Raw genomic sequence first — 72089 nt, 5'->3', positions numbered from 1 at the left:
AATAAACAAATATGTAACTGTTGAAAAATTATGGGTACAAATTATTGCTATAGTGCTCCACGTTAACAAAACTTGAGGCTACGGTTTGATCTGGAGGTCATGCTGGGTTTAACAATATTATCAATTACCATATTTAAAAGGCACCAGACGAGTGGATAGAAAATTATTTTGTAGCTGATTAAAAGGAAAGCAAACCCTCATCTTCTCTCTGAAAGTTTCTTTTACAATGAGTCCCACAAGTGACCCATGTTGATGCTTATTGGAATCTGTTATGGGGAAGACAATTGATTTGTGGTGTGGAAGGATGAACAGCCCTGAAACAAAAAAATATTACGTGTGATTGTCAAGGTCATAGTTTTGTTTTTTTGTAGTAGTCTATCAGATACCCAGCTTGGGCATGTAGGCAGTTGAAAGGAAAGGAAAGGAAAGGAAAGGAAAGGAAAGGAAAGGAAAGGAAAGGAAAGGAAAGGAAAGGAAAGGAAAGGAAAGGAAAGAAAAGGGTTAAAACTTAGAATCACCTGGAAACAAGTATGTTTTGAAAGAAAGAAGTATAAAAGAAATCAGAGCAGGTAGGCAGAAGGAGGAGGTGAGTGGGTTCTAGGTTTGGCAGGAGATGCTGTTGGAAGAGTGACTAGACGATGTGGACCAGAAGAGGCAGCAGCTGGAAGAGTCAGGATCCAGATGATCCACAGCCAGGGAGAAGAAGCCAGAAGGAGCTGGGAAGCCAACGAAGGAATTTGCATAAAGGTCAGCAGAAAGGAAAACACAGCCCTGGACTATCGATAGTGGAGAGCAAACTCCAAGGGGCTCATGTGCTGTCTAAGACAGCAGTTGTGTATTAAGGAGAGAAGCTGTTAACCTTCTTAAGTCTGTGCTGAAGATTAGTAAATGTGGGGGGAGGAAGAAACTAGCAGCTAAGCATTCTGCATTGTAAAATAGACATTAAAGTAATTTAGTTAAGTTCTGGTAGTATACCATATAGTTAGATTTTACTAGTGTACATATTTACTATGCTTGGTCACTGTGGATAGATATACATTAACAATTATTCACTAAAATGCCTGTAAATACAGTTTATACTAAGCTTGTACAGCAATAAAGAGCATGGTATACACCTGTTAGCTGCCTGGGCATGTCTGACTTCCTCCCTATCCATTCCCACCCTGCCACATGGGGCTATGACGCAACATGGGATAATAGATAGCATAGTCAGGCACGAGAGACTTTAAGATTTTCAGTATACTTATAGCTTTTATATATGGCTTCTCACCCTTCAAGTCATAGTTACTTTTTTCATACTTCATTTTCTCAAACCAGCATTTCACTTTTATTTCTTTCTTTATATTTCAAATTTAGTCACTGCCCATCTCACTCAAGAGCAGCTTCTACTTTTCCTTGATCCTGAGACATGTATTTTAGGGCAATATACATGTACAGTAAAAAAGAAGGTCAATTAAGACATCCTTAAATTTCCAAGTTATGTAGAGATCTTTCTTTCCTTCTTTCCTTCTTTCCTTCTTTCCTTCTTTCCTTTCTCTTTCTTTCTTTCTTTCTTTCTTTCTTTCTTTCTTTCCTTCTTTCCTTCTTTCCTTCTTTCCTTCTTTCCTTCTTCCCTTCTTTCTTTCTTTCTTTCTTTCTTTCTTTCTTTCTTTCTTTCTTTCTTTCTTTCTTTCTTTCTTTCTTCTTGCCACTAGTGACAAAGATATCTGAAAAAAATCTGGTAATCTTCATATAAGTTCTGAACTTTAAAACTATGGTGTCTTAAAGAAAAAGAAGGAACATTAAGATTTTTTTTAGAGAATTGCAAATTTTGGAATGAAAATGGAAGGTTGATATTAATACTGAAATATATACAGTACATACACACATACATATGTATGAATATGTATATGACTAGTGCTGTCAAAGGATGTCATTCATTTCTATTCCCACAGATCTCAGCAATAATAGAACTTACTCACTGAGTTTATCCATTCTGCCCTTAAATACTACAAATAGACACTTATCTTGTTGCATCCTACTTGCTTTGCAGCTTCAGAGGCAAAGGAGTTTCTCCATGAAAAAGCTGGAAATTCCATTGCCACCCAGATATTTCCTGAATGGTCATCATTCTAGGTGAGTTGTTCCAAAATAGTCCTTCCCCCCCTCCCCCCCATGAGGGAGTGAAGGGGGTTAGAAATTGGTTAAGACTAATTTATAAAAGCAGAGCCAGTATGTGGAAAATCCAACAGGGTTTTCTTCTTCAAAGAAGTGCAATTACACGAAACAATAAATCACATTCCTTCTAACATCAGTCAGCTACTCTTCATTTTTAGGAAAACCACAACAGTTAGAGTTCTTTAAATATATCTTCAGACAGAATTCATTTTGGTTAGCTTTAGTTATCTTTGCAACGTATATTTAAAATTATTTTCAGAAGACCAGAAAGTAAACATTTTGAGCTCCAAATTCTAAATTCTGCATTGTAATTATTTATTTATCAAATCTATATGGCTACCCATCTCACACAAAGTGACTCTGGGCAGAGTATAATAAAAACCAACAATTATAACATATTAAAACATTTAAATAATTAAACGTAAATAAGAACATGATCACAAGAGGATTAGAATCAGAACGTTATACATGGTCCACCCAACATGTGGGCTCCCTGGTGCCAGGGGATCCCCAGGCCTGATGAAAAAAAACATGTTGTGAGGGCAATCCGGAAGACCATAAGGGTTGGGGCCAACCTCACTTCAGGGGGAATGAAGTTCCAAAGGGTGAAGGCCATGGCAGAAAAGGCTCGTCTCCTAGGTCCCATCAGATGGAACTCCTTGGGAGACGGGACCCGCAACATGCCTCTCCTGCTGGATTTTGATTATACAGACTTATAATCAGTCTGTAGATTATAAGTCAGAAGACTTATAATCTTCTGTAAGATGACAAGTTCCAACCAGAGTTTCTCTCTTTTGCTTCATCCTGATTTTTGAAGATTATAGTATTTAAAGAAAATTCACACTACATGATGCCCAGACCCCCCCCCCCGATGAAAAACAATGAAAATTAATTGAGATCTGCTGGCTTTCTTCAACTCCCATGAAGAGATAATAAATTAATTTTTACATTTTTATGGCTGCCAAGGAAAAAGACACTGGCTGGGTTCACAGTGTGGTTTGTTTAGTTTGGGCTTAGTATGCTATGAGAACCCAATCTGTTACTTTATGATGCTTATGGTCCTTAATTTTCATCTCTCAAAAGCTCTCTACCCTATCATGCCATCAGCCTCAACAGGGTATGCAGCACTAGAAAGGAAAGAAATGGATAAGAATTCCTTGGGGCAGGAATTAGCCACATTTTAGTTGCAGGGGACCTTACTATTTTAGGATTATGTGACAATTTTCAGTTCTTTCCCATCTGAAAATGTCAGCAGTTTTCAGCAATCACATTACTGAAACTTCTGCAATTACAGAGGATTTCAGGGCTGCAAAAAAAGAAAAAGAAAGAAAGAAAGAAAGAAAGAAAGAAAGAAAGAAAGAAAGAGGGAGGGAGGGAGGGAGGGAGAGGAGAGGAGAGGAGAGGAGAGGAGAGGAGAGGAGAGGAGAGGAGAGGAGAGGAGAGGAGAGGAGAGGAGAGGAGAGGAGAGGAGAGGAGAGGAGAGGAGAGGAGAGGAGGTTTGGTTGTATGGGGGACTTTTTTGTGGTGTAGTCCTTGAGTGGCAGGCTGATCATCCTATCCTTTGAGATGATATCAGAATCTTCACAGAATCTTCATAGAAATATTTCAATGAATGTACTATGTATATATACTATACATATTCATAGAAATGTTCATAGTATGAAGATTTCTAACACCTGAAATAACTCCACTGATTTTCATTAAAGCCCCATGAGCCAACACGGCATCTGATGCAGTCTCTCTCCATCACCAATGGATTACTGATCATTATAAGGTTATTCTGATTTTTAGAAGTGGTATACTTTTTTTTGGCTTCTTGCAATATGATGCTTAATTGGCAGCCAATACCAGTACAAAGTAGAAATTATACATGGCATGAACAGATCTTAAAAAACTTTCAATCAAGTTTTTTTAGAAAATCTATAACCTATCATCCATCCATCTGTCTGTCCATGAGAACAGAGAATATATCATTTTAAGAGATTTTCAAATATTAATGTATCTGAACTTGCTGGAAATAATCTTAAATGTTTAATTTGGCAGAGAAATAGTCATCTATATTTCCTTTCCCCATCTGCCTGGATCTCAGAACTGGAAATAAAAGAGCTGTTATGATTACCTTATTAGATTTGCTGGATATCTAATATAATTTAACTACCCACCTCTATTGGCAATATCGTCCCCCCCCCCCCGCCAGTTGATGTGATGCTGGTGAGTTCTGCATGAAGGCAAGGTACAGGTTGGAAAAAGAGAAGACAGAAGAACAAACTAAATCATGGGCAAATCTATGCAAATAAACTTTTCATAATCATGCCTTTCTCTGAGGTTTTCAAATGGGGAAAAAGAAACTGCTAAAATAGATCTTAAGTTCCCAGACATGAACTTGAGAAAGGAAACAACTCTTGCTCCCTCTCCCACCTCAGTGAAAATCTCCCTGTTTTTTTGTCACAGGCTCTCAGCCCCCATTGGGATTTGAAAGCAAGCAGTGAATCTGCATTAAGATGTTAAAAATAACCTTGCATCCCTCTCCCCACATTCCTTTAAGATGCCTAGGACTGTAAAGTCAGACTTAGAAACCAATCTCTTCTATTTAACAGCCACTGCCTGGAGCAGGAGGAGGAGGAGGAGGAGGCACCAACCGATGATTTGTAGCTGGGAATTGGGCCAGCAAAATTCCCTCTTGACCTTGGTTCTCATGAATCTTTGTGACTCTTGCTTCTTGGTGTTTCTGGCCTCAGTTAGATGGTGGAAAAGATGTTACCAGGGCATGAGACAGGCAATGTGAGGAGGCTTATAAGTTAGAATTTCACATGAGATCATGCTAGAGGTTCAGACATACATCTTTTCGAAAATCATCCTCATTTGAAAAAGTTATGCCTGTTTTCTTGATTTGTGATAGCCAGTTTAATATCCAAGATTGTAGTGAAGACTTGAGCTCCTCTGAGTGACTCCACATGCTATAAAAGGACCTCATTGTGTCTTTTCCCACATTTCCAGCATTTAAATTAATTCACAGACATGCATTATTTATCTTATGGATGAGCTATGCTAAGTGGATACCTATGCTAATGGTTGCTGGACTTTCATATGCCAACTTGGTATCCTCTAGATATGTTGAATTACACTTCCCATGACACCATCCATCATACACAAAGGTCTGTGGATGATGGGAACTGTATTCCAATACATGGAAGTTACCAAATTGAGAAAAGCTAGTGGTGTTATAGTGTGAACTTCCTTTGAGATGATAACACTTTGGTTGCATTTGGACATAGAACATACTTTCTTGGTGGCACTCAGTCCAAGGTGAGCTTAGATGGGCAACTGAAACCTACCTAAAACTATGGAGGATGGGGGAAAGGCTTTGTCCCGGGTGCCTTGTGATACAGTAAGACTTGTTATACAGAGTCTAACACAGTCTAATTGTATCCTTCTGTCATTACCCTGAAATGACAGTTGATCTAAAGATCAGAAAACTTTCAGTTCATCACTTGTCTGCCTGAAATTAAATAATAAGAAAAGAAATAATCACTTGCAAGGGTTACTTTTGCAGTTAAAAAAAATACCTCCAGTGGTTTCATTAACTCAGTGCTGTTCACATGGATCTACTTCCTGAGTCTCCTGTAAAGCAAAATCATCTCCTAGAATTGTCCTCTTGGAACAGTCACCTTTGCTTAGATGGATGCCAGAATAATCATGAACAAGCCACTATTAAATTTGCCTGCAAAATAAGCAAGCCATCCCAGATATATAGATGGTTTTGGATCTTAGAGCTAGAAGTGGAAATAAAGCATATGGAGCAACAAGCCCACAGTCTATCCAGTTTTTCACATTCTAGTTAGATGTCCATAGGAAGATGACATGGAAGAGGTAAGGACAAAAGCTTTGTTGTTGGTGTTGTTGTGTGTTTCCAAGTATGTTATGCTGCCTCTGTTCCTGAATGTAATATTAAGCCATCATGACTGGTACCCATCAACAGTTACCCTCTATCAGTTTGCTTGTGCCTGCAGTCACCACAACGTCCTACTACAGAAAAGTCCATTGTTTAACTACTTGCTGTATTAAATTTGAAGGGATCTGGTGTTTGTGAATTCCAATGCACCTCCTAAATCCCTTTTATGATGCATCTTTAAGAGAAAATTCACCTAGAAATATGTATTAAGAAACTATGTTTCTGGAAATCTGCATTCATATTTTTAAAAACCTTAAATTAATATAGGCAGAGGATTGAAACTTACCTGAGCTGAGTATATTATGGTTTGTCTGTAGCTGGAATGAAGAAAGTCTGTAGGGTGTATGTGTGTATTTATATGCGTGTTCTGCAGCTTCTCAGCTCCATTTAATTGCAACAAATTACAATCACATTAAATTAAATACAGAAGATTTCCGTAGAAAATTACTCTTGCTAACACAGCTCTGCCCCCTCCTGGAAAACGTTAAGCGATTCAGCAGGAAAATGCTTTCCCATGTCTTACCACATGCACATTTTTACAGGCAAAATATTGGTCAGGCTGATCTTTGAAAACAATTCTTTCCATTATGCTTAACCCAGACCCGAACACAATATAGGTGACCTCCTGTTTTCCATCTCATTGGATCTTGTTAGAATGCAGGTCCTTGACTCATTCCAAGTGTGCAAGAAAGCAGGCCTTTGCTGAAGATGGGATTCAGCACAAGGGAGAAAGGATGATTTTCTGAGGACTGGAAAGTGTTTTTTCTTCCTATGAAAGTGCAAGTCTTTCCCACACAGGAAGCAGAGGCACACTGCTTAGAGAGCAATGTGTTTTCTGTACTTTAGACATTCAAATTCTGTGCCAAATAAAATTCAGTTCTGCAGCTGGTGGCTTTTCTGCAACTGGTGTAATTTATTCTGTTTTACTGATGTTGTTTCTTTTTGCTCTGGGAAGATATAAACAGCTCTCAAGGGTGCAACCACCATTTTCGGTTCCCACTCTCTCGCTCTTATTTTCCTATGCTCTGTCGTCTAAGATCCCACTAGCTATTGCCCACACACTTTTAAGCTATTTTCACATACTTAAAGGTTAAACATTTGATTCTTAGGTTGTGGGATTTTGGAGCTAATATCAGTGACTCTCTGCCTTGTGTTGTGTGATCAACACATGCATATTAGATTGGATTCTTTTTCTCCCTCTCATTATTAATAGTCAAAAACCATAATTTTCTCCATTCCCAAATCATCTACTGTACACCTATCCAATATATGCATACTTTTAACGTACCGTATGTCAATAGCTTCACAAGATCCCAGTACATTTACTGGATATATGAAATATAAATAAATTATGTAAAGCAGGATAGAATCTCTCTGTATGGACATTCATGAAGACAGAAAATCAATCTGTAAGGACAGACATTCCATGCTCTTTCTGAATTGTGGAATTTAGCAAGCCATAGTCTTTATAAGTTTTGATGAATTGGATGGATATCATCTGGCCACAAGAAACAGAACATGATATGTTTGAAGCAAAACTTATAATAATCTTGTTCTACTTGATGTCCTCCAGATGAGAGGGCAATTCCCCAAATTTTCAGGTTTACCTGGAGGGCATGTGGTTGAAAAAGGATTCTTTCTGATTACCAGGCTATACTGTGAGTTTCTATATCCAACTCTGTATCTTTTAAAAAAATACAAACTCTGCTTTGAAAGAATAGGCTAAATTCAGTCACTTTAGATAGAAGACTTTCATAAAAATATCATGTGATTTCAGAAAAAAAAGGAAATAATACTCCACATAATAGTATGTGTGTATATTTTCTTTTGTTGTCTTGTTTGGTACCCAAACATGTTATAAAATTTCATTGAATGAACAATTCATAAATTCTGTTAGAAAAGGTTTTTGTTGTATATGTTGTAAGTCTGATACAAACACCCTTATATAAGTCCCGACAGTCTTATGTATGGCCCGTGGCAAGGAGCATTGTGGGTTACATTTTGGCTCATTTGGAGGGTCATACTTTGCTTATATTTTTACTACAAAGTGAGAGCTTGGTGGAAGATCCTAAATAGGACACTGAAAGATCCAAAAAGAGGAGTAATATAAGGAGATTCAGAATCTAGTACTGAAATGGATGACATGGTTGCAAGTGTTCAAAAAAGCACAATTTTTTTTGCTTACACAGTTCATTAGGTCAAATATTGAGGTGAGGAGGGTGAGATACATTACATTCTCAGTTTTAATGGTTGTAATGGTATGAAATGGGAAACTTACCAAAAAGTTCAAGGTACTGTACTGTAATACTACTGACATGAAAGAACCCTATCTTAGCTCCAACCCTCCCCACCTGCCACCAAGTTTCTTTGTTCTGAAAAGCCAAAGCCCTTGACATATTGACCTAATGTTTATCTAGCAGAATCCAATATTATGTGGAGCTGTAATTAATGTGTCATGTTAAGCATCAATGGCAGCATTTCACAGTTGTGATTGAAAGTAATTCCAAGACTGAAGCTTGTTTCCGCTGTGGTGGGTTAACCTGATTTGCAAATTATTGCCTGGTATCTGCAGGGTTTTGCATCTCATCTTGCAATAATTACGAGAGGATCATTTTAAGGACTGCAATGTCTCACTTATGTTTCAAGCAGCTGTGATCAAGTAGTTCATGAATACCTTTGAGATTTATTCATATAGTATATTAAGCAGCTTCTCTTGGTTATTACAACTTTATATTAGAGTGGTGGAAAGGCTTATTAGAGAATCTGGGCAGCAAATATTAAAATATTTCTCTCCCAGGTCTTTGTAAACTTTCAAAATGTGAATGTGAAAAATGGAGAGGAACTATGTGCCAGTCTAATAGATAGGTCTCTGGTGTGCTTCTCCACCTGACTGTTGTTGTGATCACTCCCTCTGAAGTCGGGTGAATGATGTTCCCATGACCTAGGAACATTTCTGGGATTAGTTAACTTGCAAGGCACATTCCTTTCTGTGTTTGTCATCACAGTGCTGAAGACGTTTATTGCATAGTATGACATCTCAAGTTTGGAAAGTAACTTCAAATTCTTCCTTCTTGGCTCCCCAGCTTTGAAATTCTAGTTGGGGATTTATTTATTTTTTTTAATTTTTTTTGGTTTCCACCCTAGAAAACTGATTAAAGCTTTTAGAGAACAATGGATTATGTTTATAGTTCATGCAGATGATAAATAGAAAGCAAGTATATATTGTAAAATGTTTCATTCGCTGAATGATTTTGGAAATACATACAGGACATTTTTTATTTTATACGGTTCTATAAAATGGATTGAATCCAAAAGTGCTCATCCACCCGCAGAATGAAAATAACTTGAACTACTTGAATGCCTCCCAAGTCTCTTAGAGGGTTGGGGACACTCTGAGATTTCAGGGCAGATGCAGAGGAAATCCTCTTTTTAAGAGTAGAAATGTGCTGACCCAAATGTATATATAATCTTCTATATGTTTTCCCTATGAACCAGTAATTACATAATTTTTACTAATGATACAATAGAACTGTCAAGCAAAATGCAACTGGAGAATTCATACTAGAAAATAATGTCAAAGAACAGATTTTTAATGAAGAATCTATTTCATCCCCTATCGATGCCTAAGAAATGTATTTTCATGTTTATAAATTATGTTCTCTACTCAGTTAAATACAATTCTTTGAGAACTTGGCCAAAAATAGCAAAATCAATCTGTCTGGAAATGTGTATTGAAGATGATGAATGCAAACATGGAATGCTTTTAACAGAAGACAGTGAAGTCATAATTGATTGATAAAAAGCTACCACTAAATCTGAAAGAGAGAGTTGGCTGTAGATAATGAAGTAAAATTAGTTGTTATAGAGCATGTGTATACTGTATATAAAATTGTTCTTTGTGACCAAATTCTAAGGTAATACAGTGATTCATGATACAGACCATCAAATCTCAAATGACAATCATAGATGGACCAATGAAATCTCAGATTATCTTTATTCCTTAAAACTGCATTCACAGGGTTAAAAAATTGATCAGGAATAATCACATCTCTGCTATGAATGACTTTTAGGGATGGACAGAAGGGAGATCAGTATTTATTGGAAGGGTTCTATTAATCTGTGTTAAATTGGTAATGATTTATGATGCCTTTGTGACTCTTCTCCATCCTGTATTTCAATAGTTAAAATGAGAAAAGTTTGGCATTAACCTCAGTGCATTTTTGTATGGATCAGCTATGAGTTCTGTACCTAAAACAATTCCTGGCCTCAAAATTATATAATGCTGAGCTTGTTTTGTGCCAGACTGCAGTTCCTAAATTTCAGACTTCTCATTATAATAAAAGAAAATCTTATAAAGCCTTTTCATCTACAGCTTAGATTTTCCTTTTATCACCAAAACTGGGGAGCTGTCCAACATCTAAGGAAAGCAAGATTTCCTCCAGAGCCAAGATTCCACAAATCTCACCCATGCTAAGGTAGACAAAACCAGAGGGCTTGGCAGTTGCCAGTATCCACCCTTCCTGGTCCATGTACCAGTTCTGGCTTAGTCCTCCTGAGTAGAGCTTGGAGAAAGGAGGCCTTATACTGCCAGGTGGGTACAGCAGTTCTGCTTAGACGTGCCAGCCTGGTATTTAGGCGCTGCACCTCTACTCCTATACTAGGGAGTAATATTGGGACATTTGCAAGAACTACTGTACATCAGATGCCCTGAATGAATTTACCCAAGCAAAGAAGGTAATCTTTTTAAATGTTTTTTTTTTCACTCAATAGTCTCCTGTTGATCACTAGATACAATAGGGTCAGAAATATAGTATTCCTTTTGATGAAGAGCTGGTCTTGTCTACTTTTTATTCTATGCAAGGTGGCACTTAACAAACAATGCAAGGTGTGTTAGCATGCCATCTCCAAGTCATGGCTAAAATGATTTCAGCCCATTTAGCCATGACACCATCCCCCAAGATATACAGTATTTTTGCATTCTGGCATTGTAGAACTTCCATCATCTCCTTTGGCCCCCTCAACTAGTGTAACATGAGCACAGTTACTTCTGGTTTTGTATGGGCAGCTAGTTTTTGTTTTATCTGGAATTAATTAAGGCAAAACTAAATGTAACATGAAAGATCCCTAAACAGAACTTCTAACTGGTTCTCATCCTGTTGATTCAGTGACGGTTTCATTGTGTACTTTGCATTTTTAAATCAGAATTTTGAATGCAAGTTCTATTTTAATTCCAGTTTTTAATTATCTTATTAGCCTCTTCAAGTGCCCTTTAAGTGGAAAAACAGGACAGAAATAAGCAAAATAATACATTAAAAGATCTCCCACTCTTTACTTTCATTAAAAAGCTGTTAGAGAGTCAATTTGGGTCAGAATCATGCTGTCAGGGGACAGGCTTTTTATGTTTTCTTCAATGTCATTTTTTTCCCCACTTGAAATTATCTTCTTGAAGCTGCTGTTAACATCTCTGGGCAAAGCATACAGTCACCCAGGGGATGTGCATGTGTGATTGCAATCCAGAGAAGCTACATAAAAGGAAAGACTTTTCTTCTCCTCTCTCCAAACACTGTGTCCCATCCTGAATGCACCTGCTACTTTTAAACAACAACAATAACAGTATGCCACTTCTGGCTGGTCCCCCTAGAAGACCTCTTATCTAGAGCATGTAAAATGAAAAAGCTGCTCTCTGGGATAAAACAGGCTGGCTTACATTGGGATCTGTTACTGGCCTTAAAGAGAGAAGTGAGATGGCCAGCTAAGGCTATTAAAGAGTTTGGAAAGGGATTTATAGTGAAAAAGGGGACTGGATGAGAGTTAATTGGCTGGTGTAAAAAAGCTCCTGTTTTATACTGTTTGGATTTCGCCTTTCCTTATGATGCTGCTGTTCTGGAATCTTTCTTGTCTTTCGATGCAGGGTGGATCTAACAAATCCAGCTTCTTGTCAAAACTGTCCCTGTGGAGTTTGGGCTGGCTCTTTGCCTCCCTGGCCCGCATGAACTCACTCGTATCTGAACAGTGAGGGAGCCACAATTTTTAATGGGTTGGAAATTACTAAAATTTTGTGATCATAAAATAATTTTTCAGCAGCTACAGTTGAGAAACCACCCCCATTTCCTAACCTCAGTTCTCAGTTACCACCTCAACATGATCTCACCGGCTAATTTTCTTTCTCCATTTACCTCATTCTTTCATGCCTTTGATATGTATAATCTTAAGAGTTGGTGTGTTGCTGCATCAGTGAACATCTGCAACACTTTCACACTGAGGGTTTGCAGGTAAAAGTCTGGCAAAAATTGAGATCAAGTCTTCAGAGAGGGGAAAGAAAAGTTTGAATCCAGTCTTGGATTTTTCTAAACCTTTGGGAGAAAAATTCTCTGGAAGTTGTGTAGATAGGCTCCTTTAGTAGCCCAAAAAGGATTTTAAGGAAACTAAATTAGGTCATTAACATAGATAATCTCCAATTTGGTGCTTCCAGATATGTTATGACTATACCCTCATTTTTTTCCAAGCTGATTGGAAAATGAAGGATGTTGCATGTCTAAAGAAGGAAAACTTTTGTGACTATTGGGGGAGGGGGAATAAATGGTTATGTATTGAATCAAGTGTTTCTATTTATGCTTATCGTTGTAAAGCAACCTTTAAAACAGAAAGTTCTTTTTTCCTCTTTTATTTCTTGTGGTTTAATGGGTTTGATAAATTCCCTATATTTTTTCAACTGACAAGGAAGAAAAAAAACAATTCTTAACTATCATGATCTTGTAACCAGATTTTAGGGAATTTAGTTCTCTTTTTTTCTTCCTAGTTAACATGGTCAAAAGCTGTACCAAACACTTAATTGAATATATTTTACCAACCACTTAATTCAATATATTTCATAAACAGCTGTGGACAATATTATAGCTATTAGATTTTAAACTGATGTCTGGTGCTGAATTCAGATCAACAATCTCAGGTGTATTCTTTTGGATACTTACACTGTAATCCTGTTAATGTGCTACATGTGCAATCTTTATAGTGAATGATTTCCAACATACTGGTAGCAATGTGGCAACCCTTTGTTTTGTGTTCACACACACACATGTATATGTAATTTTATTAAGGATTTTAATTACAATAGTAAAATCTAATGCAAACTAAAATAGAGTAAAAAGTGCTAAGGAGAAGGAAAAAAACATAGAAAATAGAAAGAAAAAAAGAAAGAAAAGTAAGAATATAGTAATGAAAGAGAAAAGGAATATATAAAGAAATAATTTCCAACCTTCATTACAACAAGTATAAACAATTTTTGTAACTCTTTACCCCCTCTTAGTTTACAGCCAGTGACCTCTTCATCCCATATTCCATCTCTTATCTACAGACAAATCCAGAAAGCATCATATTTTCAGTTCTAGTGTCAGAAGAAAGTCCATTAAGGGTTACCAGAAATAACAACATATCTTATTCTAACCTTGATCAGATAAACCAACTTTATATTTCTTCCTTTTACTTATAACAGTCTTAATCTGTAGTTCATTCAAATAATATCATAGAATTTGATTTCTTTTCATTTCTTCTTTGTCCCTTTTCACAAAATTCTTCAAAGCTTTAACAAGCCTCTTTTGTAAACCCAATATAAAAAATTATCCAGGTCATTCTCTTGGTTTATTATTTGTATTTCCCTTTCGTTTTTTAGCGTTTTTATAACTTTTTGTTTTCATACTGCTCTGGCTTTTTTCCAGCACTAGAACAAACCCGCAAACGATATTGAGTCATAAAAAAAAGATAAACTCTTGTCTATCTTAAACTGGCAGACATTTGAACAGTTACTTGTAGGTTGGGAGAAATTCTACTATAAAATAGTTTGTGGGACCTCACTATTCTCATTTTTTTTTCTCGTGGATTATGAATGATAATTTGATAATTTTAGGGAGAATCCAGATGATGTCATCAGGCCATTTTTCTCACTCCTTCATCCACTTTGCTCTCTTAAGAGAGATAATTGCTGTGGTGTTTGAAAGTAGCTTCATGCCTTTGTCTTCAATTTTTCCTTTTCATTTTCAGAAGAGAAAAATTGTTTCCCCATGTTTGTACAGAGGTGGGGTACATGCAATTGAGCATTCTTATTAAGAAATTATTCCTATAAGCCTACATAACAACCCTGGTTCTGAAAAGGGAAGAGGGATATATGAACCACTTGCCAGCTTTCAAGCAGATAATGCCCAAATAATTGTTCTTTATGGAAAATGTATACATTAATCTATCTTCATTGACTTTATAAATCCAACTATTAAAAAGTTGCATCGTCAAATAGCTCCTCTTTTCATTTTTCAATGTGTTTCAAAAACAGAAATACCAATATTATAAAAGGAAGGCTCAGCTATGGGCAAAGATTGCATGGAGCAATCTTCTCCTTCTCCTTCTCCTTCTCCTTCTCCTTCTCCTTCTCCTTCTCCTTCACATGTGCACAATAACTATTTTGTCTGGAGTGCAGGGGTGGCCATGTAACATATGTAAAAAAGGAGCAGGGCTTCAGTTATGAATTGAGGCCACCATCTTGACATTTCTGAGCCCCCCCCCCCCAAACAGAGACTCCTAAAGGAATGATAGAGAGGGAACAATTATCTGAGATAATTGGAACAAATATGTAGCAATTGGAGTACATTCTGCCACAGGCCTTCTATTAGTGTGGATCAGATATAGCAGATTGCTTTCCATGAGGTCACTTAACAGAAACCAATTGTGTGGCCTCTTTCTTGCAGTTCTAGAAGTAACACAAAGGGGGAAATGCAACATAATACAAACTGAACCTGATGTCAACACACAGCTCTTTCTCTGCATACTGAAGGCCTGAGTTTCATGCAATCTAGCTTTATGATTGTAGAAACAACATTTTATAGCTTCTTGAGGCAGACTGATTATTTGGAAGGTTAGAAGTCTTTTTAGGAAATTATTGACTGATAGTCTTTATGCATACCTCCAACAAGAAATCACATAAACCTCTTCTCTCCCCATTCCAACAATGGATCCTGGGGAAATCCCTTTTCTCATACATCTGTCTTCTCCTCTTCTTCTTTCTCCTATTGTGGTAATTCCAACCCCACTCCTTCCCCTTCTTCCTATCTTAGATCCACCTTCTACTTCAAGATCCTAGCTTGAACTCATGTCTTTCTCTCCTCTTTATATCATTTTCTCTAATGTATTTCTTTCCCCACCCATTTTTCCCACCTTTGATAAACTGCTGTTTGTATAAATAGAAACTTGCTACTACAAGCAGGTAAAAATCTCTAACTTGTATTCTTTTGTTCTACACAGTAAGGAATAATCTCCAGTCTACAAAGCATGTTGTGTATAGTTATGCAAGTATAGGTTTTTCTGGAGCCATTTATTTATTGGTATAAATGGTAATCAAAACACCTCTTGATGTAAGCTTGGGCACACTTGAAAACTTTTTGAAGTGCTTTCCTTTGAAATAACTATATCACATGCTTTTTTTATGTTTAAAATAAACCTCTGAAGGCACAGTAATGACAATTTAAGATGGAAATGATATGCCTTATAGTTGCTGTCAACCTTTGAAATTAATGGTTAGGAATGATTAAAGTCTAGAACAGGAATATATAATTTTCTCCTGTAAAATTCTCATCTAAACAGCTTTTTTTTTTTTCCTGGAGCTAGTCAGGTTTCAAACAGTTAAAGGATTATAATTTAGAAGAACCCTTTTGCTTGATTTTATCCTAGCTGAACCATCTATTTTTCTGATATAAATGCAGTGCTATTATCTTCCAGCAGAATACACATTTCCTAAAGCATTCATTGATGGATCCTAGTGCAACATATTGAAATCATCCTGTGCATCAAATGCCTATTCATTTATCAGAACTGCTTTTAAGAAAGAGAGAGAGAGGGTGATCATTTTTACAATTATAGATGCTCAACTGACAAAGAGCTGGATCCCATTTTAATGCTAACAAGAGTTCATTTCTGAGCCAGAATGAAATGACACTCAATGCCCAGAAAAAAAATAGTGCTATTGATTTTAAAGAGTGACAAAAATAAATGAAAGGGACCTTGGGTTTTCTAGAATGTTTCTGTTATACAAAACACAAAAGAAAAAGGTTATCAGGTCTTGAAAATCCTACTGCCAAGAAGTATATTGCTTGAAATAATGGACTGTGAACAATTTTTATCTTTACCAAGACTAAGGGTTGTTGTTTTTTTTAAAAAATCAATTGCTACTATCTAATACAGCCTGGCTGAGGATGATGGAATTGTCTGGAGGTCACCAAGCTAAAAAGTCTGCTTTTACCAAAAGACTTCACTGACAATTTACAATTGTTAAATGCTCATTCTTCCTTGTTTTGTGCTTTGCTTTAGCAGCTGCTGGTCATACTGTGGAAGGAAAGCCTTGCAGTGGCCAGCATGAGTTCTTCCTTCCCTTTGTTTTCTCTCCTGGGACTTTAAGACAGCCTGAAGAGCTTTGTACCACACCTGGATTCCAATTACGAAAGGAAAACGCTGAGAGCACCAGAGCGTGGGTGTATAGGAGGGTGATTTGTGGGAGGGCAGAAAGGAAGAATTTGAAGCTGTCAGCTCAACAGGCAACCTATGGTAAAGGAGGAGCAAGCCTGGACTTCAGTAAACCAGCAGCCAACAAGCTGAAAGAAGAAGACCCCAGACATTTCACCACTCCAGCAGCAATGCTGAGAAGCTATGGCCAGCCAGCCACTGGTAAAGCATCTTCCTTTTCTCAGCCCAGCACAGACTGAGAAACTGCCAAGCCAAGGCTTCAGCAACAGGTTAGAACAGCAGCTGACAGTGCCAGAAGCCACCTTGAAGGTGGCTAGATGGTGGCTGAAGACTTTGGTATAACCTCAAGCAATAAAGAATAGACTGTTTGGGAATACAAAATACACATGGACATAGACATAGAAGTTAGTATAGGTATAGTATAAGATAGCATAGACTTAGTAATAAGTGGTAAGATAGGAAATTGGTAAGCTTGTTAATTTTTTTACAAACACAGGGAAGATGAAAGCAATGTTTGTTGCTGGTCTGTACCATTTCCCCAAAGAACCCCCTCACACATACCATGATGAAGCAGGAGAGGTTCTCTCAGTTTGCCTCTGTGCCTTCTCATTGTATCTCTTTATCTGCTAAATATTTGTGTCAGACTTCTGTCAAAGAACCAAGAACCACAAATTTCTCCAAAAGAAACCCACAGGTTGTTTATGACCTTCAGATAAACAGGGGATTATCAGGTAGTATTTCCCTAGCAAAGAGATTTCTGAAAGTGGGTAATACTGGATTTTTGATCAGCATGAAATCAGTTTGTGGCACTGTAGGGAATCTGAGTGGCAGGGCAGGATGGTCGTAAAAGAGGTTGTATGGGCAGAAACATGAATATTCGTGTTACCTTGAGTAGGAACTCTGCATTGTGAGGTATGCTGATATGGATTTCACTTTGAAGTGAAAAGGGAGTTAATATTTGGAATTCTCCTTCTGAATATTCTCAAGGAAATAATTAAAAAGTCTCCTTGGAGGTAAGGAAGAGGCAAAACTAATTGAAGCTTTATTTGCAATGCTAATTTTCATGACCTCCTTGCAGAAACACACTGGTTTCACAAGATTCACTAAACCACAAAATAACCAACTCCATTTAGCTCAGTGCTGTGTGAACCAAGTTCTGTGAACCCAGAGAATGGGGTAAATTGAAAAAAAAAACATGGTTCATTCAACCAGGTTATAGGAACACAGCAAAGAGAACCCTTGTTTTTTCTTCACCTGCAATTTCACAGCCTCTTCTCTGCCCCATCTCTGCCCATTGTTTTAGTATTTCCCTCCATGTCCTTCGAAAAGCACAATGATTAGCAAAGCAAGGAGAAGCAGCATTGATAAACTCAGCTGAGAAAGAACAAGTCTGGAAGAGAGAGAAAAACTTCTAATATATAAACATGAATAAACAAGCAGACAAAAGAAAGACTCAATCATTCTGGAGACCAGGCTCTTTTTAAAATTGTGTTTTTACTCTTGCACTCCCAAAAAAGAAAAGAACACAGAATGGAAATCAGTAGGAAAAATGGAAACAAGCTGTTTCACACAGAGAATGGTGTGAATGTGGATATGTGCGCATACAAACATAATTTTACTGAAAAGAAGGACTGGCATTGACCTAATCAGGAGCAGAGTTAGCAGCAGAAATTAGGAGTGTTGTGCATACATTATTCTTTTGCACTTTGTGATGCTTCATTGAAATTGGCAGTGCTTTCTACATATACAGCCCAAACCCCCATTTCTGCCAGGCAACAGAGTCAGTAATTTGGAGTCTTTTTTTCCTTCTAAGCTCCATCATTTGCAAGATTACCAACTCCACACCCAAAGTAGCCTTCGGTCCCTTCGCATTTCTCTAAAATTTGACCGATGGAGCAGAAGCTCCTGCCTCCGTGGTACAGGAAGAATCGCTTGTCTCCATACAGAAGCCAAGGCCATCCAGGAAGAACAAAACCAAACCCAGACCTTACATGATGCTGTGGAGTTGCAGAATTCATCAGAAAGTCCTGCTGATTTCTTTCTGCTTTCCCTGAACTCCAAGAAGGCTTTTGTGCTGCCATACTGTAAGAGCTCCTTGGTTTTATGTAAGCTGCATGGTCTACAGCAGTGTTTCTCAACCTTGGTGACTTTAAGACAGGTGGACTTCAACTCCCAGAATTTCCCAGCCAGCCATGCTGGCTGGGGAATTCTGGGAGTTGAAGTCCACCTGTCTTAAAGTCGCCAAGGTTGAGAAACACCGGTCTACAGGGATAGGGAGTGTGACTTATTGTTAGGACTGATATGCGTTAGATGCACTTCTGAATGGAAGCTCCCACAGAAAAGCCTGGGCTTCTTTGCACTTAGCATTTGGGCTAATCCAGCATTGGCACTGTGCCCCTGGATTCCCATGAAGTTGTTCTTACACTGCTGAGCTGGTTTCCTTCCAACTCAGCGGCAGTGCAACTCAAATGGCATATTTTCCACTCTGAAGTTGTTTCATTTGGGACCTCAGGGGCTTTGATGGACCACTTCCCATTGGTGGGAATTCTTGTCACCCCTGGTTGAACCTGATTCCAGAGATAACCCTTCAAGCTTTCTTAATCCATCCGATCAGTTTCTAAACCAGTTTTACAATCCCTGTAAAACTACTTGCTGTCTGATTTTTTTCTACTTCCATAAGGTATGAAAACAACCTCTTGTTACACCCAGCTTCTGGGCTCAAGTGAAGCATGATTTCCTTCTCCCCCTTCCAGGCATGTGGAAGTTCTGTACTGCAGCCCACAATCATAGTTGCCACTCAGGAAATCCTGTGCCAAGCCATCCTCACAGCTTTCAGTGGGAATTCACATGCAGGAAGGATGGTATCTGAGAAGGCCAGGTATGGTAGTTTTTCTCTCATAGCTCAGATTTGGAGCAAAAAACCAAATTCGCAAAGTATAAACCCTCTACTGAAAACACTGAGGAGGGAATATTTTATTTTCTGTTCATAATGGGGTGGGGCAAGGTCATTTTTGTTTCTCTAGGAGATACCATTGGGTGCAGGAAGAAGCACCCCCTCCCTGACAGCTTTTGCCCTCTCCTTTCAGCCAGCTAATGGGAGTATGGATTGGTTCAAGGGGGTCCCTGCCTGCTCTCTGAATTTCAAGATCAGCAGACTTAAGCCAACTGCAAAGCTGACTTCAAGATATTTTGAAGGGTTTGGTATACGGAAATGGTGAATGTGCCATTTGATCACATTCAAATTAACTGTAAGTCCAAGGCTGTCAATAATCTGGAAAGCAGTCCTTGAGAAAAATAGTGAAGCCACCTGAAAGGAAAAATTTAAAAAACAAAACAAAAACAGTGGAACCTTTCCTTCTCTGATACCCTCCCAGCAAAACCTATGTCAGCTTTACTCAACCTGGATATGTTGTATAACAGCACCCATTCTTCCCAGTCATTGGCAGGCCTAGATGAGGATAATGAGAGCTGAAATCTAACACAGCACCAGATAATAGCTGGTTCATGTCTGCTGGGGAAGATGGCAAGAAGTTTCACTGATGGAAATGACCACATCCTGTGACTGGTATTCCTGGTTGGCCTGTGACCCTTGAAGCTCACCCATCTCATTCATGTTACTGCTGATGCAGTTCATGTCACTCTTGTTGCTGTTGTCATCAGAGTTGGGGCCAAACATCCAGTCTGCAAACAGAACAAAAAAACCAAGAGAAATGAGTATTACAAAGATAAGAGGAGAGCAAGAACTGGAGAACAACCTGACCACATCTTCATCCCACACACTCAAGGCTTGTTTTCAAGCTGGGAATTCATCTCAAGGGTGAGATTGCAAAGACAATAGATGTCCATCAGTAGAGTGTGATATTTTCTGTACTCAGGGAGGCAGAGAGATTGGAAGGTGAGAAGAAACCCACAAGCTCTATCTATTGAGATAGTATGTTTCTTCTCCTCTTGTCTTCCTTGGGGAAGATCTGAGCTTTTATCTTCATAGTTATATTCTTACAATAACTCTGTAGGATAGATAGTGTATGTAATTGGCTTATGACTTGTAGGCCTAGTTTGCACATTATACTAAACTTAACCATTTGCAGAACGTGATTTATGGCTTAGCAATAAATGTATGAACCCAGTCCCTTGGGACTTATTCAGCAAATGTGTGATGTACAAATTCTGTGTATGTGTCTCTCATTCGGGTCTGGCGTTCTTTACATATTAACTATCTTCCAATCCCAAGCTGTTTCTCATAACCCATTGTTTCCAATTATCCAAATGTCAGACTATTACATCAATGAGTGCTGTGAAGTTGATTTTGTTGTTACCTTTCAGATCACAGCTATGATGAGTTGGTTTCCATGGATGGCTTTAGAATTGATAATAGTATTTTCTTTTAAAAATGGGTAAAGTTATATACATCACATTTTAATTTTCCTGAATAACATGAATCTAAAATAAAAATATTTTATGAATATAAAATAGATATGCGAAGGCACTTTACTAACTTTGCATTTTCATTTGAAAAATGTGGTCTCTAGAGTCTCAAGCCTTGTTTGCTCCATACATGGGCTCTATGTTCTATAGTGTCTGCCTTTAAAATAAATGACAATATAATTCCTGGTATAGTTCACAAAATGAATATTACAGATTTGGCAGAAAAAATTATGTCAGTGTATGTACCACCACTCCTGCTACCTTCTCCTAGGAATACAATTCAGACCAATTTCTTTAAACATGGTTTGTTGACTAACTCCAACTTGGCTGAATTCACCCAACATGCTAGATCAGAACCAAGCAAAGCACATTCTGTCTTTTCAGGGTGTGTAAACCCAGCCTGGTTATGTTGTACCATTCTTTCTGATCAGTTCCTATCCCATGGACTCTGAGTGCTGCCATCTTGCTACCCTGCAACGGATGGGGTTATTATACAATAACTCCCAAAGGGCACTGCAGATGACGATTTTATTAAAAAAAACAGATAAAACTACTCAGATATAATTGTATGTCTGAGCACCCATCTGTCTCATTCTCTTTACAGGCAGGCCTACAGCTTCCTTAAACTTGCCATGCAAGAAGGCGCCGGAATCTTTTCCCTAATTAAACATCCCTGGGTATTTTGACTCCCTAGATTCTTAAGCACCTTCTATCACATGCTATTTATTCAGCCTGTTAGCCTTGAGATACCTCTCAGCTTTTGGAGGAAATGAAAATATACTCATCAGCTTTAGAAGGGAAGAATGTGGAATGCAATTTAAATTAGACTGTTAATTCCGGAGGGAAATATAAACCAAATTAAGCCTATGACAAGATACTTGCCATTCTAGCTATTCTTTGCTGGGAGGTGGCATAATAATAATGGTAATGCTGGAATGCAACATCTACCCATATCTGAAGCCAACTGCAGACTGAAAATGTGTCCAGTGACATACATCATCTTGTCATTTTATTTAATTTGCATAGTGGGGTCTGTTGGGTTGTCCTAGCTAGAGAAGCTAAAGATACACATTCCCTGGTGCTAAATACACTTACATTATAGATATAAATACAGTACAAATGCAATGTGTCTCCCCATAGTATGAGCTGTGCTCAGGTTGTTTATGTGCTTTGCTGAGCCTGTTATTCAGGGCCTAATTCTTGTAGGGCAAGTTCAAAAGCTGTTAGATCCATTTCTTATGGTTGTTTACCTTTAAACCAGACTTGAACTAAACAAACTTTACAACCTTATGTGTTACGGGCCCGTGTTTAGCTTCTAACTGTTGCATGTTTTAAGGAGCACCATGTGATTGGTTCATTAGTCAAATGACATTCCCTGTGTTCCTAATGGCCCAAGTAAGATTCTTCTCCTCTCCTGTGCTGGTCTATGACCATAATAAAGGTTTGATTTGACTTGATTCTCCTCTCAATCAATTGTCTAGGGCTTAGACACAATTGTAAAGAGGAGAAGGTGGTGAACATTATAGGTCTGATCACCAGTAAGCAGATTGTGGAATGAAAGACTTGTGTCAAAACTGAAAGGTCTTAGCTGAGATGGACCATTCACTTCTGAATTATGCATCATGCCAGAAAGATCTCTTAGTAGGAGCTGCTGTATAGCCAGGGCAACAAGGTATACAATGCAGAGCAGAATGGACAGTGAGTGACAAGCCTCACTGAAACCACTTTGCATTGGATGATGATGGTTGATATATTTAGGAACAGAGCACTAATTACATTGTTTTCAACACCGAATCTCAGTGATGGAACAGGATATTAATGAGTGCACAAAGGAAACAGCTGGAGTTGAAGAAACTTGGCTTCAGAGATACATTCTTTCAATCTACTATGTGCTCTCAGGAAACCACATCCTCATTATATGTCTTTAATTGCTCTGGCAGCTGGCTAATTGCACAAATTATCAGCAAGTCAAATACCACTTCTTTCCAAGGAAAGTATACATGGACAGTATGGTGACAAACCCTCACCTCTGATGGCAATGCCAGGGCCACATCAGGCAATTACCAGATCTCCCCATTCCAAGACATCTGCAATGGCACAGTTTTGAATGGGAAAGCCACATTTAACAGGGTTGTTCAGTGAGAGATATTACATTTATTCACAGGGTCAGATATCCTAATATAAGAACTCTCCTGGGAAAAAATTCTAGGAGGGTCTGAAAAACCACGGGACTAGTTTTAAAGGGCAGTGAATTGAAAAAATAAAGGGCAAGAACAATGAAAGCAGCTGAACGGCGTCCTGTCTTGATAGTGTTTCTGATACGTTAGTTAGCTATGAAATTCTGTGAGGGCAATTTCAAAAGGTGTAGATATTATCGTGTAACAAAAACAAAGTAAAAATCTCTTGTGCCTTCAAATGCTGCTCATCTTCAAATGCTGTGGTAAAGCTGCTCAGCCACAATCATGTTGAGTTTCTTATGGCAAAGATGATGGAACTTTGTGTTAGGTCTGGAGGTTAGTTTTACCTTCAAAACTAACACATGTGTCATACTAGTTTTTGTGACAAACAGTATTATTATTAGCTGGCAAGAGTATCTTCTTTGGAGGGCTAAACGATAAAGAAATGCAAAGTACAATATTCATTTTTCCCATATCTCTCTGACGTAGGAAAAATAGGCCCAGTGAGCACAGTCATTTTACAGGTAGTCCTTGTTTAGCAACCACCACTGGGATCAGCAACTTGATCGTTAAGTGAAGTGGTTGCTAAGTGAAACTGCAACTGTGTTTATGATCTTACTTCAGCTTTCCTTTGCTTTACAGACCTGCAAAGGTTGTAAATGTGAGGATTGGTGATAAAGTTACTTTTTCATCACTGTCATAACTCTGAACAGTTGCTAAATGAGGACTACCTGTAAAAGAAAAGATGCCCTTCAGCCCAGTGAGATTATGGGCATGCTCATGTAGCTTTCCCATTAACTAATTATTTGTTTATTATTTCAGTTTTGAGGCCACCCAATTCCATGGTGACTCTAGGGGGCTTACAGCTAAAAAGAAAACATTTTTATTATTAATAATAATAATAATAAAAAAGAAGATAACTGACTGGAAGATAGGACCCAAAAACCCTAACAGCAAAAAACCAAAGGGACTCAGCCACTGTTTTATTTTATTTATATATTTAAAACATTTATATGGCCTTCCCTCTTAAAACAAACTCAGAGTGGCTAACAACCCATGGATTAAAAGAATATCTACAAAAAATGAAATAAAAACAGTAACACTAAAAACCAAAAGACCTGGTGCCACAGCTAAACTTTCCAAGGCAGTCCACAACGTATTCATCCCATGCCCATCTCACCCTCTCCTAGCACATGGGGGAAAAGCCAGGCCTCAAGTGCTTTTTGGAAGGTTAAAAGGGAAACGGCCTCCCAGTCCAGGAAAGAGCAGAGTTGGTGCACAAGATGAATCTGTGGAAAGGCCTTCCTAGCCATGGCTGCCACCTGATCCTCAAACAGGCACCATGAGGCTAGGAGGACTCCCAAATTGCATACCAGCTCAGTCTGGGGGAGTGTCACCCTGTCTAGAGTCAAAGAGGATATATCACCCTGGCCTAGGGGGACAAAAACCCGAAGTCACTCCATCTTGCTAGGGTTGAGTTGAAGGTGGTTCTTCCCATCTTACAGCCTCCAGGCATTTGGTCAGCACTGCAACAGCATCACCTGCCTGGCTAGGGGTGGAGACATATAGCTGGGTATACCTGACCTTGCCCAGCGGTTTCATGTAGATATTAAAGAGGAGAGGTGAAAGACCTGAGCTCTGGAGCATACCACATTTCAGGGGCCTACAATAAGGCTCAACCTTTCCTTCTCCACCAACACTGATTGGAACTGGCCATGAAGAAAGGAAGAGAACCACTGCAAAACAGTGCCCCCTCTCATGACTCTCGAAGCCAATCCAGAAAGATACCATAGTCAATGGTATTGAAAGCCACTGAGTGATCCAGGAGGCCAGGATGGTTGTACCACCCCCATCCCAAGTAATCTACTAGCGCAACCAACACCGTTTCAGTACTGTACCCCAGCCTGAACCCAAGTTCAGTACTGAAAAGGGTCCAGATAATCCGCTTCATCCAGGGCCCTTTGTAGCTGAGCACCAACCACCCTCTCAACAACCCTTCCTTAAAGAGATGAAAGTTGTCTAGAACTGTTGGGTCCAAGGCTGGACTCTTGAGAAGGAGTTGTACCAACATGTCCTTCGAGGCAGGCGGTACCATCCTCTCCTGCAAAGAGGTATTAATCACCAGACTCAACAAATTCCACCTCCTTGGAGGTCTTAACTAAGCAGAAGGGGCATGGGTCCAGAACACAGGTGGCTGAGTTCACAGTGACAAGAACCCTGTCCACTTCCTCAGGATCAATCAGCTCAAACTCCCCCCAGATTACAGGGGTCAGACATGTCTTGGTCACTTCCAAAGGATCCTAACCCAAAGCCTGGGAGACTTCTTCTTGAATGTTTTTTTGATGTTCTAGGTTAGCCATTAGCCTGCATTTTCTGATGGTTTCCCATCTGTGTATTAACCAGGCCAGATAATGTTTAGCCTTTTTTTTTTTTTTTTTCAAAATCAGCTGAAATTGGCTAGGTTTTATTTATCCAAATTTCAAGGCCACTTGGCTTTGAAAAAGAGGCCCTGCCTGAGCGGGAGAAGAATACACCTAACCATAAACCAGACATAACTAAAGGGGGCTCCAGAACCACCCTAACCCTTAGCCTGAGAGAACAACTAGGTGTTTAGCAGTTTCCTGAACATCAGAAGGAACGTGAGTCTCTGGTGGGATTTCATTCTAGAGGGCAGGTACTTGCAATAGAATAGACACTCTTCCACTTCTGCCACTGACTTTGACACAACAGCAGGAATTGATGGTAAAATAGTCATATTAACACATCTGATAGTGTTTATCTGTTACAAGGCTGTTTGTGAGTGTGCTCATAGAGATGGGGAGAAATTTTATTGGGAAACAATGGCAGTGGAGGGCTGTGAGCAAAATGCCCTCTGGGAGCTCACAATTAAGGACACACAATTTCCTTCTGTTTCTCTTCTTCCCCCACTTTCCCCATCCTGGGACTCTATTTCTCACTCTTCTCACCTGGTGTACTTTCTGTCTCCTTTCTTTCTTTCAGCCCTGGCACCTTTTCTGTCACTCTTTAATTTCCAAACAAGATGAGAAATGCTGTAGAGCCATGCTACTGTTGCATCAAGCATCCTCATTTCTCCAGAGGTTATCTAGGGAAGGAGGTGGACAGGACTTCTGCTACATATGAGGATTTTTTTGTTTTTGTTTTAAATGTGTCCTTTTCAAGATGGAGGTCTTCGGAATGCAGCCCCATGATGTTTACCTGGGCATATCTGCTGCTGAAAGAGCAAAGACCACTAAACCAATGCTGGCTATTGCCCTGTGAAAAGTTCCACTTCAATTAGGTCAAAAGTAACTAGAATTGTAGAGGGATTATTGAGGAACATGGGAGGACATCAAAAATAGCCAAGTTTATAAAGGTTAATTCCTTTGGAACTCTTAAGAGCAGTTCCTCCCATGCTGGTAGAGCTGGGGTATCATCATAGGAAACTCCCAACAATATCTGGTGGGTATCAAGTATCAATCCATTTTCAAGTTTACCTTGTGACACAAGAGCCATTCTGTGGCTCCAGCTAACATAAATTATGAAGGAATCTGGCCATTAGTATGAGACCTTCTTCTAAACTGCAGTTTTTGGTGCTTCTCTTTAAGGCAGAAAAAGAAATGAAAGGAAAGAAATTGGCAGGCCCAGTTTGTAACTAAACCACATATACACAGACACAAAGTACATACAGGTGGAGGATAAGATTTTCCCTCCTTTAATTATTTCATAAACCATGTTTCATGAAATTGTTTATTGTGCTCATATAGCTTCTGAATCTTTTCGTTTGCTGATGACAGATTTTGAACTCATGGAAACTTAGTGGCTTTCCTTATCTAGAGATACCCACAGTATAAATCTATTAATTATTCTGCACATTCTATTTTCCTCCTGGCAGAGGAGAGAGCTGTTGAAGAGATGCAATGCAGGGAGGTGCTAAGTGAACTCAGCTTGAAGTAAATGAGCATGCATTTGCATACAGAGCCCTAAAATCAAGATATATTCACAAGCAGCCTGCTTAGATAGTATCAGCCCCTGGCCTCCTTGTACAGTGAGGTCTTTCTTTACACTACTGTGTCTGAATTACAAGGATGTCCCAATTTTCATCTGCAAGAAGTCATACGGATTAGAGTTAATTGGATGAGCATATGATTTGCGTGTATTATAGAAGTTCTCAGATTCAGCTGTTGGCATCTTTAGCTAAAAATGTAATACAATTCCTGGGACCCCTGAATGTGCTGGTTGTCAGATGAGATAAAATTGTCATAATGCGAACAAATGGCCTGATCTGGTTTGCTACACAGCCTTTAAATAAATATGAAATCATGTAGTAATGAATTGGTACATGTTTCTTGAATCAATAGACTCACTTCTTTATTGGAAAAGGAAATAGCTTAGCAGTAGAACCCTTGATCTATATGGAAAAATTCTAGATCCAATTGTGGTGTAACCCATTATCACTGCAAGTGAGCTTACTCATGCCACTCAGCGTCTACACTCAAATCAGAGCAGGTCTTTGTTGAGCCAAATTTTAGGTCTTTCAGTGTTTTTGTAGAACAGCTATCTCTTGGCCAGTCCAAAGTCCTAGAATGTTCTCAGAGCAGCAGAACTGCTTTGGAGTCTCATCTACTGAATATGCTGTAGGAGAAGGAAGAAGAGGGTAACAAATGTGTCATCTCACATTATTAACTGTAAATGTGCAGGATTTCTTTTCTTAAGGGTGACTTTAAAATTGGGTTGCACTGGCATCGCTGGCTTAACATGAATCAGGGAGAAGCTAATTGTTCAGTCATTCATAGTTAAAGTAAACAATACTGAAAGACATAGCCAGACAGTCTACTAAATCAGATAATCTGATCTACTAGAATGCATATGTTTATTTAAGGGTGGGTATTGTGTATTCATCTCTCTTTTTTAAGATTTGTTTGTGCTTACATTTACATGAGAACAAAATACAATGGAGACAAAAACTGTTCAGATTTTATAAATTCATAATGCCTGGTCATCTGGGAGATATATTTCCAACCAAAAGGAAGAAGAAATGGCTCAGATCCATGAGGCTCTTCACTGTCTGGAAGGCAAGTTCAAAAAGTGCAGGGGCCTTTCTAAGGCACACAGAAAGAAATCAGTAAGGTCAGTGGACGTTATCTGCCCTCACTTCCAGGGAATTAAAGGTGAACATGAGCTTAGCAAAGCAGTGGGTTTGGCTGTTAAAAAAAAAAAAAAGCGGTGGGGAGGAAGATTAGGCTGAAGATGGGGCAGGTGAAAAGCAAGAACCCTTATGCGTAAAAATTCAGAACAGTGACTTTTCTTTAGTATAAGTGTGGAAAGAGGTCAGGTCTTTTTCTCACCATTTTTGGTATGTGAAAAGAAGAAACAGCCATGATAAACAGGATATCCAAGAATATTTACATTCTGCTGCTTGAGATCAGATTCAACAGAACACAATAAATGAAAGCAAATGCATGATTCAGAAATGTTTTCTCCAATTCACAATGAAAGATGAAGCTTTAAAGATGATCAAAGCATACCATTGCACTTCCCATCATCAGTTAAACATTTCCAGATAGTTAAAACACCAGCTAAAATCTCTTAGGCTGTAATCTTAGACATACTGACTTGGGAGCAAAATCTACTGAATTCAAGGGAACTAACATCTGAGCAAACATGTTCAGGTCTGTTCTGAGCAATTTGCATATGCATTATCCCCATGTCCTGCACAGATAATGAATTACCAATCATTGGAATTAAAAGAATATTAAATCATAAAGATTGAGCACTCTGCAGCATGGGAGGTTGTCTCCTGTCATGAGTCGTGGCATCGCTGATTCTTTTCAGAATTATTCATAAGCGTGGTACAGTACAACTGTATGATTGTGACTGTGCGGGCAATGTGATAGCACTTTTCAAATTATCTAAGGAGATTACACAGAACGTCAACATCTGTTCTCTCTCATTCCAGAGTGCAGGATGCAAAAGAATGGATTTAAATTACTGGAAGGTAGATTCAGACTGAATCATAGAGGAACACTTCCTTACAATAAAAGTGGTTTGACAGTGGAACCATTTGCCCAGAGAGGGAAATGGAGGGAATGCTTCACTTTGAATTCCTGCAATGAGGAGAATGTTGGACTCATGATCTACATGCCCCCTTCCAGCTCTATAATGCTATGAACCAGGAGCCCTCCAGCTGTTGCTGAACTACATTTCCCAACATCCAGCATGAACAATGGTGAGGGGTGGTTGGGAGTTATATAGAGGAGTCTGCAAAGGGAGCCAAATGATGAAACAAGCATCATGTTCTTGTGATACATACTTCCCCCTTTTTGGACATATGTCATGCACTGCACACACATACAAAAAGGGTGGAGCTTGGATCATGAGAGCAGGATGCTTATTGTATCATTTTGATGAAATCACTGGATTCTGTGGACATCTATAAAGCTGTAGTACTGCAACAGCTGGAGTGCCATAGCATCTCCACTCTGATTTAATGCCTGTACAAACTAAGATTAAATAATAGAAGAGGGTGGACCCTCCAGCATCCTCCAGGCAAATCCTGATGCATCAAAAACAAAATGTATTTTGCTGAAGCAAAGCAGCAGAAAATATATGGTAGAGGTATAAAGACATCACATGGTGCTCCAGTAAAAAAAATAAAAAAAAAATAGACTTGCTTCTCCTAATACAATATGGCTTGCCAGCAAACAATAATTCAATAAAATCAAGACTTGTTATGCCCTGGGATGGGAACAATTGACCTCCATAAGGCAGGGCCCTTGCTCTCCCTTTTAAATTCTAGCAGTGGAATCTCCAGCAATGTGTGCAGTAATTATAGTTTAACTTTCACTCTGTTTCCAAAAATATCAGAACACATACATGCTTTGGATTTAGCACATTCCACAAACATCAGGACTACCTCCCCCCCGACACATTTAACAAGAGAAGCACATACATATTAGCTATTACCTTTGTTTTTTCTTTTCTTCTATTTTCTGTATTCAAAATATATAACAACTTCAGAAATGCTTATCAGGACCTGGAGCTAGGCTCTCTCTCCAAATGTCTGTTTGGGGTGGTGGTGGCAATGGAGGTATTGCTTTTTTTACAACTAGTGCTCATTAAAGCACAATTATATACCATGTCAGCACTTTACAGTAACTGATCACTTACGAAAATGGAAAGGAGAGATAAATAAGGTAAGCAAATTCCCAGTTAATGAAATAAACTGAGCTATGAAATCACCTTGCAATGGAATTTGTTTTATGAAAAGAATATGCACTGTTGGTAGATAATTTCTAAGAAATCATGTTCTATGCAGTTAACACAGTGGGAAGGATGAAACATAGCTCTGTGCTTTTAGCAGGTAGGTAGGTAGGTAGGTAGGTAAACTTTATTGCAGTCTTTGACTAACTCGTGTACATATATGCATAAACACCCACTCCTATTTAACGACTATCTCCTACCATTTGCACATATGATGGTAATAAACAGTAATAAAAGATTCATTTTCTGACCAAATCTCATGTGCCTGACAACAACCAAGCCAGAGTGAGAATAACGCTGGCATAGCCATACAAGAGAATTTTATCTGAATGAGATGGCAGCAAGCAGTGATCTTCGGAGTATTTCTCTCTCTCTGTCATGGGTTCACTTAGCAAATCATTTCACTTAACAACCTGGTTGTTGGAACAGAAGTCAGTTGCTAAACAAGGAGTGGGTGTATATATAGAATTCTATATATAACATTAAAAAATGGCAATTAAAAGAAGTTAAAAGAGTTAGGAAGAAGGAAAGGAAAGGAAAGGAAAGGAAAGGAAAGGAAAGGAAAGGAAAGGAAAGGAAAGGAAAGGAAAGGAAAGGAAAGGAAAGGAAAGGAAAGGAAGAGAAGAATATTTTAAAGGCATCAAAGGAATGCAGTTTTGTTGGACATTTGTTGCTTTGCTCTCATAGCAGCGAGGCAAAATTTGGCTATGTTATGGGTAGCAGGGGTCTTGCAATCTGCTAGAAGATGGGAGATGTACCAGTGGTCATCTCCCCCTGGGAATTCCTTTATAAGGGGCTGGATTAGTACATCATGCAGGTTTAGGTAAAAATTAGTGCAACAGGACAGGCTGAACATCCTCTATGACGTGGGAGTCAGGAGCAAAGTCATTTGTGGCAGGGAATGCTTTGGTATTTACCATCAATAACTGCTGAAGAGAGTGCATTGAATCTAGCCAGAGCAACTGCGCTGTGATATCTATTGTTTATTAAGGATTGGCAATAATCAGCTGGCTTGCTGGTAAAAGAGAGTCTCCAAGATTTGTGTTGCCTTGGTGCTAAAGTGATAATTAGCAGGTATTAGGCAGAAATGTATCAGGTAAAGCTTTTTCTAAAGTCTAAATCAAAGATTTACTTTGATTATGCTGACTTCAGGATAGACCTTTTACCAGGGAGCATATGGTTTATTACAGCACTTTCATTGAGCATTCAGATCATATCCTAATAACTTTGTTTTAGTACAACCAACAGCTTCTTCCTTTAGTTATTAGCCATATTTATTTCTCTTTTATTCATTTTTTTCTTCTGGCTGGAGATAATACATTTAAGTAGAAATGTTTGGAATAGCAGCACGAATCTCTGAAGGTTTTTTCCTATCGTGTTTTGCTCCCATAGGCTTTGAGTGCTGCTTCTCATACCATCCTCTCACTTCTTCATCCGAGTAACTGAATTATCGTTGTTGAAGATTTGCATTCGGCAGGAGCCTCTCTTAGAGAGTACATGCCAGAACATGAGCAGAAGGCTGGAAGAATGCTGAGTAATTAAGTAGCAGAAAGTCCCATGCAAGAAAAATAATATAGTTGCTTTCATTGGAGACTATGGGCTTAGCTTAGCTATCAATTAATGCTAACACTGATCTAACATCAGTTATGTTTGAAGTAAAGTAAACATTAGATTTATTAGGAGTACATGAGGATAGAAAAGTCTCACTTCTATCTAAACTGTATCTTGAAGACAGAAAAACTGATGAAGTAGGAAGCACAAAAGAAAGTCCCCTTTTTGTCTTCAGCACAGGCACTCATTGAACTAACAGTTGCCCAAGTGAGAGACAGACACAGGGACAGTATATGAAGATCCTTATCTATCTCTTACCATTTGCCCAAGTGGTCAAAACTGTTCCTATGGGCAAAGAGGTGAGGCAATCTCCAACAATTGTGAATGGGCATGCAGCTATTTTTCACACCTTTTAATGGGTTTCTTTAATTGAAATTTCAGAATTTCCCAATCTCAAAATCACCAAGTTTCAAGCAGCTGGTATCCAAACCATTGCAATCTAGGAGCAATTCTTTTACACAGTAACATGACTTAGCTGACATCATGATTGTATGATAAATAACAGGATCTTCCTTTGTCAAAAAACAAGGAAATCAATATTATGATGAGATGGTTAGAAAACACAGGAATATTGATTTTGTACTTTGGAGTTCTAGTAATATGTAGTAATATGGTATATCGGGTATGCAAACACTTATGGGAAAAAAGACAGGAGGCAAGACGGCTTGAGGTGGACAGATAAATAATGAAATAGTGTAGAAATCTCAATGAATCCTGCCCCAATCTGCGTATTAGTATAGAATTGATTTGGCAGGTTTCCTTTCATAAAACAGTTCATAGGAATTAACCATGTAGACACTAGAGTGCAGTTTGGCAAGAAATAAAATATCAGCAACATAATAGGACTGCTGCTTGCATGGATGCATAGGATTGCACTTTTAAGTCTCAACTAGCTTATTTGATTGTCCTCATTTTTTGTATGCTATCACAGAAGAGTGAGATTTGGGTGTACTCGTATGAGCTATCACAAGACCTTTCAAGATATTGCTTGTGATATTTTGAGGTTTTCACTTCAGATCAATAGTATCTCAGAGATGAAGTTTGGGAACCGAAATATTTTTCAAATGCTTATTTATTTATTTGGCACCTGTGCCAATGGGTGAGATTGTACAATGGTCCCTAGCCCCTGAAAATAACAATCCCCTGGAATAGAAACCATCACTCAGCAAAATGAATGAATTGCATGTTGCACATTCCACATTTAATCCTTGGCACCTCTTGTAATAAAAAGGCTAGGTAAGATCTCTTTAGGAGTTTCTGGGGATCCTGCCAGTCAAAAAAGAGTCTTGATGGACTACTGTTACAGGGAATGGCAGCTTATTTGGATATGCAGAGATGGGAGATTTACCTTTAAACATGCATGCATGTATTCTTTGTTGCAATATGCCTAGATAAGCAATCCACAGGGTTTTGCCACAGTTTCTGCATCCCAAGCAGCTCAAGAAGCCTTTAAGATGATGTCCTCACTCGAAGCTGCCATCGGCTCTGAAGCCTTTCCTGCAATAACGACAGTTGATGCTATCTCAGCAGCAGTACGAGGTCAAATGGCCATGCAGAGCTGCATGATGATCTTATGAACCACTCTGTCAGGACAGCTGCTCGTAGGATCAGCTTGTTAATATGGATTAGTTACTCTTTACCACTCATCAGGCATTCTTTCCTACACTTGGTCCACACAGGGAAAGCATTTCTATCTTGCCTGTGGAGTGGCAGTTCTTAAATAGTGTGAATGTCATAATTATTTTACAGAATGAGAGATTTGATGTGAGTGAAAAGAAAGACTAGTATCTGCTGAGATTAATTAGTCTAGAGTAGAAGAGTATGATCTGGAGAATGGTATTAACCCTTGGATGTCATGCCAATGGAAATAGCTCCAGCCATGCCTGCAGTTCAGTTGATCTGGTTGTTGCTTCACAGGTTTTAAAAGTTCCTGAATCTGGAATGGCTCCGGTAGGGCACATAGTGCAGGAGTTTGCCTGTGGTTCCCAGCTTGTTCAAAAACAGATCACGGTGCCATTTGGTCAATAATTAAGATATTCTGTTATCTTACAATTTTAGCACTGGCTACTTAAGAATCAAAAGCCCCTGCTAAGTTCAAATTAAAATATCCCTGATAATGTTTTGCAGAACTCACCACCTCTCTAGATGACTGGTTATTTTTAGGGATTTCTTCCCCTTAGGGTCCAATTGGAATCTGCCTTTCTATATTCCATGAACTGTCTTTGGGGCTGATAGAAAAGAAGTCTTATTTTAGGTGGTATCTTTTTCTGTATTTAAAGAGTAATAAAATTGTGTCCCAACCTTCCATTCTGAAAGCTATACATTCCCAATATCTTCCATCTCTTTTCACAGGATTTAGGTTCTAGTCCCCTGATCATTCTCCCAGTCCTTCTTTGTACTTATCTGAGTTTGTTTGAATTCCTTTTAAAGTTTGATATCTAGAACTGGGCACAGAACCTGAACTGGATCTGATCAACTCAGAATAAAGTAAAACCATTACTTTCCATGTTTTGGAGACTATGCTTTTGTAGACCTGATTTATTTCCTAAGTGAAGGACTCTGAATTTGATTCTGCTAAATTTCATTCTGTTACTTTCAGCCCATTTTTCTAACTTATCAAGGTTGTTTTGAATGTATTTCTGTCTTTTAGAGTATTAGCTATCCCTAAAATTTTGTGTCAGCTGTAAATTTGATAAATATTCTCTTTTCATCCAAGCAATTATTAAAAGTATTGAAGTATACAGGACCCAAGACCGAACATTGTGGCACTTCATTCCAGTGTGATGAGGAAAAGCATTGATGAATGATCTTTGAGTATGATTTTAAGCTAATTGTATATCCATTATCATTCATCCAGCCCACACTTAGTTAGCTTGTTGGTGAGAATAATTCATCAAAATAATATTTTTCATGTTCATTAGATACTTCAACTGATGTTTAAGAAAGCCTTTCTGATTATTTCTTTATGTTGAAAATGCAATAAATTTGAAGAATTATTAACACATGACCTGGACTTATTCTTTGGCTGCCCCATTTTGGTTTTTATTAATATGTAACTGAGAAGACCATTGAGGTTTAAGGATAATTAATCTCTGGGAGAGATGGGCGGCACATACATTTAATAATACATAAAATAAAAAATAAAAAAATAATTATAAACTATGTGCTGGAAATATTGGGAGGTGTCAATCTATGAGGGTTATCTATGAACTTCTACCTCCCCAGCTACATCTTCTCAATAATAGGGGGAAATCCTATATATTGTGAACTGCAGGGATAAATCTCATAAAATTTAGTGGAAATTACTCCTGAGTAAATAAGCTGTGACTTACTGTGTAAGTATGGTTGATTGCCCCAAAGGCTGGTTGCTTCAACATAATAGCTCAGTATTAATATGTTATGCCACTATCTTTAATCCAGTGAAATCACAATATCTCAGTGCTTGGTTATGCAGACTGATAGACTGACTGAGATAGATTGTCTACAGGACATACATTTGTGGTCCATCTACTGAATTCTTAGCCTTTTTCATTGCATTTTTTTTCTTATCAACTTTTGTCATGATCAGTGATATACATTTAACTGGCTCTGATCTTACATCTTCTTATTGGTTTATTTGTTTCTCTCTTTCTTTGTTACAGTTGGCAGCATAGTTCCTTGATTTTCATCTTTGGTTTCTTTGTTCCAGTAGGAACTGAAAGCAGGGTGGGAAGTTATGACAGTTATTGCAAAAACTATTAATACTCATTGACGTCAGTGGTTAAACATTACTGGGAGAAGGTAGGACATACAGGGACAGCAGACAATTCATGACCTGAGAAGGTAGGAGGACAAACCAAAAGAAATGTCAGAAGAATCTTGGACTCTACAGGTATAAATGGAAAGTTCTTAATATGGAAATGCTAACACCTGATGCAAGGATATTCCAAAGTCAAGAGTGACCAGAATATTTGTGGAATACAAGCAAATCTCTATCTCGCAGCCTAAGCTACTTTTATGACCTTGGGGAAAGATAACACAGAGCTGATTGTTTTTAAAGTAGAGCTTTCCCTTCTTAGATTTCTAATCATAACATGTACAAGAAATATATATATTTTTTAAAAATCTGCCTATGTTGCCATGCAAACAAAAGGCAAGGATTTCAACAAGGAGATAACATAGTTATTGGAACCCAAAACCATGGAAGCAGAATTAGCCTGACAACCAAACAGCAGTTACAAGTGACCCAGAAATACTTAAGCAGCATTGAGACTGCCAGAGAACTATAACAATAAATCTCATTGATCCTAACCATGGATGGAGCTGATGGGAATCAGTATACTGTAACATTAAGTTTTCTATCTTTGATTTTTAAGGTAATAATTCTCATCAGCAACAAAGGCTGGGTCAAAGGCTGGTCTAGTCGTGAGGCAATTGAAACCTTTTCAAGAGGTAAATTTGGAGTGTTGCTGAAGAGCTGAACATTTCTGAACCATCTTTGAACTTGAATTTCACTGAAATTTAGTCTATTGTAAACCAATCTGAAGACACAAATATACATGGAATAATTGCTGTAGGCCAATACATGTGGAGAAAGTGAGGTCTCAGATGGTATAAGATTAAAACCAGCCTTAAAAAGAGCTAAAAGTGACAACATTTGGGTTTACTTTCAGTTAAGGATATGATTAAGTTATCTGTAGCCAAAGCCACCCAAAATGATCATAATCAAAGTTACTGGTGCCAACCAAGCAAATAAAATCTTACATAATTCAAAATGGTCAAATTTCTGAGATTCAGACTTTGAATTCTCATCTGAAATCATATACTGTACCCTACCTAGCAATTTCACTAGTATGCTGCTAGAAACTGTAGGAGCTGGTGAGGTCAGCAACTACTAAATCCAGCAGATGTTGTCTGCCCAGAATAATGATTGGCAATTAATCCTAAAAATTGAATACAATATGTTTTTATTATGATAGTCTTCAGTAGAATTTTTTTTGTCTAATTTCTGTACATACAGATGCTGCTTACCTCTGGGTTACCGTCAGGACCTTTACACATGCACTGTTCCCCTTTAATTATCAACAGGGACGTTATTCAAAGCTTCCACATCAGCTTTTATAGCTGTGCAAATCTTGTAGCTGCAGCTGAAATGGGGTCTGATTTGAGGAAGTGCTGTATCATAATGGCACAGAGGGAAGTTATATAACTGAAGCTTCATCTAATTCCAAAGTAAATAACAGGATGGCTTATATCTTTCTAGGCTAATCCACAAGCTGGGTTCCATGAAGATTATTTTGAGACCTTCTGGATTTAGTAAGCTAGTTTTCTGCAGGAAGTTGTAATTAGCATGTTGCTACTTAATACATATGAAGATACGATTTAGATTTTTTTTTTTTTTAGGCAAGGAGGATGGCAAATATACTGTTAAGATTTGTTTATGCTCCAAGTCCCTGGTCGCAGTATTTATTATGGAATTTTGAGAAGGCTTATCCTCTAAGAAAAACTAGTGATAATGAAAGCAGTGAATGTTCTGTTTGGATAACTACTGCTATTTGTAGTTTTGGTCTTGCTTTTCCTTTGTTACAAAACCATTAATGCTTCAGTGGAATAACTGGAAATTGCAGCCAGCTGAACCAAAAAGCAGAGACTCTGAATCATAGGGTTGTATCCATGTTGGAATTTCGTTATGAATGGATCACTAAAAGGAAATAATGAAATTAAGAGCATAAAGAATTCCATTAAAACTGACCAAAGGTCAATTTAGTTAAACATTTTGCTTCTGATTGTGGTCCACCAAATTCTGGAGCTCCACAATCTTGGAGCAAACAGCTGACTGGTATTCACTTAAGCATCAAATTTTAAAATGGCAATGCTCACCTTTTACATTTGCTGAGTATTGAATATACTGGGCAATACCTTCTTGGTGAGGAAATGAGGAATGAGATAGTGGAGCTATAATGGGAAGAGAAACTAAACCTATGCAGGGTTCATTTCTTTACTTACTTACTATGCCTTGTATGTTGTTCAACTGGCACCATCATGGGGTGAGGGTAATTCAATCCTTATTGTTCCCAAATGCTTTCCTGATGAGCCATGCCCTCATAGCTCTTCATAAGACCAAGAAGAAGGGGGAGGTCTGGATTTCAATGGGCAAACTGTTCTATAGAAGGGGAGCATCAGTGAGAAGATTCAACTATGGGGTCCCTGTAGTTGGCATTTTTTGTGTGTCCATGTTTCTTTGCTCATCAGTTGTATATACTGTTTCATAATTTATTGAAATCAGCTTTTGGATATACAAGTTAATTTCCAACGATACATTCCAGCTATGTCATTATCAATCTTCATATTAGAGCTCATTAATAAATCATAGATCTCCAGATACTGAACCCTTAATTCACCTTTTGGCTACACTTAGTAGAAGATTCCCAGACCTGACTAGGTTAGATTAGAATTTTTACTGCAAACCTGCAAACAGTTCTTTGCTCATTTCAGTACAAGGAAGTCAGAGACCATATATATTTATGCTCTAGGCCTTTCCCTCCCACTTTTCCAGATTAACAAATAATTGGTTATTCTCTTGATGGCCTTGGAAAGCAGCTGCTGATATGTTTATGTTACAGTTCTCTCTAGCTTGGGACTCACTGGTTCTTACTTCACTAGTTTCAGCCATTATGCCTTTAGCCCTTATATCCTCCTTCTCTATTTTTCTCCTTACTCTTCCCTGCTGAAACAGGACATGTCAGTATTTCTTCCATCTCTCCTGTTTGTGGGCAACAAGAGGTTATTGGGCCCCTCCTTGCATTTTGATTTGTTCTTTGATTTATGCTGGTGAGATCTCCCTGTTCTCAAGCTTCTCTACTTTTTTCTCTTCATGACTAAGGAATAGCAGCAAGGGGAATATTTACATTTCTTCTATTTATTCATTAGGAACTCCTTCATCTTGGGATGGGACAGTTTCTCTCTCTGGTCTTACAATCATTTCCTGAAAATTTTTGATTATGGCTTTCTAATTTGCTTCAATAAAAAATACTTATCAGGTCATCCTGAATTTCTTATGAGATTGCCTCAGTGATTCCAGACTTGCTTCTTGGATTGACAGGTCATTCAACAAATGGTGAAATTCAAGAACAAGTTGTATATAAAGAACAGTTTTCAAACTCTCTTCCAATTCTTTTTTTCTTCCTGCCCTACAAAATAGGCTCCCTCTTTGAGGAGGCTATCTTGTTTCCGCCTGCCTTTTGTTTTTGCAATGGTCAGATATGCTTTTATCTCACTTTTCACTGTGTGAAAACTCTCATAGTTGGAGGAGGAATGTAAAGAAATAAATATTCTGACTTACTTGAATAAGCCTGTGAACTAAGTTCTGTGAACTAAGAATGTAAGCAATATGAATCTAAAAATAAGAAAAAAATTGTTCCACCTGATCTGGCATTGTATTCCAAATTCTTGGGACTGATTTGGACCTCTATACTGTATTCAGCTGGTGTCAATGCTGAAAAATCCTTTTGACCAAAAGCTCCTAGTTAAAAATGGAATTTATTTTGGTTGGGAGGAGTTGCCTAGAAACAAATGCATTGGGAAGGAGATTGTTCTCAAATTCTGTAGTGGTTTCTAAAAGCAGAATTCTGAACCTGAAATTGGAAGTATTAGCCTGTACAACAAAAGGGTGGGTGGGATCTGAATGATGGAAGATAGGCTAAGAAGTAAGCTGAAGAAAGGTTTTGGGGGCCTTGGAATCCCACTTCCTCCCTTCTCAGTAAAGTGAGTCAACAGAGTGGTCAGTGCAGTGAAATTACATTTATTTGGGAATTAAAGTCCCAACACATCTGGAGAATATCAGGTTGGGGACAGGATAGTCTAAATTGCTTGAAGCTGTGAATTATGAGACCATTTGAAAATCATGAGATGGAATGGTTATAAGGCCAGCATACAATAGTATATTCAGGTAGCGATGCCAGTTCTATCAATTTTTTAGGCAGGTTACTTTACTCCACTCCTTATTGTACCAGCTAGTACAGTATTTGGTGACATGCAATGTCATCTCTGAAGTATTACTGCAAATTGAATCATTCCAATACACAAAGGAAGTGGGGAGAATAAGCTGTGATGTGGAAAGCTAGGGAGACTATGTGTGTCACAGGTGCCCCTGTCAATCATAAATGCATGCCTAGGGAGGACAGGAGGCTTGAAAGGGAATTGAGTGTGACCAGAGAGCACTATTGATTGCTGGACTTGAATAATGCGATGGCTCTCAAGCAAGCCAATTAAAGGCTGCCTCGAGTTTAGAATTGGGGTGTGATCAATACAGTTAAACTGATTAGGGAATGTGGCTACAAAAATCTGGAGAAAGATTAAGGATGGAACTGGGGCAAGAGAGGCAGATGCATTTCTGCAATGCATGCAGTCATTGTGGCTGTAGCAGCAGCCTCACACCTGCAGATCTCCAGCAAACCGAACAACTCTTGAATGTAAACATACAGTATAAGGCTATATAATGCTTTTGTGACACATTTTTCACAATGGAGAGTAGGAGGGAGGAAGCTGTTCCATAAGCTGCTAAGAGCTTTATTTCTATTTGCTTCTCGGGTTATTTAATCATGAAAAATGTGACTGAAGTAAATCCTGACTTTATTTATTTATTCGAATGATATTACACCATGCATTTTAAAGTATTTTATAGCTCTTAAATCATGCATAAGGTGGCATTTATATGTATGTATGTACACACACACACACATATGGTTGTGTATTTATGAGTTTGGAGGAGGTGAATGGAGTTCAGAATAATGTAGTGCAAAATGTATTGATTGATACAATTGCACTAAAAATTCATTGTACTGAATAGTTTGTTTCCATTTTAAAGCTACACTATATGAAATCTGAACTGTGGGAAGTGTGAAGAAATTGATGGTTGTTATATGTACTATTGTTTCCTTTTTGCAACTTTTTGAAGTTTGGACAAGTTGAATTTCAAGCTTTGTAATTGGACTGAATAGTTTTCCCCTATATTCTCTTTCTGTCCCTTTCTGTCTTTTCAATCTATACCCAGAATTTTACTCATGCAGTTTACATTTTATTTTGGAACTAACAGTCCAAATAAAACAGAAATTAATTCCAGTGAAACAGTAAAATTATTATTAGTCCAAATCAAAAGGTCCAGCAGAGGAAGAGAAAGAGGAAGAGAAGAGCTGATCAGAACTTCTGAAAGAATACATTTCATAGATTGGGAATAATGGAAGTAATGCCCTATGGCGGGTATCCAAAATAGCAGGCATCTTTAAGAGTGTCTCTCCTATTAACTCTAATCATTGAAAGGATCCATAATTCAACAGGCAGATCCTCAAGACCTAAGGAATTCAGGACTTTATAACTTAAAACAAATACTTGAATGCATTAGGATATTACATGTGATGCAGCCAGCCTGCAGGCTCCCTATTGCCAGGGGATCCCCAGGCCTGTTGAAAAAAAAACGGTTTGAGGCCTTTCCGGAAGGTCACAAGGGTTGGGGGTAACTTCATCTAGGGGTGGGGCAGATATTCCAGAAGGCAGGTGCAGTGGCACAAAAGGCTCATCTCCTAGGTCCCTTCAGATGGAACCCCTTAGCAGATGGGACCCACAGCATGTCTCTCCTGCTGGACCTGTTGGGATGGGTAGATGTAATCAAGGAGAGGTGGTCCCTCAGATAACCTGGCCCCATGCCATGTACGGTTTTAAGAGTCAAAAACAGCACCTTAAATTGAACCTGGAAGCCAACTGGTAACAAATGCAGCTCACAGAGCAGAGTTGTAATGTATATCCTCCTAGGGGCACATGTACTGCCTGTGCTGCTGCATTTTGCACCACCTGAAGCTTCCAGATGCTCTTCAAGGGCAGCCCATGTAGAGTGTGTTACAGTAGTCCATTTGGGAGGTGAGCAGGACATAAGTACCCTCAGAGTAGAGCATCACAATCCAGGAAGAGCCGCAACTGGTGCACAACACAAAGTTGCACAAAGGCCCTCCTGGTCATGACTGCCACCTGCTCCTTGAGCAGGAGTCATAAGTCTGGAAGGACCCCCAGATTGTGCATTGGGTCTGTTTGGGGCAGTGCCACCCTGTCCAGTACCAAAGATGGTAACATCCCAGATTTGGAAGGTCCTAAAACCCAAAGCCACTCGGTCTTGCCAGGGTTCAGTTGAAGCCTGTTGTTTCTGCTCCAGACCTCCACAGTCTTCAGGCACCAGGACAACAGCATCGTTTAATTCACCAGGGGCAGAGAGATATAAGATACCTCACCCCATGGTGATGGATGATCTCTCCTAGTGGTTTCAGGTAGATGTTAAACAGGAGTGGAGACAGCACCGAACCCTGTGGCACTCTACATAGTAGGGGCTGAAGGCAGGACCTCTTACTCCTGATCAACACTGCATGGCCCCAGCAGCATTGTAACATCTGAATGCATATCCCAAATAAATAAACATTGCATGAATGCAAGGAAATGGCTTGAACTAATACCACTTTGTATCACTGGAGAATCTGTCTTTTAAAGAGTTTATGATTTAAATAAATCAAGTAAGTCTAGAAGGAAAGATTTATTGTTATTCCTACCACCACAATTACAGAGAGGCACAATCAAAACAAGGTAAGAGCTTGGTAAGAGCTGATGAGCAGATAGGAAATTGAATTAAGTGGAGCTGGACAGAGCTTTGAAATAGAGTTAAACATATTGGAATCCACCAGTGCCAATTTAATGCAATCTTCATTGTTCTTGAATGCATAATACAATGAAGTACTCTTTATAGTTTATAGCTGGCTATTAATTCATTGCTTGTTTGTGTTAGGACACTTGCTTGTTGTTGTTGGCAAGAACCTAAGAAGCTCTCTATCAGAACAAACAAAATCCAACATCCTTCTTGTTTTCTACCAGATATTTATGAAAAGCCCACAAAAGTGAAGAAGCAAAAACTACATATTTCATTACATGAAAATGAGTGGAGCAGGAATTTAGTTCAAATTGTGCATTCAAAGAAAATTTAACTCATGTTGATTACTCTTTCAATCAATCATGTTGATTACTTTTAGTTCCATTAAAAATAGTCTTAGTGATTTATTACCATCAGCAAACAGGTCTTTTGCCTGTTGTTGAGTTAAAGTATTATTCACCCCTCAATATTGGTATGAAATTTGTTGTCCCGTTGCCAGTCCCTATCCTGCTTCTATTGCATCTGTTCCATGTCACTCCCATATTGTGATGTTCTGATTATTCGCATACAACATGTGATAAGCAAAATGATCGGTTGAGTCCTCTGGCTTTGCTGCTCTCCTTCAACACCATTACCAGCTGGTGGGAAAAGCATCAATCAGAGCATTGCAACAGGAATGGGGTGGGCCTGACTGAAAAATCTGCCCATCATCTCTAGACTCTGTAGATCTCTGGCCTATGTCCATAACACTCATCCACTCCATTCTGTCATAACCCAAGCTGAATAAATTAAACAAAATAACAAAACAAAACATTTAAGGAAGCTGAGACACTTTTGCTTAGGATTCCTCTTCTTTTAATTTTTTTATACAGGCAGCATGCTACCATATTCTTTTCTGGAGATGATGGAAGAGGGCGGTCCCATCAGTTCAATTTTATATTATTTCTCCCTACACCATAACATTATCTCACTGTTATACTATTGTCCTGGTTTGCTATTTCTGCCTTGCCCTAAGCCAGAAAGATAAAGTTCTGGTAATATGCAATGTTCCAGTGCACTATTTTGATGGACAGCAGAATGGTGCTAAACAAGGCAGACCAGAGAGCAGAACAATGTGACTTAATGGGCAGCAAACTACAAGAGATTTTGCACATCTTCTGGCTATTGTTGGATCCTGCTGGCTTGAGGAGGAAAACACTAATGCTGATACAGCTAACGATGACTTAAGCCTATCTCACTCATGGGCTGGGGGTGAGATGAAGGCAAAGTCATTGGAATCTGGAAGAAAAAGATGTCACCAGGGCAAGCCTTTATAGTAGTTAAGTGCAAGTGGTGAAATGTCCATGATAAGACTTCTGTGCCCCTGGCAAAGCTACCTTGAAGTTCCCCATTACTTCTGTTTCTCAGTGTGGAATATTCCAGTTCATCGCTGGAGTCTAGGGGCTGAAACCCATTTGGAAGGGGAACTTTCTCCCTAATCTCAAATGCACAGGCGCTTATGCTTACTCAGTGGCATAAGGAGTGGCAATCTGCATGTGCTCAAATGCACATCAACATTTGTAAACAAGGAAATATTTGTAAACAAGGAAAATATCTTCACACTTGTTTGGGCATTCATTCTTATAGCTTCCTGGATATACATTTGCAAACTTCTGAGATTCAGACTATGTTGATGCATGGGTGAAAGTCAAATCTGGCTGTAATTATTCCTTAAATTCTGTAATTGAGTAACAGGTTGCAGTATCTGCCTTCCTTTTATTGACTTGAAACTGAAGGCAGCTGCCCTTTATCCTCTTGACTAGGAAATCTTTTAAATTAACTGTGACAGTTCTTATGAGAAATGTCCTGCAGAGGAGTAATGCAAGGAGACTCATAACTGTTTAACAAATGACTGTACCAAAGTGACAGGCAAAAAGATAATCCATTTCTTTTACAGGGGCTGTCATAGCCAAACTAAGAAAATGGTCTTGCTGGAAGTTTGGAGGAGATGAGGAAAGGCATTAGCTTAAAATATTTATACTGAAGAATTTCTCTTCTGTTTAATATCAGTATGAAAGATTCAATGAAAAGCCCAAGCAATGCTGATTTAGGACATCCATCGAGGGAGGTCCATTGTGGAAAGAGAGCAGCCTGCCTGAATTTTTAACAGCTGCATAGAATCAGGGATTTAAAAAAAATGTTCATTAGAATTGTAACTTCTGTTTATTCTGGGAACCAATGTAACCTATACTTCTGTCTCCTCCAGTTTTAACCCACAACAACTTTGTGAGGTAGGTTGGTCTGTGAGAGACTTATTGGCTCTCAAAGTGACTTTCTGTTGCTGAGAATGAACTTGAAGCTGGATTGCCTCAGTCCTAGTTTCATACTTTAAATTTCCACACTGCTCTGGCTTTTAATCAGAAAGAGCAGGCATGAACAGGAATTGACCTTGGTATCCCAGGGCTTAAGTCACTGCCTCACTAGAATTCACCACTGGACTCCTTTTCAACCAGATGAGCAGTAAGGCACTGCCATCTAAATTTGCCACAGTGTCCCTGATGTAGCCACGGTCCTGGCATTGGGTGAAATTTAGATCATGGTCTCTGCAACGTTTTCACTGACATCATCTTCTTTAGCAAGAGCCTCTTCAGATCTACAGCTGTCCCCAGGAGTAAGAATAGCAACACAAAGAATCTTAGAATCACCATACACTTGGAAAGTGTAGATGATCTAAGGAGATATCTAAAACTTCCTGAAAGGGATCCGAGATTATTTTTCTAGCAACACATTTTTCTGTTCCTCTCAGTGCCTAATTCTGAATATCAGTTTTCATTGTTGAAACTAATTGGCATTCATTTGCAAAATATGCTACCAATTACGTCCCGCATTGGACTCATAAATTGGCATTAAAGTAATATTGCAACATTTTTAGACTTGTTCATGAACTAGTATGATATGATTAAACCAATGGGGTGGAATTAGAGAGGCCCAGATTTGAGTCCCACTTGATCATGGTGTTCACTAAGTGACTTTAGGCCAGTAACCATCTGTCAGCTCAACAGATTAGTTCTTATGAGGGTAAAATGATAGATGAAACTGCATATGTGCTTGCTTGCTAAGTTCCTTGAAAAAAAATAGGATAGAAATTAATACAAACAAACTCATACAAGTATGTCAGTGATAGATACTGCTGGGTTTGTGTGTGTGTGTGTGTGTGTGTGTGTGTGTGTGTGGTATGTGTGTGCAGGTGGACAGTGGTCACTTTCAGATTGATTTATTATGCTAAAAAGATTTCCACTCTGGTTTTCATGTTATTTTAATAGAAATGGCAGTGTGACCATATATTACAAGTGGATGGATATATCACCACAAACTTAAAAATGGTTCCAGGGCTCATAAACAGATTTGCAACAAACTGGAAATGCTGTATGAATTTCGAATTCCTTTGTAGCACAGTTGCAGCAGGAAACATAGATTTAAAATACATCCCAGTCAGAGCTTCTGATAGAAAGTACTTTAATAGTCTTGACTGTAAATAAACATGACAGACCTCTCTGGCTTGCTTAGAGGATGAACAGCCATATTAAAAGATGTATAAATGACTGTGCGTCAAAAGCACAAAAGGATAATATGAAGCAGAACTGAGGTGCAGACTCAGTAATTTGGGTTTGCTCGTTTTCTTTGCTCCTTCAGTGGCTGGAGGCAGTGACCCAATAAGAGAAAGTGTGAACTCAGACTACTGGCTGAAGTGTGGTGGCTACATGTCTACTTTCAGATGGCTAGCTAAGTTTAAAGGTGAAGTGGGATTAGAACAAAAATCTTCACATTTGAAGGTGAATTTGATAAGAAGGACCTTTTCTTTCTTTTGAACAGAGAGTGTTGTATTCAAGTAAAAATAACTTGGACTGTCCTGATTTTATTTGCAGACCCTATGAACTTCAGAACAAAGGTCTAACTGTAGGAGGATACATTTGATCCCAAACTGAGAAAGTTCCTATAAGAGGAACATCTTGGAGACAGTTGTCTCCAGTTTCAGTTTGGTCGAGCAACTGTTTATTTTATTTAAATAAGGTAAGTGTCCAATGTGCTTTCTGAATGTATATTGAATCTCTTTCTTTAATTCAGTGCCACTGATACTCATGGATCAAGGAAATCCAGATATGATTCACTATAATGACTTTAAGGTTTTCAGCAATAGGTCATTCACTCACACTTCCCTTAAGTGCAGAGGTATCAGCTGCTTTCAGAAGTCTTATATTCATTTTCAGATTTTTCTTATTTAAAAGGATTATTTTAATGGAAAGAATAGCCTGAAATGTGGAATTTGGAGATAAGGCAGAAGAAGAACAATATAGCAAGCAGGCCACAAGGCCAAGGAGAAGGAACATTTTTTATTAGGAGGGGTCCTGGAATCAGATCCCAAGAATTGGCAAATGAGTGAAATAGCAAAGAAAACAGTAACACCTAACCCATTTATTATGACAGAAAGCTAATGCCACAATAACCTGTTTCAAGTTGTCACAAGCTTGCTTTTTACTTTGACTGCAATATAGATCTCTTTCACAACTGCTGGAATTGGATATTGCATGCTGTAGTTATGTGTGCACAACGCATGAAATCACAGGTTCTTAAACTTTATGATATTACAACCCTATTAAAAGATAAAATGATTTTGTGCAACCCTCCCCCCACCTCCCCCCCCCCGGAATAAAATAAACGATTTCATTGGTGTTATGGTTGGGCAAGAAATATATATAATTTACTTTTAATAATTAAATTTAAATCTGTATAGCTAATAAAACATTGATTCAATCATACAGCTTTATAAAATAAAATATCATTTAAACTAAGGGAGAAAAACAATAAAATTGGGAAGGATAAGCATGCTTACTGTTGTATAATTTCTGCAATCTGGGTTTTATTTTGAAGTTAGCCACTATCATTCACGGAAGGAAGGAAGGAAGGAAGGAAGGAAGGAAGGAAGGAAGGAGAAAAGGTTGCTCTTAAAATGTTGGTGCTTGCAAAACACTGTTGGGCTATAAGTTGAGTTCCTTTAATATGCATAAAAATTAAGAAACAGTGACTTCTGTTGTAATGGCTGCCTAGCTATTTCCTTTCCTTCACCTTATTCTGACTTAGTTGGCAAAATTGCTGAATGGTGAATGATTTGTGACCAAACTCTCAAGTTTGCTTTAACAACTTAAATATTATGTCATTTCAACAATATATCTCATAAAATGAAGAAGCTGGCTCTCCCTCAGTCATCATGAGTGAAGAATTCTACTTCAGATAATGGAGAGGGAGGTAAGCTAGATGAATTCCTAGTCATCAGAGAGGAGGGGGCTACGGCTGCCTCATCTGACTGCTGGGTTAGATAGAGCAATATTAAGCTCAGATGATCCCTATCTCAGCAAGAAAATGTGACAAACTTTGAATTAATGGTGAAACTTCAGTCAATGTCTAACCAGATGGATGGCTGTTTTACAAGTTTGGAAAATGGTGCATCAGAGATTGTAGAGAACTTGAAACTATGAAAGCCCAAGCTATGAAACCTGATAAAGATTTGGAAGTACTGAAGAAAATTATAATTCAGAATGTGAATTGTTACCAAAGGATTATGCAGCTTAGCCTGAGGGTATTGCTCTGGAAGCCACCCCCAAAACTGGTGCCAGAGGTGTTGACTCCATCAATCAAAGGAACTGGAGAATTATCAGAGTTATAGTCAGACACATCTTGGCAACAGGCTCAGAAAGACTGTGCTAGGCTGATCTCTGTACCTGCCAGTTTTGCTTCGCATCAATTGTGCTTGCTTCAGAAATGCTGTAAAATTTATTTTGGAATTTTTGGTCTGGCTGCCATCATTCCTATCATTCGTCACTAGAATACAGCAATGCAACCTAGAAAGAGAGAGTTTGCTCAAAAGATGTCGTCATTTCAAAGTGCAACAGCAGCTTACTCCTAAGAGTCCTGACAAGGATAGATCACCAAGACAGGAGTCCTGCTGTGCGAAGAGGGTCATGATCACCCCATTATGTAACCAGAGCTCTAAAAGGTTGTATTTAACTAGATATTGACCTCTACTGAACAGTGAGATTCACATAAAAGCAGACATTTGCAGGACTATCTTGATAGTAGAGAATTGCCTGATACTAGAGCCCAGTGCAATACAAGGGCTCAATCCATAGTCCCAGGGGAATCATTATTTGTTTGTTTCTAAGATTTTTATGTCACTCCATTCCTGACTGGCTCTGAGCAGCATGGAAATCTTAGCAATAAATCATAGATAGAATTGATGTAAAAAAAAAAAATTATAATACCAAGGTTCAGAATTTGCAGGTGACTCTGATCACATGCATGTTTTCTAATTTGTGTTGGAACTGAACTGAGCAAAAGTTTCTTAGGCCTTTTTTACAAGAGGCTTCATTAGCAGTAATTGGGTATAATATTGTTGTTTCTATCTTGCATTCATTTTTAAAATGTAATCCTTGTTTTTCCCACTATGCAAAGCTTAATAATTAATCTTCCCCAAACTTCACCCTTTTCTAGAAATGCTACATTTAAAAGGGCTGTGCAACACTTCAGATTCAAAGGCTGAAAGGTATTTTGGGGAGCAGTGTGAGAGATGCTCAGGTAGCATCTGCTGGCCACTCCTTAAATCAGTTACATCTTTTCCTGGGATTGTGTGGTCGCTCTCCACAGTTGCTCTGTGATCCTGTTTGGCTTAAAGAGTTGTATACAGGTCCTATCTACATTCCTCTGTGGGTCCTGAAGCCCTTTTTTGCCTTGGGATCTGAACTGCTATACAATCCTACTCCCTATTTATTGAATAATGTTTCCATTCTGTCAGACTGAAAATCACAACTCACCACTCCCAATGAAATGCTGTGGAGAACACTTTAAGGAGCATGGCTTCTTTGGGCAACTGGTGGCCTTTTGCAGTCTTGGGTTAGATTGACCAATGGTCTGACCCAGAAAGGGCAGCTTCTTGTAGAGTCCTTGGTGCTCTCTGAGTTTGATTGTTTGCTTGCAGATGTTTTATTATCCAACTAGGTAACATCATCCAAGCTCAGAGAGCATGAAGAACTCCACAATTCAATGCTGAGCAACATATATTGTCTTCTGTTGAAGCTTTTTGTGCTCACATAGGCATGGCTTGGCTAAAATGGGGAGAAGTCCAGAGTTAGTGCTTTAAGATTTCACAATGGGACCCCCAACTTTTCCTCCTTATAATTAGAGCATTAAAAAGATGGCAGGGGAAGGCTGTATGAAGTGTGACTTTGCTTCTTATTTCCTTTTTTGTCTAGTTTTATACAAACTAGAGTCATTATAGAGTTGAATGGCTTTATCCTTATAAATAAATTATCGAGCTTCTCTTGGAAGAAAAAAAAAGATGACTGACCTGGCAGAGTTAAGAAACTTAGTCTCATCCTCTCTCCTAAGAGAATTCAGTAATTTGGAATGTATGAAAGAGGAATACATGTGTGACCTGCTAAGGAGATGTCAGCTGGAGTTCTCATTTCACTCTAACAATCTTGAGGTGCCCTGAAACTCATTTCCATTTCCCATTTGCAGGAGGTGAAAATGCATTGTTTTTGTTCTGAACATAAATAAAAGATCACCAGTTCCAAAATTTGTTCTTTATCAGGGCTATTCTTTCTGACAAGATGAAAGATATTATCTGTGAGAGCTGTGAAATGAATCAGGTTTGAAGGATAGTCTGTCATCTCCAGGAATTGAGAGAAAAATACTGCAAATGTAGGAATAATTGCCTCTGGCAGGGGACAATACAGACAATGGTTATTAAAGATTAACTAAAATTAATGGAGACATCTGATTTAGATTACAGCTAATAATACGGAAGTGTTTCATTAAAATTATATTTATGCACTATGTTAATAATACTGCTATTATAGCTTTGTGCTAAAAACCATTTAGGATATTCCCATTTAATTGAAAGGGAAAATACATTTAAATCAAGATGCTTGCTCAAGGTCAGACTGTGTTAGCAAAGCTGTGGGATCTCCTAGAGGGTTAGTTTGTCTTTCGGATCTCTACTGAACTGGTTAAACACACACAGATAGATTATTAATCATAATAGAACATGGCATGGATTGGGTATAATGTGCTATATGACTCTTGAGCTGCAACCTTCACTCACACCCTTACTTGAGGGAAAGTCCTATTGACCTAACTGAAACATACTTCTGAGTAAAAAAGTCGGCAACCACACTGCTCATTTCTTTATTTTTGTTGGTCTACCTAACATCTAAGAATTTGTGGAGAATACACACAGAGAGACAGATATGCAATTCACTGATTGTTTAGCTTGCCAGCTTAGTTAAAGTTTAAACTTTAGAACAAATTAAAAGTACATAAAATTGTGGGCAAGCTTGACGCTACAAAAAAGGTGGCACAAAGAGGAAGAGAAGAAGAAAAAGTTGATGTGGATTCCAGGAAGTCTGGATGAACTGAATCTTAAGGAGTGGTGGAAGAGGAAGGAGATATAATCAAATGGGGTAGCTGCTCTAGGCATTGTATAGTGTTCTAACTATACCCAGAATTGGTGGGACAAAGTCAGGGTGGCCAATTCCCCAATTTAAATATATATATATATATATATATATATATATATATATATATATATATATTCATTCCAGTTGTTAATTGGATTTCTCCTCAACATTAGATGAAACTGGCAAGTTCTTTGTTAGACAAAAGTGAAAGAAATTTAATGAGATGCAGGACCAGGAAAACTTACTCAAGGTTATTCAAACTATGTTATTTAAGGTTTTAATCCTATACCTACTTAATGGAGTAAACTCTATTAAGCATAGAAATTTTTTCTTTGGACATATGTTTAGGATTATCCTGGTTGTTATGGTTCTTTTAACTCCATCATGTTGGGCAGTATTATTTTATGTTAATACTCCTTTCTGACATGTTATCTATCAGGAAACAGCACTGTTGTACTTAACAGGATAATTGTGCAAATGGATATCATTTTACCAGTTAAATGGATTCTTAATTCCTGCCCTGCAGACATCCCAGGAAAAGGGGTGGAAAAGGAGAGATGGAAAATCCCATCTGCAAGTAGATTTCCCTCATTTAATGTTGACTGTAGTCACATGTATCTTTTCATAAATGAGTTGACTAAGTGGCCCAAACAAAGATCAGAATCCTATATTTGAAATCATTTAAAAAATAATACATTTATTGTTCCAAAGAGCCTGTTGTCTAAAATTACACTGATCTTAAAATAATAAATAGTATTATAATAATCTTACTTAATCAGCCACATAAGAAGACTTCAGAATTCTCTTTACTCAATTTTGCATTGATTAGAACTGGTATCCCATTTTTGTCACTACAGATAAGAATCCATCTTGCTTCTGCAACTATTTTTCTAGCAATTTAGCCTCCCTTATTATTTAAGGTGTGCATAAAACTCTTTTGTGGTAGCTGCTCTTCAGGATAGACACAACATTGACATAAACCATATCCTTACACTATACAATTATAATTTATACATTTATTTGAGTTAGATAGTGAGGCATAATGTTTAATAAAGCAACAACAGCAGCAAAGAAACCCCATTAAGATAAATGAAGTAGTGCTTTCTCATAAAAGGGCACATAAAAGGTCCAAATCAAAACAGAACCAGTTAATAAACTTGAAGCACAATGATCTTGCTCTGAATCGGATTGCTTTCTGGTGTTTTCTCACATAACATTGGGGATCTGCATCTGAGCTTCCCTCATGCTTGTTGTATAATCAACAAGAGTAACCAAATTCAACAAATTCTTATAGTCCAATCTCATGCATATTTACGAGACCGAACTCCCACTGAACCCAATGAGGCTTGCTCCTGGGTAAATTAATAATATAAGGTTGCCTTTTTCATCAGTGTTGAAATTACAGACGTGAAAAGTGCAGAAGCTCTTTTAGTATTCCATGCAAAAATAATAGATGTTATGAACTCTGCACATGGTGCAAAAGAATGGCGTGCTTTTAACACTCACCTATCAAATCATGGACAAGATCCTTGATGAGATGCCCAACAATGGCATAAGCCACAGCCACCACCACAAGTGCTGCCATCAGAAGGTAAAGCACTGCCTTGGGTAAAGGGATGGCATCCCGAGGTGGGGGTTTGTATTCCTTATACAGCTGATCATTGTCTGAATCTGAATATTGGAAAAGGTGGTCCAGACCAGTGGTAAAGTTACTGGAATTCATGGATTGGCTATTGGACAAGTAACTGTCTTGCTCAGGATCCTGCAGGACACTCACCACAGAGTTGGTGGTGGCTTCAACTTGCTGCACCAGTTTGAGAGTCTTGTTGACACTGGGCAGAATCTGGGAGAGAAAAGCGCTCCAATCTTTAATTGCACTGATGTTGCAAATAAGCATAGTGCAAAGAAGGAAATGGATCCTCCACCAGTCTGAGAGATTTAAAAATATAGAATATCTATGTACTTTTTTTCTGTGCAAATCATCTGCATAGATAGCATTAATTTAAACGGAAAAGACTCTGTCTGAAGGCAATTTGCCATTCTGCTTTTACATAATGATGTATGTCGATCCAAGGGACTCACACTTTAGTTCCCAAATGCAAAAGGCATACAGCCAAATTCTACAACAAGGAACTATTCCTGGAAAGGAATTAGATGGGTCCTTCCCACTTGGCACTGATATTTTCCAGATTTCCCTTCATGATGCTAAATGAGAAAAGATAAAGAGACAAAAGTTGGTTGCTGGCTTCAATCATCTGGACACAGAATGTAATCCCCTCTTTCTCCAGTTTCTGAGGACACACCTTCAAAAGAAAAGACATAAGATAAACTGAGCTGTTAAACTGGGTACCCTTTTCAATGGCTTACTGTTAATTTAGCTCCCTAGCTGTTAAAATATTAGAGGGAGCCAACCTAATCTGAGACACTCTACAAACTGAAAATCTTTTAAAAAGGGTAAAGACTAAATGACGAAGCACCGTTCCTGAGATCAGCACCATCTCGCTTTCAGTCAGAAAGCCTTCCAATAACTACTTGAAAGCTGGGAATCCCCTCTGCCCACTCTCCTCCCTTCTTCTTTTTTTGGATCGAGCGCAGGACATGAAATGAACGAACCTCCGGTATGGTCGAAAAGAAAAAAATGCTTCTCCCCACACAGCTTCTTTATCCCGCGGTTTGCTTGGAACGGAGAAGGCTCATTCCTGCTGCCTTGATTTAACTGCCCTCCCAGACCGCCTCAACATCGATCCGTTTAGTGGCGTTGTCGAAGGAGCGTCCCTCTACTTGCGGTTTTCCCTCTGTGTCTTCTCGCACCGGCAGGCATTCAACAGTGGCGGAGCTGGCCAGAGTGCTGAATCCATTCTACCCCACCCCCCGCGTTAACCTAGCCGCCCAGGGAGCTTTGATGATGTCGACAGATTTAAACTCGCCGCTGTACTTAAATCGAGGATAAAAAAATCACACAACGACATATGATCAGTTGCCTCCTCTTTCTCTTCTCTCCCTTTGCTATTCCCTCCTCTTTTGTCTAATCCCTGCATAAACTCTTTCTATGCCAATAGGATATACGTAAATACAGGAGAGAAGTTGGAGGCTACTACTTACCTTAGCGATCATAGGTTAGCAGAGAGCAAAGAAGTCTTCGGTTGGCAAATGCATATTGCCTAGATGAAAAGATGCGAGTGATTTCTCTCCTCCCAGCAGGACAAAGACCACCTTCTTATGGGGGGGGGGGGGGATCCTCCAGGAAGATTAAGTCCTGGGGAAGAGGAATTGGGCTGCAACTCTAGACATACTTACTTAGGGGAGAAAATGTGCTTCACTTCTGGCCCCAGATTTCTTTCCATGAGACTGGGTTACAATGCATAATCTGCACTGATAGAATCCTGTACCGTAGTCAGAAAGCTTGACACAACTTCAAATGACCACAGCCACTCTTAATAGCAATATTTCTTAAGAATGGCCATAATAATTTAAATTACTTTTTTACTATGAACAAATGTGACTTAGCCTTCCAATTAAGTTTACCTAAGTATGGTCTGAATCTACTAGGTAAATTCATGATGCAATGATGTTTGAACTGGGGACTTCTTGGTTAATAATTCACACTTCTTACTTCAACACTTGCAATCCATCAGCTCTCATTAGAAATGGCAGTTTCTCAGAATGGAAATCTATGAAGTCTTTATTTTACAACTGACTTTTCTGGGCTAAATATCCAATTAAACTTATAGTTGTTCAAAATGAATCAGTGAATTGCTTTATACACATCTGAGTAAATAAGATGAGGTTGTGTAACTCTGAGCAGCCCTCAGCTTATGCAGCAGATTCTGTATTTCAGTGAGGGAATAAAAGAGGGGCAACTTGGCACTTGCCCTAAGGGCCATCACAGCAAGGTTAGGGACATACAATATATCCCATAGCATGGTAAAATATCACATATTTAATCAGGAAAATAAAGGTGGATGCAATGTGTAGAGAGCATGCAAATTTTATTTTCCATTTCTTTTTACTTTCTGTAGCCTAGATGGGGCCTCTCTCTTTATAATTCAACAGTGAAGTTTTATTGGCTTGGCAGGGCTCCCAACAAATTGATTGCCATGGTGGATCTCACTTTCAACTACAGAATGGGGACAATGCATAGAAATATTTGCTCAGGAAATAGAAATAACAAATTGTATGGCCCTAAAAGAAGCTAGGATGGGCAGGGAGAAACTGAGACACTAACAAATCTAATTTGGGGAAAACCCTTTTTCTCCTATTCCTAGTGTGGATAATCTGGCAAATCCTAAACCCTAATTTGAACTAGGATTAGATATGACTCAGCATAGACCATACTGAATGCCTTGACATAGCCTTGGTATATACGATACAAAGAAAGTAAATGCCTTTTTAGAATTGCAGTTTGCTGCTGCTGCTGCTGCTGCTTTAGTTCAAATAAGTGAGACTACTTTCAATAAACTACTTCTCCACCTTGTTACATTCATGGAACCACCTTGTTACATTCAGCAACACTATCTTGAGTAATCTGTCTGTTAGGGAAGGATGGTCTGGAAGACCCATTAAATATTTCCTGAGAACATCTGGCTCATCATTTTGTGGATAAAATAACTCACATTTACTTAAAGCAGGAACCAGATGTCCAGAGTTGACAGAGTGGTCTCATGTGATGTAACCTAAGAACTTGAGGAAATGCACAGGATTCTTTGTGATGCCAGATCTGTCACTTGTGGGCTTGACACCTGGCTGGTGCAGATTGCCATGAAGGGGACAAGGAGCTTACTAGTGCATGATGATTGGCTGAAAAAAGCTTCAGTTCACCTCTTCCTCAACAGGTCTGCCTTGGATCCTGCACTACTGCACACCTACCACCCTATATCCAACTTTCCCTTTGGGGGGAAGGTTGCAGATAAAGTGGTGGAATGGAAATTGCAAAGGACTTTGGAAAAACGTGGATTACATATATGGATCCTTGACACTCAGGATTCAAGATTCTGGGCATGGGATTAAAAAACTTTAATGATTGCCCTCACTGAAGACTTGTCGTGGGACATAGATGAAGGAAGCATGACCAATCTTGTCTTACTGGGTTTCTTATTGGCTTTCAATGCTGCTCATCAAAGTACCTTCATGGATCACCTGTGAGGTTTGGAATGGGGAGCACCATATTATTGTGATTCTGCTCCTTCCTAAGCAGGAGATTCTAGTCAATGGTTATGGGGGAGGAGAGGCCAAGCCTTCAGGCAATCCAGAATGGGATACCCCAGGGCTTGGTCTTCTCCCCCATTCTGTTTAATATCTAGTCATTTATCTCCACCCTGAGCCAAATGGGAGATAAGGTGGAAATCCTGACAGATGTCTGGAGGCTGTCCAGACACTGACATCCTGACCTGCATGGGAAGAAGCAGGCTTGGACTTTGTTTTATTTATTTTTCTGATTTTAAAAAAAAATCAGAAATGCTTAAACCATCTGGCATGGTTTTTTTTTTTTAGAGGAAAAAAATCTATCTGTTTAAATTAAGTCTATTGTTTACCCAAGAAGTTCCAAAAGCTAATGAAACCAGGCTGATGGAACCATTACAACACAAAAAAAGGAATTCTGTCCTAAACCTGAACTTAAGAACCACCTGATCTTTCATGGGTGGTGATGAATTCCACATCTGTTAAAAAAATGTATTATTTAAAAAAAAACAGAAATCAAACAATATTTTTAAAAAAGATCCTTATTCAGTTGAAACAGAAAATAGAAACTTAGCAGTTGTATTACTTGTATTAACAAATCTGGTAATTTTATAGATATAATTTTTATTAAAGATTTTTTTTACAAGGTTAAAAGATAAACACAAAAAAATGTAGAAGAAAAGTAGGAAAGAAAGACAAAGAAAAAAGCATTGAAAACAATAAAAGTGAAGAAAAAGAAAAAGAAAAAAAAGATATTTAAAAAAGTGACTTCTTCTTTACAGCAGTTACAGACATACCTGATACCATTAACCCGCTTCAGAATTACATAATGTAGTTTCCTTCTCCCCATATACAGCCCTTTTTAATTGGTAAATCCAGAAATCACCAGCTCATTTTTATCCATTTTCAGTAAAAGGTCCATAGAGGGTAAATCTGGTGATAACTTTTGATGCATTACTGGGTTAAACAAACAGCCCCTCTCCCATAACCCACATTTCAGGAGTCAGAACAAAACTAATAAGCTCACCTCCAATATTGAACAGGTTCTACCTTTCTAACATATAGATATTCAAACCACCCTGAGAAATCTCAATAGTTTGGCCTCCCTGCAAAGCCCTCACTTGTTTTACTTGAGGAAAATTCTTGTAATTTAAATGGGGCCAGAGGTGGGGAACTACTATTCCATAGATAGCAGTGGACAACTCCCAATGTTTCTTATCAGTCCCTTTGCTGTTCAAAGTAAAAGTTTGGTAACACCTATATTTGCATATTAGATAGAGTTAGGGATACTATTGCATGGGAGAAAACATCATTCCCACCAACACTGACAGGGCAAACTACTGTATATAAACAGAGCAAACCCCACTCCCTTCTAGAACTGAAGATGTTACCTAGCCGGGTAATGAAACATCTGCAGGAAAACAACCAAGCTCAGAGAACCACAAGGACTCCACAGCTGAACCCTGAGCTACACATATTCTCTTCTATTGGTATCTCATCCCACCAGAAACTCCTCAATGAGGACCCGCAGAAGGAATCGATTTGTCTCTCTCTGAGATATACATTGCTATTGCAGCCACTGTTAGCATTTTTGCAAACCTGAGTGGTAATAATAGATAAACAGAGGAAGAAAATGATGAATTCAGATAGAACCAAGAGGGTGTATTTACAACTCAATATCTACGTGATCAGAGTAAGGATTTGTGAAGGATTATTTTAACATAATCAGAAATGTGGGTGTATTATTACACAACATGCTAATTCTCTCTGCTACCCAGTATCTGAACATGGATATTTAATTTCCAAATCTTTCCATCCAGCACAATAAAAGCTGCCAAGAGAAATCCGAGGTTCAATCACCATTTATTTTCCTTCTCCAGTCTTGCAATTTTATTCTGAGATGATGATTTATTTTTTTTTCACCCACAAGAAAAGTTGTCCCTTCAACAGATGTGATTGCTTCATTATCTCACCTTGTTTGTGCCTGCCTGTTGTCATTGCCATCTTCTCTGGACAGCCAGCCTACATCTGAAAAGGGCTCCTTTGCCCATTATATCATACCATTGTATGGATGTGATAAGCTTTAGGCCTAGCCAAGGTGAAATTGGTATCTGAGATCTTATTGTTGTTGCTTTGATTTTAATTACAGAAGGCAGCAGCCCCAGACAGCAAATTGGGAACAGATGCAATGTCTATATACATAAAAGCTTTGACTCCATTGCAAACAGTCGACTGGGAGATCTTTGCTAAGGAAGAGAGAATATATGAAGGCTGCCATATTTGTATAGTTATTTTTTACAGTTTTGTAAAAGGTGTACAGTTGAAAATTTAATGAAGACTGTGTTAGCAGGGAATTCTGGACTACAGACCCAGTACAACTAGAGGGCACTAGATAAGAAAGGCTGGCTCAACTGTTGTGCTTTTTGGACTGGTCTGGAACGAATAAACGTTGTAGTTTAAAACATTTGAAGAGCAGGAGATAGGACATATCTGCTTTAATGATTGCAGTGATACATAGATAGTAATCATATTTATGTACAAGACAGACATACTGATATTTAGCCTTGGAATCTCTTTTCAGAATTAAGGATCTTGGTCCAGTGACAGATCTCTAAATGATGCACAATAGACTGGTGAGTTCTTCTGACTCTTAACTGTTTAATAATAGGTAATATTACCATATAACAGTAAGATGTATTAATGAAATGAAAAAAGATTGGAATTAGGTGTTCTCAGTTATGTTACCCAGAACAAATTTCTGGGTTCAGAATAGTTTAATTCTAGGTAAAGAGCTTTTGAACCAGGCTATAGCTGATGGATTTCACAGTTTGAACAAAGAACAAAATAGATCCTACACGCTTAGAGATTAGGAATTTGTTTTCCACAGTCTTTCATACAAAAATCCACTTCTTGTTACCCCAAGACTTCTTAATTTAAGCAGCTGAAAAAGGGCATGGTGATAATGTTAACCTGAACATACATACATACATACACACCTATACATACATACATACATGCATACACATTAGTATATCCTGATCCATCTTCTGCCCATTCTAGAATAATAATAGTCATCTTTCACTTGACTGTTTATCCAATGACAGAGCATATTCTGTCACTACTAAAGAGGGCAATTTTAAAGACTAATGTTATACAGTAAATTCATGCCAATTGTTCTGTGACTTTTCTTATTTATTTCATGAGAGACAGTGAAATGAATCAGGGAACCTTTAGAGCAACAACTACTGAAAAGTTGTTTATGTAGCAGCCCAAAATATGCCAGGCTCTTCACTTCAGTATGAACTTGTATATATTTAACATTCTGCATGAAAGCATGTTAAATGTCAAATGACAGCTCATTACAGATCCTTTCTCTTTTAATGCCACTTTTTAAGGATTGACAATAAAAATATATTGTTAATGGCTGAATTAAAAAAAAAAAAAACAGAAGGGTGAGCGCTTTTCACCATAATCTCTGTAAGTCCCATTGAATGCACTGAAGCTTTATCTGGGGTATTGTAAATAGGACTGTAGGTGTGTCATACATGCTGCAGTATTAGCTGTGCTTTTTCAGGACAGAAGCGTGAAAAAAGCACATTTTTGAAAAAAAAAAAATGGAGACAGCCAATTCAGTTTTAGATTTAAAATTGTGCTGATTTCAGAACAGTATCATTGCCTGATTCAATCAGTATTCCAATATTTATTTATTTATTTATTTATTTTTCAAAGATATACGTGCCAGCCATCTCACTGTACAAGTGACTCTAGGCGGCATCACAGGTAAAAAAACCCCATAAAATCTTAGAAAAAAAAATATACAGTCAAAAACTACAAAAGGCTGAAATTAAAACTAAAAAGTTAAAACTACTGTGCAAACTAAAAAAGTGGAGGGAGCATCCTCAGGCTACAAACCACCCCCAATGCTGGGAATCCCCACTGGGTCCTGATGCAAGTTGGCACTGCCAGGTCTTAATGCCCTTTCAGAAGGCCAACAGAGCGGGGGCCAATGTCAGGGGACAAGATGTTCCAGAGGGCAAGAGCCATAGCAGAAAAGGCTCTCCTCCTGGACCTCACCAGTTGAAACTCTCTAGGTGATGGGGTCTGGAGTATATCCTTCCTGCTGGACTGGGAGAGATGGGTCAATGTAATGGGGGCGAGAGTTTCCTCAGGTAACCTGGGCCCATGCCATAAAGAACATTTTGTTACTCAGAGCGAAAAAACGATATAATGTAGTGGCTCATATATTTGTATTAATCTCACTTGTGTTAATATTAACCTCTGAAGCATTTAGCAAAAACATTCAGTATTGTAATCCTAGCCTGATGCAAATTAAAAAAAAAAAAACTTGAGGTATCCTTTCCCTCCATGGACAGAAGAATAAAAATTATGGGGCAATTATGTATGTGAGATGTAGCTGGGTAAAAACAAAACAACACACACAGAGACAACCTTCCAGGTAAAATAGCTTATGTGCATTCTTAATTCACTCACTTTTATGTTAAAAAATAAAAATCATATGTTGATGAATGCCATAAATTATATACTAATCAACTCTGTATTCATCTGGGATTCCACCTGTGTTAATGAGTGGAGTGGGATTTATTTGAAACATCAAATAACTTCTGGAGTACACACCAGTACTTCAGCTTCTCACTAGAATTAATAAATGAAGATAAGAAAAAGGAAATAATTAGGCATGTGGATTTTAACTGCATCAGTAGCAAATGCATTTGTACTCTTTAGTGTAGATTCATGCCCAAAACTTCATTTATTTTCTTTTGTTATAAATGAAATTGCATAGATACTCCTGGAAGCTGGTGGGGACAAGTTAAGAGTTCACCAAGGCTAAGAAAAACCAAAACCAAAAAGTGTGACCAACCTAGCCTCCTTCCAATTTTTCCCCAGCAGTTGCAGAATTGGCATTAAGGTACTTGGATTGTCTTATCAGCAAAAGAAAACACACATGGGAGGTGGCCATCGTGTTAGTAAGCATTCAGATAAGCTAGAGGAGGTAGAAAAACCCTACACAGATCTGTACAGGAAAGAGTTTTTTTTTTCCTCGCTCCTACATAATGGTTGCTGAATGATAATAACTTAACATCTCCAAAACCAAAGTCTATGTGCTATGTGACTTGCAACATCCATAATAGAAACCCTTTTGTGAACAGGAAACTGCTGTTCTCACTGGCAGCCATTTTGTAAGAATGCTTAAAATAATCTTCAAAAATCCAACTGTGTCCACTAACCCCAAAGAGTTGGGAATCATCTTTGATATTCACCACTAGTTGCTCTCTTCTTTCATCTTTTTAGTTTTTCTTCATTATTCTCTGCCTACCCTATCTGCTTTTCTTCTGTATGCTCACCTTCCTTCTTTTACATCATATCTGTTCGAGTTTTTCTACCTTCAGTGGTAGGAAAAATGACATCTCTCACAACTTCCCTGTTAGAATCATTAGAACTAGATCTGGATTTAGCTTTTCCTTTGAAAAGATCCTTATGGCCCTATCACACTTGGAGATCAAGGATAGTGAATCCTGGCAAATAATCTAATAATCATCTTTAAGATGCCTTACTCAAGGAATTTGCAGACGAGTGGGACTTGATGTATAATGACTAGTCACTCACACCAGCTTGAAACCTTCTATCATCCCTCTTTACTGTGACAGTAAAAAGCCTGAGTTGACGACCAGTTCAAAAGTTGCTCTGCTGCAAGAAGCTTTCTGTGTCTGAGCACTTTATAGGACAGTGTTGTCCAAACTTGGCCACTTTAAGATGAGTGGACTTCAACTCCCAGAATTCCCCAGCCAGCATGGCTGGCTGGGGAATTCTGGGAGTTGAAGTCCACTCATCTTAAAGTGGCCAAGTTTGGACAACACTGTTATAGGAGAATAAATCATAAACTGAAGTATAAGACATAGGAGAGTGATACCAGCTATAAATCTCTTCATCTGCTGCTTATTTACTGTTGATGCACTCCCACATTTTCTCGAATTCCCTGTTGTGTATGATGACCGCCCTTCCCCCCTATATTTCATCATTCTAGCCATGGAAGTGCTCAGCTTTTAAAAAGGGAATACAAGCTAGCGGCTGCATAGAATAGTGAGATGCAGAAAGCTCTGCAGGAAAGCAGTGCTCTTCACACTCAATGTAGCTTTCTGTACAACTTTATTGGTGGTGTACTATACAGACTCACACATTTTAGTTCGATCTACTGAAATACTCTTCCTTCATGTTCCTTGAGACTGAGAGGTATGAAGAATTACATACACCTATGTATGCATTTGCTGTCACAGATGGAAACTCACGCCATGAAGCAACACCATTTCTTTGTCCACAATACTTAACATACAAGATACAGCTTTTCAGTCAAGAGTGAGATAACATGAGATAAATTGCATAAAGTGAAATACATACATATCATGAGAACGCTTACTAGGCTTACTAAACAGAAGTTCTTTGCCGAAATAGTGTACCTGTTTTTTCACATGTATATATAGGTGAAACTCGAAAAATTAGAATATCGTGCAAATGTTCATTTATGTCAGGAAGGCAACTCAAAAGGTGAAACCAATATATGAGATAGATGCATTACATGCAAAGCGAGATATGTCAAGCCTTACTTTGGTATAATTGTGATGGTTATGGTGTACAGCTTATGAAAACCCCAAATTCACAATCTCAGAAAATTAGAATATTACATGACATCAATAACACAAGGATTGGAAATAGAACAATATCGGACCTCTGCAAAGTATAAGCATGCATATGTACTCAGTACTTGGTTTGGGCCCCTTTTGCAGCAATGACTGCCGCAATGCGGCGTGGCATGGATACTATCAGCCTGTGGCACTGCTGAGGTGTTATGGAAGACCAGGATGCTTCAATAGCGGCCTCCAACTCCGCTGCATTGTTCGGTCTCATGTCCCTCATCTTTCTCTTGGCAATGCCCCATAGATTCTCTATGGGGTTCAGGTCAGGCGAGTTTGCTGGCCAATCAAGCACAGTAATCCCATGGTCATTGAACCAGGTTTTGGTACTTTTGGCAGTGTGGGCAGGTGCCAAGTCCTGCTGGAAAATGAAGTCAGCATCCCCATAAAGCTCGTCTGCGGAAGGAAGCATGAAGTGCTCCAAAATCTCCTGGTAGACGGCTGCATTGACCCTGGACTTAATGAAGCACAGTGGACCAACACCAGCAGATGACATGGCTCCCCAAATCAACACAGACTGTGGAAACTTCACACTGGACTTCAAGCATCCTGCATTGTGTGCCTCTCCATTCTTCCTCCAGACTCTGGGTCCTTGGTTCCCAAATGAGATGCAAAAGTTGCTCTCATCAGAAAAGAGGACTTTGGACTACTGGGCAACAGACCAGTTCTTTTTTTCTGTAGCCCAGGTAAGACGCTTCTGATGTTGTTTGTTGTTCAGGAGCGGCTTGACAAGAGGAATACGACATTTGAAGCCCATGTCCAGGATCCATTTGTGTGTGGTGGCTCTTGATGCACTAACTCCAGCCTCAGTCCGCTCCTTGTGAAAGTCCCCAACACTTTTGAATGGCCTTTTCCTGACAATCCTCTCCAGGCTGCGGTCATCCCTGCTGCTTGTGCACCTCTTTCTACCACACTTTTCCCTTCCACATAACCTTCTATTGATGTGCTTTGATACAGCACTTTGGGAACATCCAACTTCTTTTGCAATTACCTTTAGGGGCTTTCCCTCCTTGTGGAGGGTGCCAGTGATGGTTTTCTGCACAACTGTCAGGTCAGCAGTCTTTCCCATGCTTGTGATTCCTACTGAACCAGCCTGACAGACCATTTAAAGGCTCAGGAACCCTTTGCAGGTGTTATGGATTCATTAGCTGATTAGAGTAGGACACTTTGAGCCTAGAATATTGAACCTTTTCACACTATTCTAATTTTCTGAGATTGTGAATTTGGGGTTTTCATAAGCTGTATGCCATAATCATCACAATTATACCAAAGTAAGGCTTGACATATCTCGCTTTGCATGTAATGCAAAATCTCATATATTGGTTTCACCTTTTGAGTTGCCTTCCTGACATAAATGAACATTTGCACGATATTCTAATTTTTCGAGTTTTACCTGTATGTGGAGTATGCACAAGTAGTCCAACAGAAGCAGCAGGAGTAATAGTTTTCATATCTGCCAAATGGGTGTCTTTGATTCTGTGAAGAGATAGGTCTTAAAGCAGCCATTTTGGGATGATGCTCCAGATACTTCCTCCAGCACTGGATACTTGTTAGAGGGAGGGAGTTCTGTATAAAATATGATAGGTAATTCAAAACTTCTTTGGCTGATCATTTTTGCAGTTATGCTATTGGTTCCAAAACAGCTTCCGTACTGGAAGTAACACAGAATGAGTGCTTTATCTTCAGAGGAACTGACACAATTATCCTTATTTATTTGTGAAGGTAGTACAGGATCAGTGGATATATAGATTAGCTAGAATGCAGTGGCAGAAAAATGACTGTGTTAATTGTATAACTGGCAAATTTACTTGAAAGAAGTATGGAACACTCTAATATGATTCAATAGTCTCCCCTCAGGAATATTATTCTAGATTTGGTAACAAAGCTGCCATCTTGGCTTATGTTTGAGGAATTATTGTGAGGGATATTTGAAATAGGCAAGGATCATAGCTTAATCTCTACTTCATAAATTACGTAAAAAATACGAATGAAGCAATAGGAAATTGTAGGGTTAGAATGCCAAGAAAAATAAGCTTTTCAGTTATGAGCACTTTAACATTAATTTTGATTTTTAAAAGAAATCTGTTAAGCTACTCCCACTCCCTTTACATTTTAATAAGATTCTATATTCAGCCAAACCTTTCTGAAATGGAGGAATGAGGATTTCATCTAGTATTTTAAACGTAGATATGTTTTACTCCTATTTATTATTATTTTAATTAGGTTTTTAAAAAATTAAACTGCCCAAATGGCCAAGGATCTTTAGGTGGTTTGCAATAAAACACCCCTAATTAAAACATATACAATAAAGTCAAATTAAAACATGTACCGATTAAATTAAAAATATACAATAAAATTAAATAAAATAGAAAATAAAAACACCATAGAAACTAGACAGCAGCAAGGTGGCCATCAAAATCTATAATAATTCAAATATAAATATGACTCAAATATTAAACATCTGGGAAAATAAAAAGGTCTTTACCTGGCGCCAAAATTATGCTAACAGGGGCATCTGGGGAGGGCATTCCATAAATGGGGTGCCACCAAAGAAAAGGTTCTCAGACCTACCTCACCTCCTTTGGCTAGAGAACCTGAAGGAGGGCCTCATCAGAAGATCTTAAGGCCTGACTAGGTATTTTTTATTTATTTTATTTATTTATTCAATGTATATAGCCGCCCATCTCAGTCCAGGTGCTTCTCCAGGTAACCTGGTCCTAAGCCACTGTGAGCTTTAAGGGTCAAAATCAGCACTTTGAACTGGGCCCAGAAATGGACTGGCAGCCAGTGTTGATAGTGAAGTAGTGACGTACTGTAAGATGTTTGTATTGGCCAGTCCCAGTGAGCAGTCTAGCTGCTCTATTTTGAACCAGCTGAAAGTTCTGGATTGTTTCCAAAGTCAGCCCCATGTACAACACTTTGCAATAATCCAACTGATTCAATCAGTTGAAGCTGAAGAAAGCCTATTTAAATGATTTTTAAAAATGTATTTGATTTCATGTGCATATGTGTGCGTATGCATTCCTCCTTTCTATCTTTGTAACAATATTCAAAATAACTTTAGGCTCAGAACTTAGAACAGATCACATTGCTGCTTCAGGATTGGGGTAACATTCATCATTCTATCTGTTGAAAAAGCAGAGATGTGCAAATAGAGTTAGAGCTCATGATCAAAAGTTGAATCAGTAATCAGCTGAACTACAACAATAAAAGATTAATTAAATTATTAATTAATAGCATAACTTGGTGTGAGTACCAATGAACAGTATGATTATAGCTATATAAAGATCCTTGGTAAAATGGGATTGGAACTAACCAACATTAGGACTTTATTGGTATGATGGGAAGAAGAAATAACTCTGAGGAACAGGAGGAGAGCCGCAACCAAGACAACAGTCAGATAAATGAAACCTGAGTCTGGGCAGAAATGCAATTTGAAAAAGCATCTCAGACAGGACCCTCCTTAGCTTTTACAAAGATAAAGGGAGTGAGTGGGAAAGCTTATTCAGACTTGCAAGATTCAGTTACTGTAACCTTATAATAAGTGTAGTATTAGCATTCATAACTTTGATTTCCTAGTCTGGTCTACCTCAAAGGTCTGACACCTGGTCACAGATAGTTATGGTTTAGCTGAATCAAGCTGATAGGATAATTATTTCAAGGTTCAAATACAGTTTCAAACTGCATTTAGTTTCAAAATTATGCAGGTGTGCAGAACTGATCCAAGAGAAACTGCACCTGTTGAAATTCCCTCTTTTTCCCAACATTTAAAGATAAGGAAATTCTAAATTTTTGCAGTTGGCCATCCATACAAAGAACATCATTACTGCAAAGATTAACTGCACCCCTCTGGGCTTTCTTGGTGTCCCAGTTAATTAAAAACAATCTGCATCACTGATGAGTTCATTTCCATAAACCCTGAAGACATTTGTTATTTTTATTTGAAAGAAAATGAATCCTGAAGCAAAAGATTGTTTGATGTCCTATGCCTTCCTTTTCTTCCTGTCAGATTGTTCACTATTCAGTTTGCACACTTTGCAAATCATCCTGATTTTTGTGTGTGTGCAAAATTTATAAACATTCTGTTTTGCACTTGCGTGTGCACCATTATTAAAAGAAATAGGCACTGGAAAAATATTGTGAGGGAGAAGTCTGCAAACACCGGTAGGTTGAGATATATTGGGTACAATGTATAGTCTAAGAAGATACTACTGTATTAGGAAAAAAGTATGGCTCTGGATGTAGCAGAAAATCTTTCACAGAATCCCACAGGTTAAATATATTATGATCAGAAGGGTAAACAGTGTCCATCATAGAGACCAATAGAAGCAGACTGATGGCAGTTCTGGAGAAGAAGCCAATCAAATTCCACTGTAGCACAGTCTCTCAAAGTCACAGACATTGGCCCTTTGGCCTTTTGATCTAGGCCAGTGATGGCGAACCTTTTGGGTCTGGTGTGTCAAAAATTTGGAAAATGCCTAACTTGACTCTGCTGGCATGTCACCCCCCCACCGACCCCAACCAAAAGAGAAACAATTCTTTACATATTCATTTATTTTAAAAAAAAATACAGTCCAATCATATGTGGTGCTTTGCATTATATAAAGAAACATAGAATAATTACAAAAATGAAATATGAGTAAAATAAACTCAGTTTCTTCGGTAACTCATACAGGGACAATAGCTGTTGTCAGGTGTTGGTAAATGCTGGTGTGTCACCCAAAACATTGCGGCATGTCACCTTTGATATGTGTGTCATAGGTTCGCCGTCATTGACCTAGGCCAGGGGTCGGGAACCTATGGCTCATGAGCCAGATGTGGCTCTTTTGATGGCTGCATCTGGCTCGCTGCCAAATCTTTAATAAAAAAAATAACGGGGTAAGGCTTAGAACATGTCTTCTATCCGCCAAGCGCAGGCCACGCCCTCCTCTGCATCGCATCCGCATCCGGCATCCTTGGGACTCACCCTACCTTGCCCTGCAGCATCCGCGGCCGAACAGGCCTGGAGCCGCATCGTCCTCCACAGGCAGCTGCAAATCGAGGCCCCAGTTTCGGCCTAGCTCCCGTCGGCGGCCCACGCAAATGTGATCCGGGTGCACCGCTTTGCATCCTGCTTCCACTGCCCCTGCTCTGTTGGGTGAGTCCTCATCTTGGGCTGGCCCCCTGTTTGTGGTCCCAACGAGGTACGAGACATATTTCAGGCACGGTGCCACTTTCCACCAGTGCCGAAAATCGATTAAACATATTGCATGGCTCTCACGGAATTACATTTTAAAATATGTGGCATTCATGGCTCTCTCAGACAAAAAGGTTCCCGACCCCTGACCTAGGCCATGGTTCAATTCTTCATCAGTGAAATGCATATCAGCTTCAGTCTACAGTCCAGATAAAAGGAAGGAAATGCTGAAGAACAGGAGGAAAGAATTCTATTTCTTAATCAGGCTTCGTTGAAGCTGTGAAACACCTAACAGCTAATCAAGGCTAATCAAAGAGAATTCCTAGTATAGACACATTTCTGATTACTGCAGAAATGTGAGTTTGGGAGCCAAGTGCTGAAAGAAACAACGATGCTTTATAAAAGGCCATCTGGGGAAGGGTTCGCAGAGCAGAATCACATGTGAAAGTAGAACAGCACTTTTACTTCATTAAGTATAAGATATCATAATTACATTAAAGCATGCAAAATAGTACCCACAATTCCTATGATAATAGGCTTATGTGGTGGATAGTTGAGTGGTTAACAGCACTTTAAGTAATCATCTCTCTTCTACAAATATTTTCAGGCCTTTTGGTCTTGTTTTTATTTATTTATTTTACAGATAATCCTTGCTTACTGACTATCTTGTTTAGCAACTATTCGAAGCTATGACGGTGTATAAAAAAAAAAGATTTGTGACCAATCCTTGCATTTACAACCATTGCAACATCCTGCAGTCATGTGATCACCATTTATGTGCTTTGCAACTGGCTTGCAACAAGCAGAGTTAATAGAGACGGTGGAAGTGATCATGTGATGTTTGGCGTGGCGACTGCGATGCTTCACTTAACAACTGAAGGGGAAGTGAGGTCATATGCCCATTGTGGGCACATGGTTTTCCACTTAGCAACTATTGGGCTTAGAAACAGAGTTGCCCATCCCAATTGTGGTCACTAAGCAAGGACTACCTTTATACTAAGGCTTATATGCTACTTCATTGACAAGTGATTCAGAGCTGCTTACATCCCATAAACAGTAATTGGGTTAAAACTTAAAACTATCAAAATATAAAATTCTATATCCTACATATGCTACTTCTGTAAAGAACTAAAAATCCTAAGAGGATTTGGGTCACTCTGATCTCTGCAGGTATGTTGCAGAAGAAGTGGCTGCAATGGCTTATTTGCCATGCCTAGTGTTGGGGAATCATTACAAAATTCTAAGATAGTGAGCCTATTTCAGGCTCACATTCCTGGTCTGACTAATCTGCATGAATGTCATCGTGTCTTTCAGTATTTGAGTCTAACCTGCAAAAGTGTATGATTAAGTTGACTTATTTGAATTTAGATTTTAAATCTGATCTGTATACCGGGAGGCTTGTTAAATTTAGCTTTACTATCAAACTCATTTAACTTTCACTATAACAAAGATGGGTGTAAGATAAAGCTTAATGAGCCACTGAGCTCTGATATACTGATTGTCATGTTTCAGTTCAATCTACTGTACATAGGTCCGTTCCTATGCACCAAAATGATGGGCATTGCACTATATGATTATGTTATTTCACAGCTTGGTCATTCATTCATTCATTCATTCATTCATTCATTCATTCATTCATCCATCCATCCATCCATCCATCCATCTATCTTTTAGCCTAACAGTCCAAGGTCTTGGAGCAACGTACTGAAATACAAAACAGTAAAATAATGGTACAATATCACATAATAAAAACAGGACAACTTCAGAGGCATGATGTAAAAATGCTACAGACAAAACTGTACCCCCCCCCCAAAAGTGCCAGGAAATATATAAATATATACAGTATAAACAGATATGCTGGCACAATTATTACCTAGTACATAATAAGCATAGTATATAAAATGTATATTTACCATCCTTAAGGTTGATATTTACCAAAGCATGGTTACCTAGAAATAAATCCCTTGATGTTTCATGGGTTCTAGGATTAAAATCTACAGCTGCTATTTGAATAGTTAACAATACAAGAGACTTAACAAATCCGTATTGTTTACAGAAGAATGAACCAGGTTATCCTCAGATAAAGTGAATTTCACCATAGCCTATACTGATTAGGTGCTGATTCTCTTAAAATAAAAAAATCTTACACCTGGCACATCATATTATTTTCTACCTTTTTACCAGCTTTTGGATATGCCCAAACTGTCCTTGACTATGTCATAGAGAACATATATCTCCAGGGTGCATTTTTTAAGACAGAATTCTTGAAGGCTTACATTAAGAAAATGGATGGTGATAATAGCGCCATATGGACTAACTACTGAACATTAATTACCCTTCAGCTATGAAAGGAGATGGTAAAAACTCAAAGTATGGATAAAAACATTCTCTGACCTATCCTATACTGTTCTATAAAGGGTTTTAAAAGTAAAAAAACAGTGTTTTCAATTGGACCCAAAAGCCTACTGATGACCAGGACAACAACTTTAGATCTTTGTCATCTGCTCCGGGAGTGCTTCTTGGCTGTAGAGCAAGGTTAAAAAATACTTTCAAATAAATCCTTCTATGATTCCCACTCACTCACTCATAGCTTGAGGTATCTCCACTAATGTGAGAGCTTATATTAGTGTGCATATTTGCACATCAAAGATCAGCCCAGAGTGAGAAAATAGTTGACTTTCATGAAAAGCAAGTCAAAATTTGTTGAACCAGTTTGATCCTGACTGTGTACAGGACGGACCAATGCCAAATCAAAGTCATCTTTTGCAGTGAAATAGGAATACTTGATTAGTTACAAAAATATAGTGTGTTCTTCAAAAACTGTTTAGTGAGTCAAGAAACCACCCAAATTAATAACAGGTTAGGGATTTAGTCAAAAGTTGAACAAGGGAGAAACCATTTATTTTCTTGTATTCATAATGAACAAGAATATAAACAACTGAAGAGAAGATGTGCACATTTTGCATTACTCACTCACCCAGTTTGACTCCTCTTAGAGTTTCTAAGGCTAATGAATGGAGAGGAACAGAAATAGAGGAAGGGAGAGAGACTGAAGGAGGAACTGATCCCTAAAATCTGCCATCGTCAGTTCAGTCACCAGCAAGATGTTGGTGGGCAAGGCGGTGCTTGCTATGTGCTCTAGGCATTGCTCTCTATGCCACTCTGCTGCTTTTGGAAATGGAGTCATAGCCAGAATAGAAATCAGGTTAGTTTTCCAGCATACTTAGATCCCCTGTAGGGAATGGAAGATGTGAGGTGGGAATCGCTGTCTTGTCCTTTGTCTTAGATACCAAAATATTTCAGATCAGTTGAAATCATTTCAGGTCTTTTTTTTCTACCAGTGCAAAGAAGGGATATAGAGAAAAAGAAGGCAATTATGTGATGTGCTATTTTGTTTGCTCTTCAGAAAACAGAACTCAGCCTATTGATTCATTGCTTGTCACTAATGCAATATATGTGGCTATATTTGTACTTCACATATTTATTTTCTAGCATACAATCCAAACTTAGAATGTTAAGTTTATTTTCAGTTTATTTATGTATTTATTAATTTAAACAATTTGTATAGCCACACATCTCACAAAGGTGACTCTGGGTAGCATACAAAGATTAAAACCAAAAAACCAATAACAGTTCATAAAATCAACATAGAAACCACGCTCTAAAACATGCCTGGGGTTGAAAAACGATTTCCCTTCAATCACTAAACAAATCAATCAGACAATGGGACTCACTTAAGTTCCTGGCCTGTGTAAACATCCAGGTCTTTAACACTTTGTGTAATGCCA

General features: G+C 38.5%; 1 protein-coding gene across 1 annotated transcript; it reads right to left on the bottom strand.

Moving 5' to 3' along the window:
- Positions 1-20049: 20049 nt before the first annotated feature.
- LOC148214197 (uncharacterized) lies at positions 20050-53137 on the bottom strand. Its single transcript, XM_088153304.1, has 2 exons — positions 52747-53137; positions 20050-20293 (listed from the first exon to the last, which is right to left on the bottom strand). The coding sequence occupies exons 1-2, from the start codon at positions 53135-53137 to the stop codon at positions 20115-20117; spliced, it is 570 nt and encodes a 189-aa protein (XP_088009430.1). The 3' UTR covers positions 20050-20114.
- Between the last annotated feature and the right edge of the window lie 18952 nt (positions 53138-72089).

The sequence above is a fragment of the Python bivittatus genome, unplaced genomic scaffold (genome assembly GCF_059951505.1).
Source record: "Python bivittatus isolate LINGU-HERP-01145 unplaced genomic scaffold, Pbiv_v1 ctg000700_np1212, whole genome shotgun sequence".
In the NCBI taxonomy this organism is placed as follows: Eukaryota; Metazoa; Chordata; class Lepidosauria; order Squamata; family Pythonidae; genus Python; species Python bivittatus.
This window is presented reverse-complemented; position numbering and strand designations above follow the sequence as displayed.

Coding starts and splice junctions, on each gene's coding strand:
- LOC148214197 (XM_088153304.1), bottom strand. CDS start 53,137: ATGCTTATTTGCAACATCAGTGCAATTAAAGATTGGAGCGCTTTTCTC. Junction 20,294..52,746: donor TCTTGTCCATGATTTGATAG/GTGAGTGTTAAA, acceptor TTCTGTTTGCAG/ACTGGATGTTTGGCCCCAAC.